The sequence below is a fragment of the Gymnoscopelus microlampas genome, assembly GCF_963454915.1.
Source record: "Gymnoscopelus microlampas genome assembly, chromosome: 10".
Classification (NCBI taxonomy): Eukaryota; Metazoa; Chordata; class Actinopteri; order Myctophiformes; family Myctophidae; genus Gymnoscopelus; species Gymnoscopelus microlampas.
Window position 1 is genome coordinate 25,218,745 of NC_139947.1, and position 54,948 is coordinate 25,273,692.

Consider the following 54,948-nt stretch of genomic DNA (forward strand, 5'->3'; position numbering starts at 1 on the left):
AGCCATATTTTGGTACCACCTGAGGTGACCGTAAAGTTTTTGTATTTTTGTCTTCCTACATGTCTCTAGTTTATATTTTGGTATGATAACCCTTCCAATCTTGTAGCTTAATGGCAGTTATCACTACCTACCGGCTAATGTATTCGGTAGGAGACACAAAGTAGAATCTTTGTGTCTCCTACCGGAAATACACCCGGGCATCAAATTATTGCGACAAAAAACAAAATATATCCATGTATTCAAGGCTTCATGGGGTGTGCAATTGATGGAAAATAAATATTTTTTTGGGTGAACTCCTCCTTTAAGTTTCCCAGGGGGACTCTCTACCCATTCAGCTATGACCACCCTAGACCGAAGGAGGGTCAACTTTTGCAAGCTTATGGAAAGCAGTCTTTTTGCAAACACCAAAAATCTTAGAAGTTATCAATTGCACACCCCATGAAGCCTTGAATACATGGATATATTTTGTTTTTTTTGTCGCAATAATTTGATGCCCGGGTGTATTTCCGGTAGGAGACACAAAGATTCTACTTTGTGTCTCCTACCGGATACATTAGCCGGTAGGTAGTGATAACTGCCATTAAGCTACAAGATTGGAAGGGTTATCATACCAAAATATAAACTAGAGACATGTAGGAAGACAAAAATACAAAAACTTTACGGTCACCTTAGGTGGTACCAATTTGTGAAAATATCAGTGTTGGCCCCTGGACTAAATAGCATGAGAAAGAGTTCAGCCTACCAATGACATCATCAATGGGGATTCCAAGCAAATTGCCAGGAAACCACAGCCTTTCACTTCTGGCAAGTTAGCATGCTGATATAGAATAGTCAAGAATAAAAAGTTTAAAAAAAGAAGAAGTTTGAAATCTTGTTTGAGTTGGTTTGAGTTGGTTGTCCACTGTCCACTGTCCACTGTCTTGTCTTGTCTTGTCTTGTCTTGTCTTGTCTTGTCTTGTCTTGTCTTGTCTTGTCTTGTCTTGTCTTGTCTTGTCTTGTCTTGTCTTGTCTTGTCTTGTCTTGGTGTGGTATGTTGTTGTTGTTGTTGTTGTTGTTGTTGTTGTTGTTGTTGTTGTTGTTGTTGTTTGTCTCACAACACATGGTGCACAAAGCATCCACATAATTTTCTAATGAATGGGGAGACCAGACTTCTTTCAATTAGTTAGTATTAGTAAATATTAGTTAAAAGTAGTACATCTTTACTGGAATGGAATGTTGCATCAAGGAGTCCTGGAGTTTGAAGTTGAATGGGCTTATAGCTATAGGAGTTTATCTGATCATATGAATATACAATATTGAAAGTATCACTCTAGGCTATGTATTATATTCATATGACAATCATCTTGACCCAACCCTTGATTCGTTCAATTAATGAGACACAGTATTTTAGGTCGCATCAGCCAAAGGCATAACATTGTAATAGACATTAGCAATGAGAACAGTTGTTTAAACATCCAAAACACACACTCACTAACATAAAGGACCTTCTCACCTTGTACTGAGCAAAAGAGACAGGGAAGCCTTCAACAAACAGACAGTATTGAGCAGTGTTTCCCATGAACAGGGGATGGGGGACCCATTTTTTGTGGGTTGCGAGTAAATGAAACACTTTCCCCCTACACTTTACAAAAAAATATTATTTCAAAAGATTTAAATTAATAAAATAAAATAATTCAGAAATGTCATTAAAAAAAATATATATATACATATAACCATAAATAAATAAAAACGTTTAAGAAATAGTGAAAACAACTGATCTACAAGCTCACAACAACATCGACTTGTAGATCTGCTATTTTTACTATTAAATAGGGCCTTCATAATATGTTTTTGAAAGTTTGGGTCTCTGGGGAGGCACCAAATGTATCTTTTGGGTCTTGCGTTGGAAAGTTTGGGAACCCCTGGTATAAAGTAGGACCTGTGTAACAGTAGATGATCCGGAGCTGGAGTGCCTCAAAGCCTCAAGCCCTAGTGATCTGCGATGTGCCATCAATAACCACATTCTTTTATTTTAATGTATTCCCCCCCTCCCTTTTTCTCCCAATTGAGTTATTCTGTCATACCCTTGTACTGTAGTCTCTTGTGGCCGCTAAACTCTACTGGTTAGTTGGTTATGGAAGGAGTAGGCGCCGGCGAGGATGTGTCTCCTCCGATACACGTGCCGCCACCACCAGTCCACTTCTTTTCATCTGACAGTTACAAGTTTACAGGTACATGCTATTCTTCTCAGTTCAGCTCCCCACTGAACAGATGTCCTAACCAACCTCTACGAGTCAGTGCAGCAACAGAGTAGGTGAACACAGCCAATTATGTTTGTAGGAAATGCTTGGCCAAGTCGGATGCACTGCAGAGGATTTGATCCCCTATAGTCTCTGTGGTTTACCCCTGTGTCACCCGAGTGCCTATAACCAGTTGTTCTAATCTAGTATACAGAAGGTCCAGGGGCCTTGGGCAACAAGGCTCCAATTTTCAAGAGGGCTCCTCCTGACCTTTGGGACCCTGGGCGGCTGGGCCTGTTCAGGGATCCAGCTCTCTGCATGCAGTATATCCTGGATTCACCAGATAAACTAGAACTCCACCCAGCAACATTGTTTAACTACTAAGGATAAGGATAATTCCTTTTAACAGGTCGTTCATGAAAGTCCTTGCGGTCTTGTTTCCAATGAGAACCTGTGAGCAATTAGGGGTTAAGAGTCTTGCTCAGGGACAAATTTCATTTCATCGACACATATGCTGGCCTGGCCTGGAATCGAACCTGGGGCAACCAGGACCTCTGGCTCCCTAGGCGGGCTCACTAACCACTCTGGGCTCGTCTGCCACCTCTAGATGTACTCCATCTTACAACAAAGATATTTCATGGTATAGACAGCAGCCTGTAGTCCAGAGGTTCTCAAACCATGGTTCTGAACCCCAAGTGTGAACTTGAAGGTGAAGGTGGGGTCACACATTGACCAGTGAAAAAAAAAAAGTATCCTACCCATTAAGTCTGTTTTATTTGTTTTTAAAAAGCGTAGCCTGTGAATGCATTTCCATTGTTTTTATTTTTATTATAGGTTCTGGCAACATGTCTAACGCTATTCTGTAGCTTTAACCTTTGTTGATAAGACACAATATCAGCAGAAATCACAGAGCTGTAAATCTATTTTTTAATACATATTTCTATTCAAGGCTGTCATGTATGCCTTATTTTTTTATATGCTGTATAAATCAAGTGTGGGGTTGCCAAATAATTTCCCCCAAAAAATGGGGTCCTGGCATAAGATTGTTTAAGAACCAGTGGTGTCAACCCCAGTACAAAGGTCAAATATTACTCAACTGCATGTGAAAGTTGCTCTGTCAAATCTTTACTTGAGTTAAAGTACTGGATTACTAGTGTAGTAGTCGTTAATGTACTTTTTCCCCTTCCTAGATTTTTTTTGGAGTGAAAGTCATGAATATCCCAAAACACAAATATTCAAGCAGCCTAAAGTAGGTTACAGAAAATGTACTTATTACACTACTCAAGTAAATGTACTTCGGTACTATCCATCACTGTTGAGAGCCCCTCTATAACATATGGCATGGGTCTTCAGGGGGTCCAGGGTCCCTAGGAGTCCTCACAGTTACTATAGGGGGGCCACCTAATCTTTGTGTGATAGAAATGTTTTGAACCGTAGCAGCCCTATTCTGGGGGGAACATTCGTCCCCTCGGAGAGGGAAAAATAAAGAGCAGTCCGAAGGTCAAGTTTAAGTATTGAGGGTTAATTACACATTAACATGAATCCAACATATTAATAGAAAAGATAATGTGTAAACAAACAAAAAACATTAACTTACACAACACTGATGATAGTGCTGTCAAACAAGTCTATGAAGCGGTTATGAAATCTATGAACATGTTTAATCTGCAACACAATTTTATACAATTAAGTCGGGGGACTGGGCCTGGCCCCTGCTTTATCTCTCTCTCTCTCAGCTAAGGGTCCTTGGCCTGAAAAATGTTAAAGACCCCTGAAATATTGACATTGATGTCAACGGATCTGTATGCAGTTAATACGATTACCCACCAGGCGGCTCGACAGCTTGACGTCAGACAGATAAACACATTTATTGCAGTTCACAATAGATACGTTCTCAGTTATTTCCACATATGGAAATCCATAGCGTACAACCCACAACTTACCAAGGTTTACTACTAGATAGCAAGGCAATTATTCTCGTAATATAATTCATCATTCTCATAAACAATTCATAACATTACATTTGATGTTTTTTTGAACGCAGTCCGGTGACCAAGCCTATTGTGTGGCGGAAAGACGCATCTATTTTAAAGCACCTTTGCCTTCAAAATAAAATCCTATATTTTGTCACCGCTCATCAATATTCTCGGGTAAAACAAAACAAAACAAAACAAAACAAAACAAAACAAAACAAAACAAATAAAATAAAATAAAATAAAATAAAATAAAATAAAATAAAATAAAATAAAATAAAACAAAAACATTTAAAACAACATATAAGAGTTATCTAGAAAATGCTTTGTGGTTGCCATGCTCTAGTTGAAATCATGTAGTGCCTGGTTATTGCTAGCAGTGTGATGTGCATGTGGTCTGCAATTCACATGCACCCATTATTTGGGCTGATATATTTTGTGAGTCCATCTATTCTTTGTTTTTTTTTAATTATTTATTGATCATACATTTATGTAATTATTTATTTAGCCGTCCTACATGCTTATGCATTGCTCAACCAACTTAATCACAAAACACAGAAACTGTACAGATTCCACACAATCGCATTGTGTGGCCTGTCAAAATATGTTTATACATTTTATACATTTGAAAACTTGTGAAATGGGATAAATACATAATGAGTATTTTTTACTTTTGCTACCAGCCTTTTACTTGTAAGTAACAGAGTATTTTGACATTTCAGAATTGATACTTTTACTTATGTAAGAGTACTTTTTCCACCGCTGCTTGTTACGATGACTTTCTTTTGAAAATAGACTCCCGGAAGTGGCATTTCCGCTACTCCTGGTATTTTGACACACTGTGCTGTTCTCATTGCGGCGGTCGTGTATGTTTTCCACCTGCTCCAACCAAAACCTGCCTGTAGTCTCAGACACTAATCCAGTTGTGTAGTAGTTCCTGCTCGGTCCAAGCATTCGGAGCTTGTCCTTTACAGCATCCCATCAATGTAAAAAAAAAAAACGGCAACATCGAAGCGATCAGCTAACACGGTAAGATGCCATGAAGAGATGTCGATGGACAATGTCAACATGCTAAGCTGTCACCAGCTCGTTAGCCAGCAGCAATTGACATTTGTTCACATCCGAGCTATTTTCCACCAGATAAGTCACACTGGATGCTGTGCAAGATCATTAGCTGTTATATTAGTCACACAGCTTTGAACCAGTCAGCAAATAATTACGTTGTTAAATGGTTATAAGTCGTTTATAGCCGTACTGTAGGTCAAAAATAAAAAAAATCCGTATCAATACTAGCGTTATGCATTTAATCAGAAACTAGCTCTGGTCTATAGAAGGAGTTCCCCTACCGCTATGGACCAGAGCTAATCAGGAACATGCTATATTCAAACATCTGCCTCTTAATAAATGTGACATCTAAATAATGCTAAAACAATGCTTTAATTAGCTTTTCAACTATGTTAAGCATGATGATGTTTAGCTCCATTGCAACTGCAAGTCGTCATATTGCCTTTATAATGTGGACATGTTACTGTGAACTTGTGCCTGTCAAATTGTAAAACGTTTTTGACTAGGCCAATACGGACAGCACCAGCTGATGGGGTTTGATGATGCTGTCAGTGTAGCCTTCGATCAATATTTCTTTTTATTGATTTTGACATTTGCAGATATGGAAATGTGAAAATGTATAAAGTACATCTATGATAGTCTTGATCCAAGGCTACTGTCAGTGCTCTCCAAAGTGAACTGTATTTTTATTTTCCATCCAGCACAAAGACCACACACAGCCCCATTTTGCCCAAATTGTGGATTACTAGGACTCAAGCTGTGCCAGGGGAGTGCAAGGCAAAGCGGTTTCAACTTCCTCCATGAGTAGTAGCGCTGGCCAAAGGAATCTACGGTCTCGAACTGCAAAAGCAGGCCATGGCACGGCTGGATCGGCAACAACATGGCCATCACTGGATCCATGCGTTGACACTCCCTATAAGCCAGCCACCATCAAGGGCCAGGCCACAACCTGTGGCGGTGGCGGTGTAAGTTGTGTCCTCCTGAGCAAGTTGGTTCAGATGCCCTCGCCTCCCCTCTCGGTTCACCAGCTGAAGAAGCTGGAGGAACACAAGTACAGCAGTGCAGGACGCTCCCTTCTGGAGCCGCTCATGCAGCACTTCTGGGAGTGGCTGGTAGGACACGTGCCAACCTGGATTGCTCCCAACCTCATCACCATCATCGGCCTGGCCGTCAACATCGTCACCACCCTGGTGCTGGTCTACTATTGCCCCACTGCCACTGAGCAGGTAGGTTCCCATTTTAATACACTGACTTCTGAGGTTCCAATCTTAATATGTTTTTTTTCCTCCTCTTTTTTTCATTTCGAAAGGATGAGCCTAACTGAGCCACCATTGATTTAATACTTGTGTTTCCTCTCTCGGTTTGCTTTGCCAGGCGCTTATGATTGAGGAGTGTGCATAACATTCAAAGCCATTTAAATGTAACTGATATTTCAGATGCAAGGAGAACAAGATGGGTGAAACTATACTGTGCGCGCTGCCCTTTGGAAAATGCACATTTCTCTGCAACATAAATATTATTTTAGAATACGTTTCAGCTTTATTTTACAGTGACAGTGGGTAGAGATACAGTAATGGCAGAAGAGAGATGGAATGACATGCAACAAAGGGCCTCGGGTTGGATTAGAAGTAGAACCCGTGCCCTTGTAGGGCACCCCGCTATTTAAGAATCCTGCAATAGGAACACATTGTTGAATGATTGCCAAGGGTTTATTTAACCACTTGAACCCTAATATATTTAGCTGAACTACAAGCTCACAATGAGTTGCAGTGAGAGCTTGTAGATATGCTATTTTCACAAAACGTTTGCCCCCATAAGAGGGACGCTTGGGTTCATGTGATTAAAATCCAAAGAAAAGTACCAACAGTTTAACTTTATCAACAGCAGTGGTTGAAAAGTTCAATCAGTAAGGTTATCTTTAGCTGACCCTGATCATAGTTGCATGCCCTGGGGTCAGGGTGATTCTGTACTTCTTGGAATAGTTTACAAGGGCTTTCGAGATAGGTGTCCACTGTCCCTAGTTGTCAAGTCACTTATTACAGATGGCCCAGTGACAGTTCTTAAGTGTACCTACAGTAGCACTGATTCTGCATCCAAATAATTACATCATCCTACCAGAGGGGTGTGACTTCTAAATGTTCAATTACTAAACGTTAACAAAAGATACATGTTTAGAAAAATCTGTTGTCATTTAAATGGACAAAATGTCAAAAAAAGTAATACATCATGTGATAATGTGGGTATTTGTAACTTTTCAATAGTGAGTTGGTTTACAGGAGTAATGCAAGTAATGGAATTGAAGCGATGTAAAAATAATTTAAGCATCACTGATCACTCTACTCCAGGCTGTAGAGGGATGCTAGTGGTGCCGATGACATCAGTTCAAACCTGATTGCTTCACAGCAAACATCAATGCAGGCTTTGGCTTTGAGAAGATTAAACAAAACTCAGTAATAAAGTGTGAAATGATCGCAATAGTTGTGCAGGGGATCTCTATTGTGGTAGATGAGGCTTAAAGAATAAGTCCGGACTAAAATAACATGTAGCCTTTTTATCCTACTTATATTGATCCCAAATGACTGTCCATGGGGTCTAAAAGCAGAATTTCCCCCGTCGTCCAGTTTCCTCAGCAGCCCCCATAGCATAGAGCAGAGCCCATAAGTATATCGCTACTTATGCTATTTTTTGCGGTCTTAATCTGTTGTTAGTTGTCATTACACACGCATCCATGCCATGGTTGTCCTACACAAGCCGCCGTAGTCTGCTAAACAGACCAACGTCGTATATACAGCTGTGTTTTGCCAAGTCCCGGAAAAGACACGCTGTGATTGGCCGCAGTAGTCACTTTGATTGGCATTTGTGCCAAACGCTCACCCCAATATAGTTCCTCTGAAATGTTTATTCTTTTTTATTTTGAACATCACCACCATTCGGGTCCATTTTACACTTGGTCTCCTCTCTCTCTCTTTCTCTTCCTCTTTCTCTTTCTCTCACTCTCTCTCTCTCACACCTTTACTTAAGATCTTCTGATATCCTTAACGTAAACATCCTAAATGTTTTTAATCTAAATTATATGATGACTGTGTTACCGTATATGAGCCTTGCATGTGTGTTTGTAATGACATGTTGTTGTTGGCCTAAACGTGTCATTGACATAACCCGCTGTAATGACACTCAGTGTTCTTACATCATCATTTTACAACACAGTGCTGCCACATGAACCTCCTGAAGTGCCACAAGTGTTTTGTTGTTGTCCCAGTTTGTATAACTTCCTGTTCATGAAACTTTTTGATTCCAACAAAGAAATGTTCTTTTTGCTGGAGTCAGTGTATACTCCATGTGAAAGTCAGCATGCACAGTCGGAGTGACACCCGTTGGAGCTTGCTAGTGACATAAATGTGCTTGCTCAAGAACACATCAGTATGTTGGCCCGGGTAGACGGGTAGTTATTGCTCTACACCCTGTACGACCACTCACCAGATTTTCTGATCTACTGAAGAGATTAATGAGTTACTGTGCAAACGATGTACAGGGCCATGTTTCACCGGTCATATGGATTCAACATTCTCCTGTCTAGTTAAGAAAAAACTAAAATAAGTAAATAAATCTGCTATTCTATTATTTCGTTATCTGGTCTCATATATATAATAATCATATAATGTACAAATAAACATATTTTGCTACTGTTTGCTACTGCGATTGTTTAGTCACTGCAATTTTAATTTGAATGCTGCTGGTTTAGAAAATTAACCTCATTATGTTACCCTCAAAGCCTTTGTGGAGGAACATCAGGCAAATGCGTAACACTGCTTGGTCTGGTTAAACGTTCTATCCAAGTCTTGCATTGTGTATGTCTATTTGAAACAGAAAGCTTCCTTGTGACAGATGTTGTGGGGCTGAGTGTCTCAGTAGTGTGAGCCGTGACCGAATATAGTTATTCCACTGCAAAAGAGCTATACTGTAAAAATCCTTCATGTTAATATATCCATTTGTTACTCCAAGAGTGTATGTAACCATTTTGGTTACATTTGTACTCTCGCACAGTTTAATTAAGTGGGCCGGTACCAGATATGATAATAATAAGTAAGTCTTGCCGAGCCATGTCGAGGCTTGATGCTGAGTGCCATGCAGGTAAGCATTGGGTCTTCTTTTTTATGACCCGGCCGGGGAATCGAACCCCTGACCTCCCGGTTTCAGGGTGGACACTCTAACCACAAGGCCACTGAGCTGGTCCTCTAAACCAGATGAAGTAGTACAAAATAATTACTGTATAAATCTGCTATCTGAAATTCTAATGTGTCTTTTCAGGCACCGTTGTGGGTGTACATGGCATGTGCCGTGGGCCTGTTCCTCTACCAGTCACTGGATGCTATAGACGGGAAGCAGGCCCGTCGGACCAATAGCAGCACTCCACTGGGGGAGCTCTTTGATCACGGTTGTGACTCTCTTTCGACAGGTGGGAGAAAATCACATGACATCACAGCACGCACGTCAAATGTGTCCACCAGACATACTCACATAGAGGCAAAACATTCACTCACTTGTTGACAATACAACACTGAGGTGATAGACACAACACAAGATACAGCCAAGTTTAAAGCTGCCATCTGTAAGTTTCATGTCCTACTATACATCAGAGTCAAACCCAGGTCTCCCGCGTGGGAGACCAGACATCTACAGCTCACATTTCAGAAGTTATTTACCTACTCATGATATCTATATACCGTATATATTTATTTTATTTGGTGTTGGTCACATGTCACCGTCTTTAACTTTAACTGTACACAGTTCAAATCCAGAGTTGGTGATTTAACTCTGAAAGTTTACAGGCCACATTTTGTTGCACTTTCAGAGTTGAATCAACGCTCAGTATTTTAGCTGTGTAAATTGTATTTTTTCCCTACTCATTTCCCCCCCATTTTCTTTAGTGTTTGTGGTACTGGGTACGTGCATCGCCATCCAGCTGGGCACTAATCCTGACTGGATGTTCTTCTGCTGCTTTGTTGCCATGTTTATGTTCTATTGTGCCCACTGGCAGACCTATGTGTCGGGCACCCTACGCTTTGGCATGTAAGTTGTACTGTATGCAGCTACACTGTTAATAATGCTTTAACTAGACTGGTAAGCCTGATTTATATGTAGTCCTGTGCTGAAAATAGATCATCTACAAGTGAGCTTATAGATCTTCTATTGTTGGTACGGGACACTGTATAAATTTGGCATTACAGGAATTATTAATCCAAGCTTGTAAAATGTTCACAAGGCGAGTTACATTTAGCGTGACGTCAGAACAAAGATGTTTTAGGGCATTGTTGATAATCAAATGCTACTGCTGGGGAGGTTCAACATCCTCTGATTATACAGGGTATTTTAGTTTATTTTTAGCCAAATTCTTGTTTGCCCTCTTGAGTGACATTCTATCCGAAGGCTCTTTCCTAGTTATCTACAGTATATATTCTCATTTATTTGGCTATGATGTTCTCTTGTTTGCTCTTTGACTAGTTGTATAGTGGACACTCCTACTGTAGGACTTTATCGCCACACTTGGCTCACTGTTGTTGTGTTTACAATTATATATTGAATTGAACTGTATGTTAACAAATTATAGTATGAAATCACTAGAAAGGATTACTAACATTGTCAGTCACAGCAAACTCATAAAGTGCAGTTTGTGCAGGCGCTGCTAGGGGGAGTGGTGTGTACATTGTGTGTTTTGATGTGGCTCTATAACCCTTCTTGACTATTGGTCATAATTCCTCTGCTCTCTCTGTGCCCGCTCAGCATTGATGTGACTGAAGTGCAGATGTTCATAATAACCATGTATGTGCTGGCTGCCTTTGGAGGAACGGCTTTTTGGCAGTTCTCGGTAATGCCATTACCCATTACCCCATATGACTCACCAAATGAAACACTGAAGTTAGTGAAGAGTGTCATAGATTTTAATATTTATGTGGAGTGTGGTTTGTGTTGTAATGATCCCAAAATGTAATCTAGTTTACCATCAATATAGTATTTAGTGTGTAACTAACCACAGCATATGCCTGTTAATTAATATGAATAATATACATCTGAGCCCAAATTCATTCATTGTTAGTTGTGCTTGTTTCATTCCTTTAGATTCCTCTGCTAAACATCCAGGTGAAAATAATTCCAGCCCTCCTCACTGTGGCGGGAGCCATTTTCTCCTGCTCCAACTACTTCAGGGTCATATTCACAGGTGGAGTAGGAAAGAATGGATCCACTATAGCGGTAAGAAGCCGTTTTTAATTTTATTAGAATTACAGTCACATTAGATATACATACAGTACAGTATGTTGATTTTTATATTTATGAGGCCATATGACTGTACTGTAGTCCTGGAATCATGTGGCATTTGGCTTTGTCATGTTAGGAGAGTTTGAGGAACCAGGAAATCTTCCTCAGTTCCTACAGAAGGGACACTGTATATTGAAGCATATCGTGTCTTGTTGCCATGCAGGGGACTAGTGTACTGGGACCATTCTTCCACATTGGTGCCGTGATAATTCTGGCCTTCATGATCTACAAGAAGTCATCTGTGCAGCTATTCCAGAAGCATCCCTGCCTCTATGTTCTAGCCTTTGGCTTTGTGTCAGCCAAGATCACCAACAAATTAGTGGTGAGGAAAAACAAGACAAAATCCAAAATCACTCGCTCATTCACTGCTTCCTCCTCCATATACTGTATAGGGAGTTCTATGTAGGAGACAACACAGTGCATTTATCGGCGAAATTAAAAATCACATTTTACTGGTCACCGTTAATGAAATGAAAATATGCCAGATCAATGTGTATGTTATGATTTTCAATAATGTCAATAGGTTGTACCCTACTTTTCACAATGCATTGTGGAATAAATAAGTCCACTATATAGGGTATAATAATGATCACTATACATTTGGACACCACAAAAAAATGGCGTAATCACTATAGTGCACTATTAGTGAGTAGGGAGTGATTATGGACACAGCCTGAGTGTAATAATGGCGTAGCTATGTGTAGTTTGTGAACAACACTTAACATGTTCAAATGTGGAACCCCATTTTTTGCGGGACATACTGTACATAAATATTTGGGCAAATATTTGGGGGACATACATACAGACAAATGTTGTAGACGGCTGGCCACTTCGGTGCCACACCATAAAAATGATTTAAAAGACTTCCGACCAGCATTTTGATGTCATCTATTTGTTTAAAGGTGGCTCATATGACGAAGAGCGAGATGCATCTGCATGACCTGGCTTTCCTGGGGCCAGGGCTGCTCTTCCTAAATCAGTACTTCAACAGTTTCATAGACGAGTACCTGGTCCTCTGGGTGGCACTGGTAAGAACATTTCCGCTGTTTAACCCATTAAGACCGGGAACGCATCTGTTTAATTTTTAGATTTCTTTGGCTATTCAAAAATAGCAGATATACAAGCTCATAGCGCGGCACCGAGTGCCGCGCTATGAGCTTGTAGATCTACTATTTTTTTTTAAATCGTAAAAATGTGTGCAAATGTTTGAATATATATATATATTTTAAAGCGAACATTTTTAAGTAACATTTTCACTTCTGGGGGGTCCCTGGAACTAAATATTTTGAGATGGGGCCAAATGCATATCATTTTGGGTGGTCCTTGACATGAAAATGTTTGCACACCACTGATATAGAAACATACTTTTTCTTCAAAAAACTGTTAGGATTAAGAAGACATTTTGTAGAATCGGAACCTCAGGCCTTAATGGGTTAAGTCAAGATGCCATCCATACAAATGGGCTTTAATGTGTTCCAATTAAAATTCTCGTCGTCCTTCCATCCAGTTCCTGTCCGCCCTTGACCTGGTGCGCTACAGTGTCAGCGTCTGCAACCAGATCGCCACTCATCTGTGCATCTTCGTCTTCAAACTCAAACAAGCGAACGGACAGCCCGGCTCTCTCTCCGCCAAATAGCGCCGATGACGCCGGAGGCTCCTCCCGCTCAGGTGACAGGAAGCAGCGCGGGGACGTCGTAACCCGAAGCTCCTCCCCTTGCTTCTCGTTCAGTGATACGGTAATGAAGTGAACTCTGGGTTAAGATACGGGGTGGCTGAACGTTTTGGAATCACTCACTCCTATTCATTATGTGCTCACCATGACCACTGCCAACCTTTAGATATCTGCAGACGGAACACCATGGCACTTTGTATTCCACAAAGCCTCGCCGGATATACATAGGCGCAGGGGTCAGTAAGTTGAGGGATCAGGGAGTCCTCCTCCTTAAATCCATTGGTTAGCAATCTTGCACTTGTCCCTGTTTTTCCAGACTGGTCAGGCACCCCGTATTAGCTTATGATGTGATGGATGCATTGAGGGCAAGAAAAAGATGTCTGATAATGGGAACTAATTTATTTAAATCTCTGTGGTGTGCAATAATGCTGTTTTTTTTTTACTTGTTCTCTCTTTTGGTGTATGCTTTAACCAAAGAGAAGAATAGAGAATATTTGTTGTCATTTATTTTGTTTGTGCCATTAAATGTAACTACAGTACTTACCAGCTATTTATGAGAATTAGACATTGTCTAACCACAGTTACTGATAGGAGTCGATTTAAATCTACAATCTATACGTTTTATGTCCTCTCCTGACAGAGAGAGGTAGTTGCAAGTGTAACACCTGAGATTTGAACCTGGCTCTTCCTGTGTGGGAAACCAAGCATTCCAGAGGGAATGCTTGGGAGATATTGGGCTTATGAGCTTCAGGCAGGGCTACCTAGCAACCAATAGGTGTCCTACCCAATACGAGGGTCCAAATTTTCTCAATGGAGAAGTAGTTGTATTGTATTAACATAACATACTTTTACCATACAGGTTGGTAAAAAAAAGAAAAAAAAGGTTTTCATTAAAATAATTCCCAGATTGCAGATTTAAGGAAAATAAATTACCATACCACTGTTCATATATTGGATTGATCTTGGACTGAAACATGCTGTACATACAATGTATTGTTAAGAAGGGTGAGTTTCTACTTAACCAAATTAGGGGAGCCTATACTGTACCTAGCTTGTCTGACCAATATGAATGTCACTGTCACTTAAGTCACTTATTTAGGTACTTATTGAGGCACAAACTGTCACCATTTTCCTTACAGGTAAACCCTAGGTGAGGTCAAATAATGGGGTTGTGTATTATGAGAAAATTATACATTATACCTGCACATACATGTACATGGTGAAATCATTTCCAGCTTTGAAAATGTATGTATTTTGATGATCGATACGAACAGAAATTCAAACTTCGTTTTCTATACGCCACAGTACTGTAAATGGCTGGTTACTGTTCTTTTTTTTTGCCATTCAAAGAGATCAGTACACAGATTTATGTGATTGTCTTGTATGCTTCCAGTCAGCAGGTGCTGTAAAAACAAGGAGATGATCTTTAGTAGAATTTCAAATGGTTTAAGTTGTTTGCCAAATCTTAATTGGTGTGAGTAATTTGAGAAAGAGTCTTCATGTTCAAGTCTTTCCACTGGATCGTGAAAAGAGTTTGTCAAAGCTTATTTTGTTAGTTCTGTCTTTCCATAGACTGTAGACCAGCACTGTACCAATGCTTACGCTCCTCTTCTCTGCACTGTACCCATGCTTAGGCTTGATTTATACTTGCGTGCCGGTGTCGTGCACTGAAAATAGGCGATCTACAAGCTCACAACACACCGCGCGGCGATGCATTGTAAGCTGGGTTATCGGCTATTTCCGCAACACCAGCATGCAACCATGTATAAATCAAGCTTTACACTCCTAGCTTACACTCCTACACTCCATCTATACACATCAGTTCCCTGTGTTCATTGCTGCATACATTTTGTGGATAGTTTCCTTGAAAAAAGGACTTCTAATAGTGTACCATTCAATGGGGTATTCTATTCAAATACCAATTACAGATTACAGTCACCTTACCAAGTATTTGCATTCATAGGGTAAAGTGTGGGGATAAATAAAAGCCCCGATCTGTTATTTGTAAATGGTTGTCACCTCAAAATAATAGGGGTTGTCTGTTCTTCCACCTTGCTCCCACTGTTACCTCATCGTTAGGGTTCTGATATCCTGCACAACATTGTCCACTGCTGCTCACTTCTATGCTCCACGTTTTAGAAATTGTTAATTTCTGGTCTGCATTACATGCGCAGTATACACACCGTTCTCATTCGTTTTGATGCCGTTTACGTATTCTGAGTGTTACAAGTTTCGTGGCCAAATACCGTCCACAGTCGAAAATAACAATAGCTTGTTTGCTAATCCCTTCATATGGTTATAAAAGTTGTCTGGTTATGTCAATCTGAAGAGTCTTTTTTTCTGTATTCTTTGATTGTCACTTAAAAGTTGAAGGTATCAATTTTTGAGCGCTTCTTAACCCACAATTATTCAAACTGTGATAACAAACTAAAGTATGCATACACATTTAAATATAATCTGAGCCATCTAACCATTGAAGACCTTTTAAAACAACTAACAAAACACTTACTGTAACTTGTCATTTCCCCCATCATTAAGTAGACATAATTATGAGGAACATGCAGAAATGTTGTAGATGGATTATTAGGTAATATGTTTAAATGGATTTTAATTTGACCAATGTTCTTTTTCTTCTGTATAAAATAATTAATTTTGGGATTAAACAACCATACAGATAAACAACCTTACAGATAATAAAGATTGATATATTTATGATAATCTATGCCTTGTATCTTTTGTTGATTCTGGCATCATTTATTCTTGTGTTTAGCAGTGACACACAGTGTCCAGTTAATCATGATCCAATGACCAATGGTACCTGTTGAAGCCTCGCTTATATCGTTGAAGGCTATCCGCTATGCTCAAAGAAATATGTAGTGTTTGGGAGATCACTGTGTGTTGGTGTGCACTGCGCCTGTGTGGTGTGTAGGAGGCCTGCCAAAGTATTTTGGCAGTCTGCATCAATGAAAGTGAAATCATGCTTTAAGGAGTGTCAGCTGACTTCAGGCTGAAGGAGCAGCAGACCAAAGTCACAAGGCCTTGGCTTAAGCAGATGGAAACCTCAGGTCTCTGTGCAACTCATTCAAACACTTAAACTTTCACTTTCACACCTTACATCTCCGTCTCACCACTTCCTCTCATCTTTTGCTGATGATTTATTTGTGAGTTGAGAGATTTTTAGCTAAAACGCCCAACATCTCTCCACGTTGGAATTCCACTACTTTGGGGGACTCGAGTGGAGCGGTGGCGGTGCCGTTTGTGCGGTTGAACTGGAAGGAGGCCTGACTCCTCTCTTTTCACAGTGAGTAAGTTGACAAAAATCTTGGTATGTGACCTGCACTCCTCTGAGCTATTTGTGATCTTTTCTTTTTTCTGTTTTTTTGTAACAGTTGGGTTTTGCCATAACCACCTGAACCCCAGCATCCATATTCTGGGGGAACAGTAGCCAAAACTAGCGGATCTAGAAGCTCGCAATGCCTTGTGAGCTTGTATATCTGCTATTTTTGGCGAAGAGATTTGGTGTACACGGAAACATGTGGTCCAGCTACAGAGCCAACTCCGGTCCAGTTTAAGCAAATGTGGTTGACTGATTTAGTAATTATGCAGAACATGTCACACTGATGGCGACGTATTAAATATATACATGGATTAAAGTTCTCAGTCACCACCACTGATTTCAATCTTTTTATGAGATTCATGTGTTAGAATGGGTCAAACTAGCAATAGAATACATGTTAAAAGACTCAAATTATGCAATTTCTTCTACTGGTTTGCTGTATGTAGAACAGCAGAAACATATGTTTAGAATGATAACACCTAAACATCATAATTATACATATTGTGCTAAATGTTTAGGAAAAAGTGCTAGTGTGGGGGGCGTTAAACAAATCACAAATTGGGACTTGGCCTAACCAAAATTCTCACCTGTCTAACGGCCACTTCGTTCAAATGTGTTTTTTCTGTGTGTGTGTGTGTGTGTGTGTGTGTGTGTGTGTGTCGTCTGTCTTCCTATTCTTTCACAGCCTCTCAGGCAGTACAGCATGTGGTGGTTTCAGAGGGGGGTCTCTGTCCTCCCTGCTTTATTAGTGACCTGGGCATCAGCCACATTCATCATCAACTATGTCATTGCTGTGCTGCTGGGACACATTGATCCTCTGATACCTTACATCAGGTATGTGGGGACATCTATAGGCCCTGTGCCTCTGACCCTTTCCAGAAGGTGGCATTCCCGTTTCCTGTACAGTTGCTCATAACTTCATTTGATTGGCTCAGCAGTAGAAGTTCACATATGAAGGTGTTGTGTTTCCAGTTCAAATCTGCTGCTGAGCCATTGAAATAAAGCAACGAGAAACTGACTGGAATTCATAAAGGGAACTATACTAGACTAGACTATTGTCTGATCAGGATTACATACATTACATGAATTTACTTTCCCCAGCTAGAAGCCCAAGCCAGTGATGTGCTGTATGTAACCCAATTATTAAGCATAGTGTTGAACGTGGGTTAGAATAGAATCAGACTTTTTTTTTAAAGAACAATTTGAAAATAAATTGCACCAATCACCTTGGAATACATTGCATTACCATTACTCACAATGTGCACTAGTGCTGAAATCTTTCACAGCATTAGTCATTATTTCCTGTCAGTTAAGCTAGGCCTGAGTGTCTGACATTTGCGTTGGTGGATTGTTTACAGTGACACAAGCTTGGATCTCCCTGAGCGCTGTCTCTTCGGCTTCATGATGAGCATCTCATCCTTTTTAGGTAAAAAAAAGATATATATAAAAGTGACACATCCTGTTTGGGGGTCTGAGAGCGGGAGTGGAATTGGTGAAACACCATTTTGTAGCTGCAATTTAAGCCAGCAAAACTTGGATTGTAGCGCTGTAGATTTTGTACCAACTACAAATGTTGGTTCGGGTGTCGGTTTGTATCATCATTCATGTTGCTGGTTTCCATTGAAAATGAATGGTAGCCTGTAGCTTTGTATCTGCCAGTGTGAACCCAGCCTTAAGCCTGATTTATAAATTACTTACTTAGTTATGCACTGTAAATAGCTCTGGTATTTTTTTGGCATGGGATACCACCGCACAGCTATTACAAATCAAGCCTATACTGTTGCCCTTTTCAAAGCACACAAATCCAGTTTCACGGCTGTGATTTGTGGTTGTATGTTTGGTTTTTGGAGTGCTTAATTTGGGTTGTTGTTGTAAACAGTCACCTGATTTTGACTTGAAAACGTGTTCACAGATTCAATCAGTGTAATGGCTTGGCTCTCAGACCCGAAGGACAAATGCAAAAAGAAATACAAAAAAATATGAATTACAAATAATGCAAAATGTAGTCTTTGCAAAAACTGGCAGCGAAACTAAACTGCCCATAAACTAACAGCAAACAAAGGTAAAACAAAATGCTCTGGCGGGTTCCACGTGGAAGAGGAGTGCACTGTGAAGTGTGGATCTTTTACAGTGATTGGAGGCCCTGGCCGAATACAAGACAGGTGGGCACTAGGGCACTACATCTGGGCACCATATTTTTGGGATGACTGGGCACCTGGAGAGGTGGGCACCCGGACAACTGTGCACCAAAACCATCTGGGCACTAGGGACATGTGGGCACCTGGATGTAGAGATAGGGTTAGAGATAACTGGGCACCTGGAGAGGTGGGAACAGGGATAACTGGGCACTCGGACGAGTGGGAACTAGGGACCTGTGGGCACCTGGACGAGTACTTAGGGGTGGAGATGACTGGGCACCTGGATGAGTGGGCACCTGAATTTTTTGTCATTTTTTCCCCCAATCGTTTTTATGTAGGCTACTGTTTATCTAAAAAACAATCCATCATTTTATAGTGTACCGTTCTATTTATTTAACAGTAGGCTACAACTGTATGTTTTTCTATCATTTTATAGTTTACTGTTTAGCTATGTTTTTTCTATCCTAACATTGATCATTGAACCATTTTTTGGTATCCTTAATTCTTTTTGGTATTTTCCCATTTTGTTAAATGTTTTAACAGTGGCAAATACACTCTTATATTGTACTTTGAAACTCGTACTTTTGATGTACTTTTGACCTCAGTACTATTTTGGCTAATAAACCTTCGACCTTGTAGGGTTTAAAGAACAGTGGGTTAAATATCACTTACCACCAACAAAGCAGCATGCTATGTAAAGTAAAAAAAAACACTTGTGGACACGCATCCTAATTCAGGTGCCCACTTGTCCAGGTGCCCACATGTCCCTAGTGCCCAGATGGTTTTGGTGCCCACCTGTCCTGTTACCCCCTGGAATGCTGCCTCCGATCCCACACACAGAGACAGAGGCCATAGGGTCAAAACTAAATTAAAATAAAAAACAAATGAAAAATGCAAAACTATAATAATGTTCAGGATCTATCTCAGTAACTTTGCATCCACAATTTTGTTTTGTACCCAATGTCCCTTGCAGGTGTAGCTACAGTGTATGTGCGTTACAAGCAGGTGGAAGCCCTGGCCATAGGGGGAGAACAGAGGTTACATCGGCTCAACTTTGCAGGTCTGGCACTGGGCCTTCTCAGCTCCCTGGGCATGTGCATTGTTGCCAATGTTCAGGTAAATTCGATTTGCTTTAGTTTTCTTGTTCTATGAATATGAATCCAGCACCGCTGTACATTTACTTCTAGTTATACATGGTAGGGAACACCTTTTGCCAGCCATTAAAAGTGCAGTGTACCCTTTCAGACTTGTTCCTAGTATTTAGTATTAAAGACAATTAAAATGCTTTTATGATTGTGATCTGTTGTTAAAGGAACACAACAAATTTGCAACCGTATCTTTATATTCCTCACTCATAAGATGGCACCATCTTATGCTCTGCATCTGAGATGGGCTGTGGACAGTAAAGAAACCTACAACATCATTGGTGTGAATTCCAAACTAGTAAACTACAGCCTTTATCTTCCCTGAAGTTAGCACACTGAAATAGAACCCATTGTTCTCGCATCAATAAAAAATGTATTAAAAGTTTGCTATTACCACCAATGATGTCATCACTAGGTATTTGCGAACCATCCACAGACTACCTCTTTTTCTTCCAGCTAATTCCCATCAGGGGTCTTTCTTGGTCACTCCAGCCTGCATGTCCTCTCTCACCGCATCCATAAACCTCCTCTTGGGCCTTCCTCTTCTTCTCTTGCCTGGCAGCTCCATGTTCAGCATCGTTCTCCCAATGTACCCTTCATCTGCGCACCATACTCCGCGACACAGAGCATATGTTGACAGAAATAGTACACTCCCATAGTGAGCATTAGTGAGGACAGAGATAGAAAAAGGCAAAATGTTCCTTTAAATGTTTGCTCTTTCTCTTGTTCCTGCATCTGCATACCATCAGCAGCTGCCGGAACAATAATGTTTCCACTTGGGGACTTCTAGGTCTCTTATCTTGATCTCGTATTTTCTTTTTAGAAAAGTGCCATAATTTCTGTGCACCTGCTGGGGGCCGGGCTGACGTTTGGCGCGGGGTCCCTCTACATCCTGGTGCAGACAGGTCTGTCCTATCACATGCAGCCACGCTTCCACGGCAGGGACATCCTGTGGGCGCGCACCGTCGTGGGGCTGTGGACCATGGCCAGCATCATCACATGTGAGAACATCTCGTTGCTCGCGGGCAGAAAGCTCTTATCTCCATATTCTAACTTTTTTGCTTTCTCGTAAATTAACACCCTACTTGTTCATACTACAGCGTCACACAAAAGCATCAAAAGTAGCAAATATACAAGCTGGAAACGCTGCGTTTTGACCTTGTATATCTACTACTATTACTATAAAAAAAAATGTAATCCTGAAAAGTGTTTTGGAGATATGAGGTTTCTACCCGACGAGACAAATATTCTACAACAGTGGTTCTCAAACTTTTTAATTTCAAGGACCCCCATAATTAAATAAACCTGTAGAGTTACAGACCTTTAAGGTCTATTTGGAACTTCCTCAAGGAACCCTTAGGGTCCCTGGACACCACTTTGCCTTGACATGAAAGAGTTTGAAGAACCACTGATGTAGACAACTTAACTTACTGGCCACATGAAGTCCGAGAACTACATGGGAGCCGTGCCTTGTCCATGTGGATTATTCTTTTATCGCTTATATGTGCCCCTCTCTAACACAGCTGTGTCTCTTTCTATTCCACACAGTGTTTGTTTCATCAGTGGTACTTTATGATGACCTACCAGATATAGAAGTGACCAGTAAACTCAACTGGACACCAGGGGAGAAGGTCAGTGAACATTTATGATGGCCTACCAGGTGTATATCGTGCTCGTCAGGTGGAAACCTTTTATGTCCAAAACTATTACTTTTCAGGAAATGTGTTCCAATTGATCCAATGTAGTTATTATTTAGTCACGCTCATTAGCGCTTATTAATACTTTTCATTTCTTCAGAATTTATAAAACCTTAACCACTTTTACTTTCTAAATCATTTCTAAATCAAAAAGTAAAAAATAGCTGTCACGTTGTGACACGTTGCAAGCTTGTAGATCGGCTATTTTTGCAACTTGTTTTCGAAATGCTTATTTTTGCGTTTTACAAAACATTTCAACCTCACGTTGAAACGTTTCACTCACAAATTCAGCAATCTGATTTCAGTCAGTGCTATGAATTGACAACAGCAATCAGCATAGGAGGTGGAAATCTACTGTAAAAGCTTTTTAACTGATCATACAATATCTACTGCATGTGGTTCCTACCATTCGTGATTTGCATTGCGGACAGGTTTATGCAAACGTGTGCCAGAATTTAGGCTGTACCATTTCCCTAGTATTAGTAGATTGAAATCTAGCAGTTTCCTCCTTAGTCAGCTTTCCAAATTTATTTTGAATATAGAAAAGCTTCCACAAGATTGCAATTGGGTTATTATACCAGCCAGGTTTATGAAGCTATTGGAAATGGTGAAGAATAAAATCTGAGTGTTCATTTAATAGTCAGGATGTTGCTGTGTAGACACATGTACCGTATGTCCTATTGACCTTGTGTTCCAGGGTTACGCAGCCCATCTGGTCAGTACAGCAGCTGAGTGGTCCTTAGCTTTCTCCTTCGTCTTGTTCTTCCTCACCTACATCAAAGACTTTCAGGTAAGAGCTGCTGCTCCACTAACTTCAATCAAAATCCAAAAGAGTGTTGTTTCTCTGGAATAAATTGATGCACTCGGGTAGTGCAGGGGTAAGGTTCCTGCCCACTACTGTGGAGAACAAGGGGTTCAAATCCTCCGGTCATCCCAACCAACACAATGGGCCATGTTTAAGGGTGGGGGAGGCCAATCTCAGTGACTGCACTAGTGACTCCTACCGGTTGGTCAGGGCGCCTGTTCAGTGGTGTGTGGAGAACTAGGAGGAATATGTTCCTCCTCATAGGTTACGTCCTCCTGATGAAACTCCTCACTGTTCGAAAAAAGGAGCAAACTGGCAGTGACACATGCTCGTCTACATTCTCACTGAGACCAACCAGTAGGGGTCAGCAGAGACAAGGGATTACAGTACAAAAGGACTTGGAAATTGGACATAATGAAATTGGAAGCAGTGGGGGAAAAAAAAAGATAATCAAAGATAATCGAAAGAAGAAAACTGAACAAATTGATGTCTCAATCACTGGTCTTTACTGAATAGCATGAGTTAAATAGTCCTGTTTTTGTGCAGAAACTGGACATGCGGGTGCAGGCTGTCCTGCAGAGTAACCACCTGTATGACTACAATCACTATGATGTCAGGGCTCATGTGCACCACGAAGAACAGTCACCACTGCTGGCAGGGAGCATCTGACATGAAGACACCCAACCGCTGTTTCCTCATTGCCTTTGATGCAGAATTTGTATTTTCAGTGGAAATGCTGTATATATTATCTTTTTCATTCTGACATTTATTTAATGTCAGATTTTGCGGGTACCAAGTACTGGGGCTGTAGTTACAGAACCTTTTCATAATACTATCTTTATCTGTGACAGTTAACTGTGTGTTGCCACAGTAGACTGTAGGTCAAGTTTGATGTGAAGTCCATTTTGCTGCTTACCGAAGATTATGCAAAACCCAAAACAATTAAGTATATCCCTTTTTTATAATGAAAATGTTTCCATTGATTTGATGTGGATTAATTTAATTGTTGCCCTTTAAGCACATCATTTGTAAGACCACATTTGTGGGTGCAACTGGTTATAAATGTAATTATATTGACAAAGAAAATGAAGAAATGCAGTTGAAAATTAACTAGTCTTTATTTGAAATGATTTTTCCGCCTGTCATATTGACAGCGACTTGGCCACAGGAAGAGAACCAGCAGTGAAATTGAAAACTAAAAAAGCCTCGGACCTTTGAATGTCATCAACACAGGGTTTCCAAAAGCTCTGGAATCATAGGACTGGATGATGCATGTCAAAAACTTCAACGTCAGGTCAGGTTGGCTCCCGCACAGTACAATCACCAGTGTTAACTCTGACAGTGTATAAACGGAACCAGTTAACTCTTGAGTTAAATGAACACTGAGGATTTTTACTGTGCAGATCCCTTCACTTGAATCCCCTTATTCTGTGACAATTCAAAACTATCTACAGCAGTGACTGCTGTCAGTGATGGAAAGTAAATTTACTTAACCCATTAAGACCTGAGGCCGCTTCTAAACATTTTCAAAATCCTAAAAGAAAAATCGAAAAAAAATATGATTTTTTTTTTTTGAATTGAGTATTTCTATTTGGATCATTTAAACTTATACTCTGCTTTTGTACTTTTACTCAAGTTGAAGTTTTAATGCAGGGTTCTTGTAATAGAGTACTTTACTTCTTCCACCGCTGACAGTCAGTCTGACTATGCTGTGTCAAATACATTCTGGAAGGAGTGTGATGTATGTTCCTATGATTCCAGACTTCTGGAACGTCCCGTATGCCTCATACAGTAGCAGCAACATTTAAAGAAACTAGAACAAAGCTACACAATACACACAGTAACATTAATTAAAACACATTATTTACATCTCACTGAACGTACACATTTGTACTCTAAACCTTTAAATTCACATCTTAATCCCTTATATACAAATAGTGGTCACTTATACAGACAGTGTGTTTCCCAAAGTAATTAGTGTTTCTTTGGCTTTTTCTCCCGTTTCTTTTCCTGGTATTCAACAATCTTTTTGTGAAATATTCCTGGAAAAAAAAGAATGGGAAAAGGTCAGTCTAAATGGTCACACAATCCCACACATTACCTAGAATTGTTAACCTTGTGAAGGTAACCACTTTAAACCCTGGCATCCCAATTTGGGGTGACCTTCAAGCTCACAAAATAGAGCATAGCCTAACTAAACAAAAAAAACGCTGTTATAGGGATAACAGACAGATATTTTGGCCAATATCCGATTACTATTTGCATGGTTAAATGGTGTGTGGGTAGAAAAATTGGGTAGAAAAAGGGGCAAAAAGAGAAGCATACGAGTATATTAGTAAGGATAGTTCCAGCCCTAGGCTAGCTCTCACCTTGGTGCATCCCTGTGTGCCTCTGCTCCACCTCCTGGATGAAGAGGTCAAACATCTGCGTCATGATGAACTTCTTCACAAAGTGCCGTGTGGTCTTGGAGTCGATGGCCTTGTAGAAGCTCCTCTTCTCAAACACCCCGCTGGCATCCGCCGCGCCACGCTTCACATACGAGGCGTAATGGCCGACCGTTTTCACAAAGAATTGCAGGAAGGCTTCGGAGACGATCCTGTTCAACTCTTCCACAGCTGAAAGGAAAGTCACACACGTTCACAAAGGCATTTTGAGTAGTGTTCATCATTTTGAAATGCCAGTAGAATAGTGGCAATATTGGGAAATATTGTGCCAGGGTCCCGCATACAACATTTGTGTTAAAATATAAAAAATAAAACGTTTTGTAGTTTGTTACAAGCTCAGCATTGTGAGCTTGATATATTTAGGGTTAAAAGTGGTTAAACTAATTTAGCTGGGGACCCCCTGGAACCCTCCCAAGGACCCCCTGTGGGTCCCCAGACCCACTTTGAGAATCACTGGTGTACATCATTTTGAAAACCCAAAGAACTCTGTTTGCTCTATCTAGTACAACAATGTAAACATTTGCTGAGTTTGACTTCAAGCCCAGTTTACTCACTAGGGTTTTCTTTTCTCTGTTTTAATGCCTGTAATATCTCGTCTTGGAGCTTAGGGGGCAGAATATCCCTCTCATCACCAATCTGGAAACAAAGGGGTTTCACATTAACACTGACAGGGAGTGTAAGTTTCACACTATAAAAGAATATATATTTGTAGAATATTTCCTTTGAAACAAACAAAGCATCAAAACAGACTGGTTAAACTTACAGAAAAGAGGAACGTCTCCTGCCTATTTTCAGACAAGTCCACCACAAGTAACTGTAAGAAGAAATGCATGGATAAGTTCACTAGTGTTAGTTTGAATGACTGCATCATTTGAATGTTGTGACTGGATACAGGACAGGTTGAGGGAACTCTATTATTAATCACAAATGCTACACCAAGGACTGTCAGGGTTAGGAAAGGGCAATTAACTGAAAATATATTGAAAATGGTCAGTATTAAAAAACAAATCAAATACATGTGGCTGATCCATTGCTGGGACTTCCACGTGAAGGACTGTTGGGGGAACAGTAACTCACATCAGCACTTTGGTCGGTGACAAGATCCAGCAAGCGTTTCTCGACCCCCAGCACGTATGGGGTTGGGGCTGAGACCACATCGATGAGGATCTGTGGAACAATGGAGATGTAGGTGTGCTGCCAGGTGAATGGATAAAGGAGCGCCGTCATTGCATGAATGACCTGCGATAAGGTGCTGCAGAGAGACAAATGGACAGAAATCAGTTAACAGGAGGGGAATTCAAGACAGCCACCATTCAGACAAGGCTCAGACAACCCTTCCTCTAATATTGCTATTACTATCTTTGCTTGTTTATTATTCTACTCCTACTAATAATAATCCCCACTCCTTTGGTGTATTTTCATCACTGTACATTTACGTGAACTTCCCTCTGCATTTACTATTAGGAGCAGTAATAATGAGTATTAGTAATGAGTCTATAAAGGGTAAATGCGTTTATAGGTATTTAAATACCTACATGCCAAGAAAATATTAATGACATTAAAATGTAATAGTCTGTAACTGTTAAAATGCAGAAAGTTACAATTTGCGTTAAGTTGTGCATGTATAAGACTGAGACAAATAATAAAACAGGCCTATCTGCCCTGGCCAAATTGCAAAAGAGACGAAGAGAGTGATGTCAGGCACACCAAGGCCTCTTCCTCATGAACAATGTCTCTTTCCACAGACAATTCAAGTAAAAGTTTGCAACACCACTACGAGTTTTACAACTGCCAAGTGATGTTGACATACATGTGCATCCATTACAGATGCATGAAAGCGCACAGCAGGAGAAAGTAAATAAAGAAACCAAAAGTAAGAGGTGCTCGTCGTTTTGCTGTTTGTACGCTAGACAACTTAAAAATGCCTTGCTGTCTAAAATATATGAAATCATCTCATATAATTATTACTATTTATAATTGTAAATATAGGCTAGTAAATGTCTGAAAGTATACTTTAACATGAATCCAACATATTATTAGCAAAGATATTTGTAAACAAAGACATTTTACACTGATAATAGTGCTGTCAAATAAGTCTATGAAACCATCCAGGTGCAGCATCACCTGAGGGCAACCCTAGTTACATCAAAGAAAAACCTTCCAACAGTGGTGAGTGGTGAACTAGCTTTGAAAGCCTCTTGTTAAGTTGTATGGATGGCTTTCTGTAAAAAAAAGTTTGATATGCAACTCAATTTTATACAATACATGTAGTGGGGGTCTCTCTCAGCTAAGGGGTCCTTGGCTTGAAAAACATTGAAGAACTCTGCTGGCCTAGGCCTATATGCTTAATTTATAATTGTGTCACCCAGTGAAAATTCGAAGGAATGTGAATTTGGTTACATGGAAATTAGAAGCACAAGTTTGTTATTTACATTTGTTGACAGTGCTGGACGTGTACGGCGATGGGGCTCAAAGGTCATGACTCATGGTCACAAAAAGTCTGTTTCGCAACATAGTAACTGATAGAATAATGTATGATCAATCTAGGAAACTCGCACTGCTGTTGTTGACAACTGCAAGTAAGGTTTGCTTTGGATATCCTAACAACAGCAAGTACTTTTTTTTGCTTGATTGATCAAACGTGCTCCTTCCCAAAAACCTCAACTAAATTTATAGTACAGTAGATCAGTGGTTCTTTAAGTGGGGTCCGGGGACCCCCGGGAGTCCTTGAAGGGGTTCCAGGAGAGGTCCTCAGTCAAAATCAGCGTAACCACTTTAACCCTATTTTATACTTTGGCTAATCAGAAATAGCTGATCTACAAGGTCAAAATCTTCAAAGAATGTGAAGATTTGGGAATAATTTAACAAAAATGTTCTCTTCTGGGACTCTCTGGCATAAATTCTTTTCAGATGGGGGTCCACGGCCCCAATTTCAGGGCCCTTGAAAAACATGAAAATGTTTGTCAAGGGGATTATTTGTCTCAGCTCTTCACACTGTATTAATGACATATAAGCCGGTTGATGGACTTTGCCTTGGGCAGGGCTTACAGTTACACAGGGTTAAGTATCCATGACGAACTCTATCTGTGTTTTGTGACTGTATGGGTGATTGCATTCTTAATACCCCAGCTCCTCAGCGATGAAGACGATCCGTCTCTCCAGGACAACAGCAGCAAACACCACCATCACCTCCTCGTCAGTCAGACAGCGGAAGAGCGTGTCGAAGCTGACGTGCTCCAGCCAGGAGTCCAGCGGACGCGTCAGCCTGATGATCTAAGTGCAGAGAGATGATGGATACCCTGAGTCACATGTCATCACAGAAGTAGGCCTGTCACTACCCCGAGTCACATGTCATCACAGAAGTAGGCCTGTCACTACCCCGAGTCACATGTCATCACAGAAGTAGGCCTGTCACAATTATTACCTAAAAGCCCAATTGCAATTATTTTGCATAATGGTTTCCATGTTGAAAATGTTTCACACATTTTCAAATATTTTCAAAACATTGCGGAAACAGCGGATCCTCAAGCTTACAATGTGTCACAAAGTGACACAAAAATCTTTTTAAATAGCAGCCTTTTCCGTATTTAAAGGACAACTTTGTTTTTTTACAACCAAGGTTTAGATTTTAGCTTGTAATTAAAGTAAATAAATGATGAGTGTAATTTTTTTTTCATTTACTGCTTTCTATAGTTTTAGCATTTTTTTGCGATATTTTTTACAGTGGGCGGGGGCATTCTGTCCGGTGGCTAAATATGCCTTTTTTACACAATAAAAAAGGTCCGGCTGTCTGAGATGGCCAGATGTGAGTTATTGGGGGCTAGAAGAGCTACTGTAAATAATAATAAAGAAAACGCCGGGTTAATGTGTTAAAAAAATGCATATTTAGCCACCGGACAGAATGCCCCCGCCCACTGTGAAAACACTGTAAAAAAGATTGTGAAAATTGCTAAAACTATAGAAAGCAGTAAATTTAAAATTTTTAACACTCATCTTTTATTTACTTTAATTACAATCTAAAACATAAACATTGGTTGTAAAAAAACAAAGTTGTCCTTTAACAAAAAAAAAGATTTAAAGTATAAAATTATTAAATATGTCAGTAATTTCTTTGTGTATTTAAGTTTTGTCATATATGCCCTGTGCAATTTTTGATTATGAATCCTAAAAGGCAAACAGAAATAATAAATAGTATTCATAAGTTCAATGCCAAAAACACAATTGAATCGTTAATCACAATTATTTGTATGACAATCGTGAAACTAAACAACTAAATAATAATCATGCATTGGAACACAGGTAATTTCTTTACATTTCCTAAAAAGTAACTGTTTTGGACAAACAAGGTTTCCAACCGACAGCAACGATATGTTATTGACCTGTCAACACTGAGTCAGCCCTGCTCACAACAAAACATTCCACTTGTAAGTCTCTCCTTTCTATTACTAATACAAAAAAGGGCCACACCTTCTGAAGAAATGATTCACACAGTTTGTTTGAAGCCTCCCCCATGTATCCCTAAACACTAAAATGGCCATCAAACATCAACGTTATCATCTTAAAGGAGCACTTCACCCATTTTCAACCATATCTTCATATAATTGGTCCTTAATAATTATCGTTATCAGATGGAGACACTTCTGTCTACTCAGTCTGTATACAGTATCATTGCTGGGCTATGGACAGTTCAGAAACCTGCCTACCAATGACAGTGGTAGTCAGGTGAAACAATGAAAGATAATTACAAGTTTTAAATCTTGTTTGAAATGACCAAATCTGGCCACCGATTATGTCACTGGTAGTCAGGTTGCTGAACTGTACACTGACTATAGAATAGACAGAAATTGTGCCATCTTAAAATGAGCATTAGTGAGGACCAATTATATGAAGATTGGGTGAAGTGCTCCTTTAACTGAACAGGGTAACTTATTATGCACCCCAAACCTCATTTTGTTTTGAAATGGTCTTGGAGTTTAAAGGAAAAAAGAAGAAAAATAGCCAACCTGGTGGCTTCAGGGGCAAGCATTGTAGATGGCCCACATTAACTGAAGCCAGCGTTTGCTTAGCTCATGTCATTGTGCCTACCTTTAGAGAAACCACGGACAAAGGGACTATTCATGGACAAGAAGAGTCTTTCTGCTCATCTGTTTACCCCAAGAGCTGAAAAAAGAACCCAAATTCTACCCCTCCTTCTTTGTTGTACTCTTCTTTACACTGGCATTCCCTCTTTGGATTACAATAACACTGAAAACTAACGCTCTGACCCAGTGACCCTTGTGCTACTTTCTGATTGGCTGTTTGTAGTGTTCCTGTACATGTAATTTGAGCCTTTCTTCTATGGATATACTGTCGGTCTAACAGCACCGATGCCAAATGCTTTACATAATACATATAGATGTAAAGTTTCTATGACTAAAGCATAAATAATGTATAATGTCATTTACACCAGTGGTTCTCAAACGTTTTCATGTCAAAAATGTATTTAGTCACAGACCCCCATCTGAAAAGATTTTGTGCCCGCCCTGGAGCAGAGACCCCCATAAGAAAAGATTTGTATTTAGATGTTTCTGCATTATTCAAATTATTTGAATAGCCCAAGTATAAAATAAGGTTAACATGTTATGTTATATTAAAATATATTTTGCATGGACCCCACTTTGAGAACCACTGCATTACACTGGGTTTGACTGTGCAACAGAGCGGAAGGCTGGAATGTCACATGGTAGAATAGGTAATAGTTTGACTGGAGGGGGAGAAGTTAAGGTAAAGAAGCAAGGGCAGGCCCAGACAAAAACCTTACACTGTAACTGTAACACACACCTGCACTGAACACACACTTCCAAGGTGCTCACTGGGCTGAGCTGTGCCGTCTCAGCCATTCATACAGAACCACTGAGCTGTGTACCTGAGGCATTATGTCAGGGAAGTGGGGGGGTGTTGTCTGGGGGAAAGACTCAAGAGTTCACCCAAAAATGAGCACAATGTGTTCATGTATAACAACTTTCACCCTGGTATCTCTATATTTCTAAAATCTTCTCTCGGTTATTTTCGCATACCTGAAGTATAAACACCACACTCCCCATACTTTTTACATTTTATTCACAACACGAGTTTGTTTTGTCTTTACATGAGTCTTTTTTACCCCTACACAAAATGACTGCCGTGTCATTTTATTTCAACCTGCTGATACTGTATTCATGGCTTTCTTTCTTTCTTGTCCTGACTGAGTCACAGATTCCTTCAACCCTTTTTCTGTATGAACTCTTTCTTACGGCAGCTTGGCTGGTTCCCGGAGTAATGACAGTTGTTAAAGAGGACTGGCTAACTAACCCTTTCAGCCCTCATGCAGCGTTCACACTGGCAGATACAAAGCAACAGGCTACCATTCATTTTCAATGAAAGCCAGCGACATCAAAATACAAAGCAATGCCTGACGTTTGTAGCTGCTACAAACTCTACAAATCTACAATCCAAGTTGAGCTGGCGTGAACTTCAAGTACACAAATACACAACGACCAAGTGTTTAACAAATTCCGGAAAACTAATTATTTCCATTGGCCAGTTGTTTTTTTTACCCCAGGCCTTATATATTTTTTTCGCTTTGTAAACAGCATTAGGTTGAAAGGTGAACACATAAAAAAGTATTGTAAGTCTACATTTTTAACATGTTTAAAATCAGAGAGGCTGGAAGAGTAATGCTATTCTCACCTCAGTGCCAGACTCTGGGATAAAGCTCTTAATCTCCACCGTGTTTCCTGGGGCGGGGAACGGAGACTCCCTCAGCTTCTGCATGAACGGGTAGATCATCGCCATGGAGATCTGTCGCCTTTTCTCAACCTCATCAAAGATCTGACATAAAAGCACATATAGCATTGTTTGATTAAATACCAATGACTGCCGACGCCAGCCAAGACAATTGTCTTTGGAGGGGAAAAAAGGCTTCTGTGTGTGTAAGACTGTAAACTTAACTGTACATTTTTACTTAAGGACTTACCTTGGAGAAAAGGCCAAAACATGCCAGTTTGCTGATAATGCAGTACGCTTCTGGTGGACGTGCTCCATTCCCATTGGGCTGGAGTGGGAAAAGAGAAACTAATCATAAATGTAGAATCCTAAATCACTACATTCAATTTGAATCTTGCAGTAGGAAAACTAAGACAGCGCCGTTTGGAAAAAAAGAAAAAAGATTAGCTCTGCGCACACGCACACACACACTTGCAGAGCCACACGTAAAATCATTTGAAATCTGGTGAGATCACCAGATGTTTCTAGTTGTCCATCCAATAGTATTCAGTTCCCACTCTTCCCATGCTTGTGATGAAAGCCTTTTCTGACGTGGCTACAGTATGTTCTATACTAGCAGGGGTGGCCATAGCTGAATGGGATAGAGAGGCCTCCTAGGAAACGTCCTGGGAAACAGAAGGTCCCAGGTTTGATTCGGCAATGTGTCGAGGTGTCCCTGAGCAAGACACTTAACCCCTAACTGCTCCCCCCTGCGCTCAAGTCCGACCACTTTAGCAGCAATCAGCTGGGTGAAGCTGATCCCCACAGGATCAAATAGGACTAATCATACTATGGTTTACCATTTATGTGCTTCAGCCCAGCCGAAGGAAATGCAACTATTTTGCATTTAATGTTCCTTTGTGACAATTCAAAGAGTTCACTTAAAATGTGCTTGAACAGGCGGCTTGTGGATAAAACTGACCAGTAATCTCCTGCAGTATCCATTCTTTCTGCTCCCATCCAGGTCAGTCAGTACAAATGAGAAGGTTTCGCTGGAAGAAGAGCAAACAAGGGATTTGAATTCATCTCTGACACACGTTTGGGGTGCATGTGCAAAGGCGTGAGGTCAAAAATAGCCAATCTACAAGCTCACAACACACCGCAATGTGATGCAATGTGAGCTTGTAGATCGGCTATTTTCGGCGCGCAACACTGCATTTTTTGAGCTGGCAGCACCTTGTCTGCCATGCAATTTCTATGGTAAAGAAAGCGGAGCTCCCTGGGCGATTCTCCTGATTGTGTGTGACCAGGTTATTTACGACCAGGCATTGAATCGTTACCACAACCATAGAAGTCCATGTTTACGTTGTTTCAGCTAAGCTATTTGAGCTAATAACGCAGATGACAAAACGTTCAAGCACAGCAATGCTTGATAGGTTTGAACGTTGCTGGGAACAATAAAGGCTGCATGCGAGCGCTCTGGACAAGATATTCAAGGGCTCCTCCGCTCATGAAATGCTTTCTGTGTAAAGCCCAAATCAGGCTGGAGAGCTGTGATACCTGTGGTATTCTGTCAACGGAGCCCAGTTGATGCCCTCAGGAAAACAAAACAGAGTGATCGCCTTGAGTGTCTTCTCTTCCTCCTCCTTCTGGAACCTCAACATCGCATCCCTCTGACAGAAAGACAAACAATACTGTATGTGTTTTTAAAATACATCAACCCATTTCCTCTCCATGTTTCACCAGTTGCTTCAGGCTTTCTTGCAACAGCTTCCTTTGTAACCATCAGCTATTGTCAGAGGTTAGGAAAACTAGTTCTGAAGTTAGCAAATCCTGATCATGAATTAACCCGAGGCGAGTGTCTATTTCACAATTTAAATGCAACCAGTTTAGTAAATTCAAGACCAAACCAAAATCTCAATTGAAACCAAGATTTGTTAACAACAAACAAGCAAATAGTTAAATGTGGCTGCGATATAATCAAAAGGTTAAAACATTAGAAAAGTAATTTTCATCACATGAACCCTATTGTCCCTATTCTGTGTATGTCATAATAAAAATTATGAAAATAGCCCAAATCTACAAGCTCACAATGCATTGCGAGCTTGTAGTTCGGCTGTTTTTGCTAGTTGATAAATACAACAAAGTATATATGGTTAATTTAAGTATATAAGGTTAATTTAAGTGGTAGTATGTTTGGACCAGCTATCAAACTCACCTTGGGGAACTGGTAGGTGATCTGGGGTTCATAGTTTCCTTCCTTGGACTTCTTCAGGCTGACCACCACCAGATACTCAAAGAAGTACTGGCCACTGGCATAGCACGGCTCACGTGTGCTGTCTGCTTCTGGGGGTGGAGGGGCTGGATCTTTCAGTGCTATACACACACACAGACACAGCAACAGGTCATACTAGGGCTGGGCGATATGACAAATCAATCAATATCATGATTATTTAAAACTTTCGCCTCGATTACAATTAAAAAACTTTTTTTAAAGTCAAAATAGCAGATCTACAACCTAATAATGTATCGCAACGGGCACATTGTGAGCTTGTAGATCAGCCATTTTCAAAATGTTTGTAGAAATCTAATAGTATAGACCAGTGGCTCTCAAACGTTTTGATTTGAAGTACCCTCATAACTCTGAGAGTGTACAAATGGAACCAAATGGACCATTATGAGTCCATTTGGTTCCATTCTCAGAGTTACAGACCTGTAAGGGGCCATTTGGAACGCCCTAAAAGGAACCCTGATGGTCCCCCGTCCCTACTTTGAGAACCACAGGTATAGACTAATGTCTTTCCTCCATTCACTTAAGCCTATAAAGGCAGGTACACATTGCAGGACCTTAAAGTGCTCGGGGGGTCATCTGATCGTTAAGCATAACATACTGCAGGAGTTTATTTCTTGAAATCGGCTGTCATAATGTCGTTGTGGTTTTCACAACACGATTGATCCCCGACAAGGGCTGACACACTGTAGGATAGTTCACTAGGATGCCATCTCCAGAGTCAGACCCAATACATACATTTGTGTGTCCAATTCATTTTAATCGACGTATCCCGTGATATGCCTATCTCCCTCTCCCTCGCCCTCTCTCGCACGTCAAGTGCGCTGAAACAGTTGCCATGTCCGCTTATTATAAGCGACTTTGGGATTGTTTTTCTGTAAAGTTGCTTGAAAGTGTAGTTGCTTTTTTTGGCCTTGTTTCCTAATATTGTTTGAACCAGTTGTTCTCAAACATTTGGCAAGGACCCCCAAATTAATAATAATAATGAATTGTCCGCAGAGGCGCAGACATCCCCCTTCTGAAAATATGTTGTGCCATAGACCCCCATACAAGATCTGTGTGGATTTGTCAAATATTCCACAATTTTCTCAAGATTTTTCTTTGAAAATAGCTGCGATGCGTTGTGAGCTTGTAGATTGGCTATTTTAAAATATCCAATGTATTTGTAAATAGGTTTAAAGTGCTCAAGTGGCCTTTTCTTGGGCTTGTTTTCATAGACCTGGTTGCTTATTTCTCTCGCAACATCAGACACAGCCCCACACACACACACACACAGAGAGAGAGAGAGAGAGAGCTCTCGCTCTCTGTCTCTGTCTCTCTCTCTCTCTCTGTACAATTCCTCTAAAATAAACAGCCCACCAGGCTCGCTCACTTTCTCATTTTGTTTTATAATGTTAACAGGACTGGACGGTAATATTGCGGTAGGGACTGTTTGTTGTGGTCAGATCCAGCGACGCTCCCATAGCCACGGTTGCTGTAACGTGCTCTCATTGGCTGTAGCGTGGATCTCCCCGCAGACCGTTTCATACTGTATGATACTGTCCGATCTCCTCTCTGCGACAGGGCCGAATATCTAACAGTTTAGTTATCTGAAAACGGTCGGAAAGCCGTCGCAGAGCGGAGAATCGCGGCCACATCGTGTCGCGGAGCCTTTCACACACAGCGAGCATTATCTCGCCGATCAAAGGCCGATCTGCGTCAGATCGGGAGGTTTTGTTGGCGAGCGCCAAAAAAGGTCGGCGGCAGCAATATCGGACCTAATGTCCTGCAGTGTGTACCTGGCCTAACTCATTTTGTTGATAGTCTGTGACCGAGTTGGATTCTGCTGCTTAGTGCCCTGCATTAAAATGCAGGGCACTAAGAATATGCATATTGGCCTTTAAGGCAAGGCTATTGCACCACATAAGCCAAGCACCACACAGTCAAAGCCATATAAGGGATTGTGACTATGCCGTGATGATTAGACTTGAGTTTTTGTTTGTTGTTGGGTTTTTTTCTTCCTCAAACCGTTAAGTTTAGTTAACTTCCTGTCACACCCATGGTTTATGTTTTTGGTAGGTTAACTTGTGGTACTGTACCTCTAACCAAACACAAGCACTGCACTCTCACCCACTTTTTATATGGGATAATTTCGAGTTGCACAATACTAACACATGAAGTCACTTATTCACATATTTTTAGGCAGCCAACTATTTGTACATTCCTGCATGAGTATGTATGTATATACACACACATCTATTCATTTCTCTCACACTATCTCTCTCTCACACACACAGCTGTAGTCGGTTTAGCTCATCTGATTGCTATGGTACTACACATACTGTACAACCAAAACAGTCACACTTAGGCTAATGATCACCTCCTCAATCTGTTGCATAGGTGGTGTTTGTAAAAACGATGTGATTGATGTGTTTGCTGCCTGAGTGAAACATATTACTGAATTTACACAAATGTAATTACACATCTAGAAAAAGTGCAGTAAGCCGATATTAACCACTTTCAACCTGGCGTCCCCATTTTGGGCATGTCATAATAGGCAGAACTTTTCTAAGCCTTTTAGAGGTTTTCGAAAGATTTAGGGGTGCAACAGATAATGAAACTAATCGTTTTAATTGGTTATAAAACATAATCAATTTGACAAGAATACATTTTTGAAAATAGAAGATCTAAAAAGCTCACAGCATGTCATGATGCAACGTGTTGTGAGCTTGTATATCAGCTGTTTGGGATTTTTTTAAATGGGCTTCAGTGGTTAATCTCAGAATTGTAATAGATAAATAGTGGGGGGTCTTCTGAAGCAGTACTCACGGTCATGTCTGCGTCTGCGGAAAGACGACCACATGGCACTGATCCTCTTGAGAGGTCCTCTCTCTCCACTTCCATCTTCACAGGATTGAGCTGTTTCTATAGTGGAAAACAAAGGCCAAGAGATTGTCTAAGGTTTCACTACTAAAGACCAACAGAAACATCTTTGTGAAGAGTGAAGACAAAATATGACAAGACACGTTTATTTGTGTAGCACATTTCAACAACAAGGCAATTCAATGTGCTTTAAATAAAACATTAAGCAAAATACATTTTGAATTCAGTAAACATTAAAGGGATAGTTAAACCAAAAAAATACTTTTTTTTCTATCTATTAGTCACCCCCATGGAGACTTGAATTCATGGATTTTTTTTGTTTCTGTCGCATTCCCAAGCCAATAATTTGATGACCAGCGGACCGGTAGGCAGCAGTTCCGGTAGGTGACACAAAGGAGACTCTTTGTGTCTCGTACCGGAACCACTGCCGGTCATCAAATTATTGGATTAGGAATGCGACAAAAACTAAAATAAATCTATGAATTCAAGTCTCCATGGGGTGACTAATCGATAGTAAAAAAGTCATTTTGGGGGTGAACTATGCTTTTAAGAAAGAGTTCAAAAGAAAACGTTAAACGCCAATCACCTATCTCAGGTTAAGAACAATAGTGAAGTCAAAATAAGGTGCTCTGCTCTTCAAGGAAGCATGTAGTCGAGTAAGAATTAAAAGACAATAACTGTCCAGCTTACTTATAATGGAAGTCCATGGTATTGGATGGATGGCAGTTGATAAAAGCCGAACAGATTATTATTAAAGAAATCCGTTAGTAAGTCATGAATTCAGATGCGTTTGGACTCAGAGTGTCTTCATCACAGGGTGTTAAGTGAAACTGAAGACAGGTGTTCAATATTTGAAGTGTTCAAGCGGTCATGTGACATAGGTCACATGTAGTGGTGGACAGTAACGAAGTACATTTACTTGAGTAGTACTGTACATTGTTTGAGTATCTGTACTTAACTTCAGTGTATTGAGTATATACTTACGAATTTCACCCCACTACATGACACATATTGTATATCTTTGGAAAATGTCCACATTTTAGTACAGCAATGCGTCACTACTAAAAAGAAAACGTACTTCGTAATTTGAACTTTTTTTTTGTAATTAAAAACAAGAACTCCAGTTCTTCAACTCAAGCACAAATTTTACTGAGGAACTTTCACTTGCAGTGAGTACTAGAGCAATATTTGACCAGGAGTATCTATACTTTGACTCAAATACTGGGGTAGAGTCTTTGTCCACCACTGATCACATGGCAAGACCACATAACATTAAAAGCAACAAACAAGTGCAAACAAATACTATGCCTACCTCACAAATACTGGCAGCAAAGGAAAAATAAAATTCAATCAATGAATGAATGAAAAGCATTGCACAGTGGACGCTACAATTATATTATACTGTAGGCCACTCCTAAGTCGTAACAGATTACCATTACTGTTGCAGTCAATTTGATTGCGGTTTATTATGAATATGTGAAGGTGCTATGATATTGTGATGGTGCTGTGATATTGTAAAGGTGCTGTGATATTACTGCTTGACCTGGGCATAGGTGGGAAATCGCCTATTTGGGGGGGTCACAGGTGCACAGATGTAGGGATTGGGAACGCCACGGGAAGCCATACAGTTTTTCAACCGTTTCTGTGTTTTCAGTTTGTTTTGAGTGTTTTCGGTTTATTTTATTGTCACTAGTTCGTTGTTTAATTATCCGTTAAACACCTGGCTTTTGTTTATGCTGTCATCATCCTGCATCAAAATAAACATTTTAAATGCACTCAAGAGAAGACCTTATTTACTGTCAACACCACGCGTTAGAAAAGGCTTCACACCATATTCCCTCACTTGCAATTTCTTTGTAGGAATGGAGAGAAAATAGAAAAAGTGCTATGCATAGCATCTAACATATTATCTATGGAAAATGATGATATGCATCTGCAAGTCAAAAGTTGTTGCACCATGGTACAGACAAACATTGCTTGTCTGTACACACTTTAAAACACAAGTGCGATGATTGATTAGGCTACACAAATAAATAAATAAATAGAGAGAGTCTCTACTTGCATCATAGCCTATACGTACACTTTCTGGGCTTTTAGCTGGTACACACAGGCATTCTAAATGGATAGTATGGTAACTCCAGAGAGGCTCTGTCCCATTGAGCTCCTCTGATAACCTTTAATCAGCTTCAATTTAGATTGGGATTGATAAGAAAGGCATAACAAATGCAGATCTTCCTGAAACCTCCAGTGATTATAGGTGATCTCACTTGGTCACTCCAGCCACCTGTATGTCCTCTCTCACTGCATCCATAAACCTCCTGTTTGGCCCTACGGTCCAGTTTCTTTCTACATCACAGATACAAGTGGACGAAATACTGTTGGTTATCTCAGGAGGGTGGCTGGCAGTGAGACTCGGAGTAGAGCTGCTGCTCCTTTGCATAGAAAGGAGCCAGTTGAGGTGGTTCAGGCATCCAGCAAGGATGCCTACTGGTTGCCTCTCTGGGGGGGTTTTCCAGGCACACCTAGTTGGGAAGAGACCACGTGGCAGACCATGGACCAGATGGGGGGATTATATCTCCACACTGGCCTGGGAATGCCTCAGGATCCCCCAGTTGGGCTGGCTAATGTGGCCAGGGAAAGGAGCAACCCGACTCGGGATAAGGGGACGAAGATGGATGGATGGATCGTTTCATTCTACATGTGTGTGTACCGTGTACAGTATGTTGGATATTCAACTGACTTAAAAAATAACTTAATTGAGGGACACAATTACCTGTATATTTAAGGCATAACACTTGTGTCATGATGTCATCTCCATTTTCCTGGCCTGGTTCATATTATCTTTATTGTTGTACTGTATAGTAAGTTATATACTGAACAATAAAATACATAAGTTAATTTTACTCCATGGGGTAACTCTATGAAGTTACTCTCAGAGCTACAAATGGATAAATTAACACAGGATTTTACTGTGTGGTGGCCCAGGTGGATTATATTACTAACATGCAATTTAGGGACAGAGAAGTAGCACATGAGTTTGTAAACAAACTATAATCTTTGTATATCCCGGACTAAAGACTTTATTTGTCTTCTCCATCTTTGCAATAAAACCAAAGCTCTACCATGATTAAAAATCAAGATAGAGATTAGACTTAGAGTTGCTGCTGCCAAGTCTGTTCAGATAACCAATGTTTTTTTAAACCTTGGTTTGAAAAACACTTAATTACATTCTGAGCCCACAACTTGAAACAGCTGCACCACTAAAGTCTAAACTGCCCGCATGGGACAATGACTTACCCTCCTTTCCGTTGACATCGGTATGGATTTTGGGCTGTTCACCTAGGACAAAAGAGGGAACATTTAGGTCAATGAGAAACAGAGACTACCCTAGGCCCTAGTGTTTGGTGTATTCTTCCATTACACAAAGCAATACATGTTTATGCACAGGTAGCAATTTGCTTCCCCCATCATAGACTGGCCTCCAAGTACTCTGTGCCAATTTCACCCACATGGGAACCCAGCTAGTATAGATCAGGGTTTCTCAAAGTGGAATGCCACTAGATTGCTATGACGCAAGTCCAGGAGTGCCGCAGAATACTTTGATAATATTTGGAATTGACCACTTAGACCCTCTATAGGCCTAATTAGTAAAATGGACCGAGTTGCACTGTACTTGGTGCGTTCTTTTTCAATCTACACCAAATCTCTTGGCAAAAATAGCAGATCTACAGGAATAAATATTTTTGACTAATGTTCACCCCAGAATAGGGGTGATTCAAGTGGTTAAATGTCAAGTATAAAAAAAAGAATCAATCTGTCCTAATGATGATGTTATCTCAAGTTTTCCTCCTGACTAACAGTATTTTAGGGGGGGAGATTTACATATTTATGAAGTCATTAATGTATAGGACATAAATGTAAGTAATGTAATTCAGGGGTGCTGTGGATGAAAAGGTTACATACAAGGGTGCCCTGAGCCACAAACGTTTGAGAACCACTGGTACAGATCACCACATAAGATTTCCGGGTAGATTTTGGAGCATTATTATTCATTAACCTTATTTATGAAAGAACAGGACTCTTATGGTATTGTTGAGCATTAGAATATTATTTTGATCTAAATATCCACAGATTGACAAACTTCTGAACACTTTATTTTATATTGTGTAAATATCCATAGACATTCTACCCCCAACACGTTTGTTTACAAACATACTGATCTGAATAGCTTGTTATCTTTTCTCTACTTCACTTCCTTCACATATGTTTTTACCACAAAGATGAAAGGATGAAAGAAAGACTGTAGTGAACTTGTACATCTTGTGGGAGCGAGCATTTAACTGGTGCAGGTGTGCTGTGCTCCGGGTGGAGACAGCAGACGGCTTAGTCTTTCATTCAACTATGACATCTGGCTCACAAAACACAATGTTAACGTTAAACGATTTCACAAAAAAATATTACAACACACCAGTACTACCTAATGTGAAGGCGTTAGTTTGTTTATTGTTTGTTTTTAAATGTTTAAACAATAAAAACGAAATTGCAACTATATCCACTCTAAAAGAAAATCTAACTGAAAGGAAAGCAAAAATACAAAACTATGATAATCATGCAGTGGAGTGAGTTTAGAGGGGGTTGAGGTCAACACTGCGTGCTATAGGCCTAGCCAGATAAATTATAGCTCATTATAGTAAATTCACTAGCTGTAATTACACCTCCACTTCACCCACCTTCAGGTGGTTGACTGGACAGGATGGAGTATATTCAATGCTCACGGTCTCATTACACTGTACCCACGAGCAGAGAGATTATTTTCAGTCAGGTATGGTAGAAAAAAGCTAAATACTACTGGTGGCTATGAGACATTTAACTATCTACATGCATAATTAATCATGCATGTTTGCTTTAGATTTAAGAATGATCAAGGTCAAAACCTACATGACTGGACACGGACAGGTGAATTAATTGGACATGGGCCAATTTTCACTTCCAGTCTAGCTCACATTAAATTGCAGCAGTGCGGATTTGCGGAAGGACAAAATGGGCTCGCAGCTACACAGTTTGTATAGTGGGTGAGGTTTGTCAACATAAGTGAGACACTTTTCAACTCCACCATGCCTGCACCTGAATAGCTTGCAAAAAAAAGCTCCTCTTTCAGGGGCAAACATCCTCCTGCAGTGTTTTTTTTTTTTACCATGTGAGATATGTGTTTTTTAATCTTTCCATTTAGCACAAACTGGTCTTTGAAACAGGATCTTAAGAACACCTGCCGCTTCTTTTTTTAACCCAGCCTCATGACAGCACGTTATGCACACACTTGCATATGCTAATGTTTCTAAAAGAACATGTATACACCTGCATATGACTATGCATTCTAGTGTTCATGCATATACCTACACTATCTGTGTGTATATATATATCTTTATTTGTGCTATTCAACCTGTTTAATTAAATCTCTTTCCGTTCTGCTCTCACTGCACCTCTATCTTCTCTGTTTTCATGTAATACTACAAAATGATGGACCACGCACACACACAAAAATAATTGCACCCACTCCCTTACACCTGTAAACCTGCGATGTGACAAATAACGCTGATTCTCAATCTTACTTGTTGCCTTTACGGCATCTGATAAAATTAAATGTTGCAGCACATTAACTGACAGACTCAATCTGATTACTGCAATGCATTTTCACAACGTTCAGTTTCTGTCTTGCTTGTTGTTGTCAGCAGCAGCACCCTGCTTCCACCACAGTCAGGAAATGTAGTCGCGTGGTGAGGTTAAACCACATTTTGATTTTCCTCTAGAGTCTGACAACTACATCAAAGCAAGCATCCAATACAGCAGGCTACTAGTCTATGCTGGCTAGTGGCTACATGCCCTAAACCAGTGATTCTCAAAGTGGGGTCCAGGGACCCCCAGGGGTCCTTGAAGGGATTCCAGGGGGTCCTAAGCAAAGTGAGTTAATAATATACCATCAAAATCAGTTTAACCACTTTAACCCTATGTATTTGAAATTAGCCGATGTAAAAGCTCACAACGCTTCACGATGCAATGCGCTGTGAGCCTGTACCATAGATCTGCTATTTTAAAAAAGATATTGAAAATATTTGGAAACATTCTAACACAAATTGTAGGGGGGTTCCTGGCACAAAATATTATCAGATGGGGGTCCGCGGCCAAATTAACTTGGGGGTCCATGACATGAAAAAGCTGGAGAACCACTGCTCTAGACCAGTGGCTCTCAAATCTATTTGGCTCAGGTCACACCTGTAAATAACCTTTTCATCCACGGCACCCTTGAATAACATTGTTAATTTATAGCACGTTACATTTATCACATTACGTCATATTATGGTACATAAATATGTTAATCCTTCCCCCTAAGATACAGTTTGTAACGACCAAATTTGAGAGAAGATCAAGTTTCCATTAGGACAGATTGAAAATAACTTTATACTTCACTTTTAACGACTTGAACCCCAGCATCCCTATTCCAGGGGAGAACTTTCACCAAAAATAGCCGATCTACAAGCTCACAACGCGTCACGTTGTGACGTGTTGTGACCCGTTGTGAGCTTGTAGGTAATAAGTATAAAGGGTTTGAAGTGATATTGATAAATTCCAAACATTAACCTGGAGTTGCGTACCTGGGTACCATGGCACCCACTATGAGAAACCCTGCTCTAGAGTCTAGATCAGGGTTGTCTATATAGTTGTCTAGACTATATAGGCTACATCAAAGCAAGCATCCACTACAGTAGCCTACTTACAGTCTATGGCTATATGCCATAAACTACTATAGCACAGCAAATGCTACACTGTGGGGTGTGATGCTTTTAACGCAGCCTGGGCGTGATCTTGGCCCTGAGGCAACTAAACATGTTCCAACATCTCTGGCAAGCCCGCTATGTTGAGCTGAGCATAGCATTGGGAGCTCAATCAAACCTGCATTCTTCCAAATTTCCCTGAGATAAATCCTGGTAGAATCTCGTCTTTGACTAGCCTTGGATGAAGACTTCTTATAAGATAATCTCTGCAGTCTTGATCCAAGGCTACAATAGGAAATGTGGGCACCTTACTATTTAAATTGGATATTTTTTCCAAAATATAAAGAAATCAGACTTTAAACTTACATTTAAACTTCTTGTTTATTCCCAAAATGACTAGCTATACAGCTTTCTTAGCATTTGTAGAAATATTAGGCTGAATGTTCAAATCATGTGTAGTCTATACTTTACATTGCTTAACCAATAAAGTGTAGCCTATATGCTCTATGTATGTGTAGGCCTATCTGTGTCTGGGAAGCGTTTAGCAGCTTGTTCCATGTACTGTATTTATTTTATCAGGTATTCCTGGTTCATCTCTATGTCAGCAGACACATTCCAGGCCCTAATATGTGCAGTTAGGACAGGTCTCCTAAAACCACAGCTCCACAGCCAGAGGCGTTTCATCTGGATGGCCTGCTTTATGGCGACAGGTGGTACTGTAGGCCAATGGTTCTCAACCTTTTAAGGCCGTGACCCCCCAAAATAATCATATTTGAACTGGGGACCCCCCAGATAAATATTGTGAAAATAACAGATCTACAAGCTGCTATATTCATATGTTTTGCCTCTTATATTATTTGACAATTTGACCAATGTTTGTCCAGTTTGTATAGTATAGTTTGTTGATTACTTTTGATGCTGTAATGGTATTTTTTGTTTTAGGTGTTAAAAGGCCTTAAAAGTCCTTTACTGTAACCCCCCCCCCCCCGGGACTCCCAATCATGTGGGGAGTCCCGACCCACAGGTTGAGAACCACTGCTGTAGGCAGTAGGCACCATCATTATTATGTATGCAAACAAACCCTAACCAAACATTAACCAAGCCTATACTTCTGAATGTCAATCCATTCATGCTTGATAGTTCACGCAGCTGAAACGGTTCAAACTCTATAGAGTACCAGGGAATAGATCTCGGCTGGCTCTGCATGCAGTGGGACATCGCACGTAACGTAACAGAAGAAACCCCTACTTTTTAAAAGTTACGAGATGGGTAAATACATAAGTTCGTGCGTGCAAACAACAGTGTTCGTATTGTAAGTTCATCTATGTCGCCTCGGTCATTTTATCAGTTTAATTTAAATCAAAACTCGTTTTCTATTTCTTACTCACTCCATCTGTTCTTCCAATGAGACAATCCGTGTCCTTTCCCATTTCGTCTTTTGACCTCTTCACTCATTGCTCCCTAAAGAACTTGAGAAAACACTTGACAACTGACTCCGATTTGGGTTTTTCTTGTTCTTTTTCTTTCTATCAGCAAACAGAGTCGATGATCGTATCCATGATAGTTGCTGGTTGCTGAAAGCGAAAGGAGAATCTTCTCCCCTGGCACCGCATGCTTGGTTGTTTGCAGCCAGGCTCACCGTGAACCAACCGTGTGTCTGCTTGGTTGTTTAGTGGTGTGAGTGTAGCTCACTTCCCAAATACTGGGTCGGGACCCATTTGTGGGTCGCGGACACATTTTTATGGGTCACTAGTAAATACCCCTTTATTTTTTGTTTCCTGCATTTTGTTTTTGATAATTATTATAAAAAAAAATAAAAAAAAATATCCAAACATTTTAAAAAATCATGAATTAGGAACAAATTCATTGATTTTTCTAAAGAATTTCATGACTAAATCAAAATAAAAATCAAAGAAATTCCATAAAAGAAAAGCCGATCTACAAGCTCACATAGATCGGCTAGTTTCACTACTAGCTTGTGTCCTGGGGAGACAACACATTTCTCTTTTGGGTTTGGAAATCAGTGGTGTATCTGGTGGTGCAAAAAGAGTGCATGCGCCTCCTGTGCTGTCCCACTGCACTGCAGACACCCTGCCCTGCCTGCCTGCCTGCATCCAACATGTTGCATCATGATCATGTTTACTTTTTATTTTATTTTTTAACTTATCTTTTGTTGGAGACTGAACTTGAACAAGATACTGGGCTCAAATTAATGTAAAGACAATACCAGACAGTGGTGGACAAAGTACTCAAACTCAGCAAGCTACTTGAGTCAATCAAAGTAGGCTATAGATACTCCTGGTCAAATATTACTCAACTGTGAAATTTGCTTCGTCACATTTGTACTTAAGTTCAAGTACTAGAGTAGCCAGCTACTTGCTTTAAAACACAGTTAAGTCTCCAAAAGTACATTTATATACTTAAGTATTAAAAAGTACAAATTCAAAAGTACATTTTATTTTTAATATCAATGCATTGCTGTATTAAAAGGCATTGTGAGCTCGTAGACAAGAAATTCCACCTGACCCATTCAAACAATAGTTTATTATTGGATGTAGTATCTAGTTGGAGACTGTTTTGTTTGGACTTGATTTGCTTGAGATTGGTGTATTTGGGCAGCTTCTGCCTTACTACCTTAATGTAGGCTAAAATGCAAAAAGTGGACCTATAAAAAGAATCTCTTTAAGTGTAAAAGTCTAACACAAGTCTTACCTTCCAACTTCCCTGTAGTCTTCAACAATACTCCAAAGGTACATTTTCTCACAGGGGCAGGGTTAGGGACAGTGTTATCTTTAGGGACGGTGTCATCTTTAGGGGCAGGGACATCTTTATCCAGAATGCTATCTAAACAGAAGAATACGGATGGAGATCAGGTCTTGCATGCTATGTTTAACCTGTAAACATTGGGTCCTGCTCTTCAGAATAGACAGTTTTGCCAAAGGACCTCTGTGATTATACTGTAGCTATGACCTTAATGAAGTTAATATAAAAGAAGAACTGGTCATTAAAACAGAATTAAAGGCCTTTACCTTTTCTTGTGGAAGTTACACGGACTGACGAGAAGGACTTTAACCCTCTCCGTCTTGTGAATCCAGTCTCCTCACCTATCTCACTATCTTTCCGGTGAGCTGAAATTTGATAGATTCTAGGTTATATAGGTTAAATGATATACATGTGCTGTCATTAGACTTTTTCATAATAGTGGATTAGATTAGTGGATAATGCTCACTTTTGAGGCGGACAGATGAAAAGCTAAAACTCCTTCTTTGTTTGCTTGGTGGATGCTTGCCCGACATCCTTAGTTTTTGTCTGTGAGGAAAAAGAAAAGAAAGATCACTGACATTTTTAAGAGAAAAGTTCAATGATTTTTAACAGACCAACACACTACTAAATATGCAAGTGTAACCACCTAAACACAGGTCTCCTGCATGGGAACCAAACGTAATGTTCAGCCAAAGGGCAAACTTTCTTTGGCCAAGGCCAAGGGAGATATTAGGCTTCTGGTCTTCAGGAAAGGCCACTCTGCTACACTCACCCATCTCTGACCTGCCCCCCCCCCCTCCCACCGTGAAACTCTCTACCCTATCCCACATGAGCCCCAGTGCTACTACCTGGATTGGAACGTGGGTCTCCTTCTTGGGGAAACTACTGTACTCTACACCTTAATCTCATGTACAACGCACTGATGCTCTTCTTGCACTATTGTTATGACCAGCTGCTATGCACCTTCTTTCTAAACCTCATGTACATAATGTATGGATGGATATTCTATGTGTAAATATGTAGATACCTTGTTGTCTCTTTTTTTTTTCTTCCCTTGTCGTCGTCTTCCCTCCCCTCTTCTTTCTTTTCTGCACAAAAACAAATTTCACCCACTGTTTTACACCTGTAAACCTGTGATGTGACAATAAAGATGATTCTGATTCTAATAGCCAGTGCTGAAAAGTAACTACGTACATTTACTAGTACTGTACTTGAGTAAAATTCTGAGGTAGTTTTACTTTGAGGTACTTTTACTCAAGTAAAAGTTTGAATACTTTTACTTGTAACAGAGTATTTCTGTATTATGGTATAGCTACTCTTAAGTAAGAAATCGGAGTACTTCTTCCACCACTGCCTACCTCATCCAAAAGGGAATCACCCCACCCTTGGCCAAGGCTTCTGGTCTTCAGGCAGAGCTACTCTGTGACACATGCAGTTTTTTTTATCTTATAGCATGCCGCCAGGCTCATATTTTGTGTTATAATGTCTTTGCACAGCTCCGAGCGTTATTGTTTGCTTGCTCTATTGTTGACAGTGAAACACTGTATTTAAACAGAGGACACACCCTCTCCATTGGCTTAACAATGAGGGCGCCTTGGGATCATGAGTCATCAGAAAAGAGAGCAGTCTTTTAGACGTCCATCTGACCCACAACACCATGTCATTTACCAACACCAGCTGGGGTTTTGAAATGTGCTTGCAGCCATTCTTTTCTAACCATCTTGTGTCTGTTCCAGCGGCAATGACCTTTTAGGCCAAAGCATTCAATTCAATTCAATTCAATTCAATTCAATTCAATTCAATTCAATTCAATTCAATTCAATTCAATTCAATTCAATTCAATTCAATTCAATTCAATTCAATTCAATTCAATTCAACTCCGTTCCGTTCCGTTCCGTTCCGTTCCGTTCCGTTCAGTTCAGTTCAGTTCAGTTCAGTTCAGTTCAGTTCAGTTCAGTTCAGTTCCGTTCAGTTCAGTTCAGTTCAGTTCAGTTCAGTTCAGTTCAGTTCAGTTCAGTTCAGTTCAGTTCAGTTCAGTTCAGTTCAGTGTTCTATTTTTTTTCGGAAGGTATACGCTACGATACGATGCGCGTGGTCGTGGGTATACGCTCTCGCGTTTTCAATGGATGAAACAGTTTTTGAAGGTATACGGTAGCGACGAAAAAAAATCTCAAGGTATACGCCGTACACAGCATCTGACGGTAGAACACACCACTGGTTCAGTTCAGTTCAGTTCAGTTCAATTCATCTTCAGTCCATCTTACAACAAGAGTAAAACGTTTTTGGGGCAATTTTTGGAACTTGTGTTCTCAAGGCAGCATAGTGCTACAGTACAATGTTTGCTGATGGTATAGTTTTAAAGTAAAGTTTTTGATGTATATAGCAGTGTTTTTGCAGACACGTGCGTGCGTGTGTGTGTGTAATCAAAAAAAGCAATCTATTAAAAAATAGCTAAGAACATAATCGATAGATGCAGCCCTAGTCAGAACAGAAGAGATTTTAAGCTCAGTCTGGACATGCATAGTGGAACGGGTAAATAACAAGTCATTAGTAGATACTAAGTCACCATTACATCAGGACTCCAACTCTTTCCGCTGTCCTGCCATTAGCCCTCTGCTTATACTGGAGACGCAGAACTGGATATGAGCACTAGCTGTGACTCTGCATGGGAAGACATGGGCACTATTAATAGCAGACTGAAATGACAGAAGTTGAGAGTGCCCATGGGAAATCTCACTAGCATTTGTAAACCCTTGTTGCATAGAAGGGACGCATTAAGGCTACTATACTATAATTGCTCGTACAGACGTTTTCCCCCTTTATTTATTTATTATAGTTCCATCATAATCTCTATCAAACACGTCAAAGCATCTGCAATCCCAGATTGTCCACACAAAAGTCATGTGGGAATTGGGTATGGATAATTAATGACACTATTTAAGGGAGTGTGATATGGCACAAGCATGTACTGTACTGTAGATGCCTGGAGGATACATTGTGGACATGAGTTTTGAATCCACATCCGGGTTGCTCTGTGCATGAGGACGAGGATGAGACAGTGAGTGTCCCTTCCAGATTGGGGTCACAGTCCTCTCTGGGGAATCTCTATCCTGTGAAATGCAACTGTATGTACAGCCAGTCCACCCCCACCCTTACCACACCCCCACCCCCCGGCCACAAAGCAAACACACACAGGGTATTTTAAGCCTCTGGGAACTGAGAGTTGTACTATGGCTCTGTGTGTGTGTGTGTGTGTGTGTGTGTGTGTGTGTGTGTGTGTGTGTGTGTGTGTGTGTGTGTGTGTGTGTGTGTGTGTGTGTGTGTGTGTGTGTGTGTGTGTGTGTGTGTGTGTGTGTGCAAACGTGCATGCATGCGTGTACACACTCGCCCACCCTCTGGCTCCATGGTTCACTTTGGACATCAGATAATAGGTGGCTCTTGAACAGGCTTCAATTTAGTCATTTTAGACTTTTTTTAGACCATTTATTGACAATAATGTATGATCTACCTTTGTAAAGCTTGCAAATTCAAATTCGCTAAACTGAGGAGGAGCTTAACCTTAAACAAGAGTTAATGTTTGTAAAAAAAACTAATTTTAATATTAAGAACTTTCACAGATGCTTCCCACTAAAGAATTATAGTCTGAAACAATTGTAGTATTAATTCATATGTTTGATTCATTTAGCTCTAAATTATTGAAATATATTTTAAAATTGTCCCATGACCCATGCACATTAATTCCAGAAAGGGTGATACCTATTTTTCGGACTATAAGCTCCCAAAGCTTTGACAAGTCTCCACCTGCCCTCCCCTAAAGTTCATACAAGGTCGTATTAGCAAAATGGCTGCTTTGGTTATTTTGTGCCTTGTAATTTCATCATTCTGGTTCTCTTTCATGTAATCTCTGAATACAGTCATTTGGCTGATGACAAGGACAAAAGGATCTTCAAAACGAACCAGCCATTAACCATTCTAAACGAATCCCTTAATATGTAATATTAGCCAGAAATAAGAGGCTATTCTTCTCATATTACTAGGGCAAGTGAGACACTCCTGCTAAGGACAACATAGACCTTTGGAGGGCACTGAAGCACAATATATCTCCCTGGTTGCTCCGGCTACCAGCTCTCCTGCCAATGGTGTAATGCACAGTGCACAGAGACAACCTTTTTTTCTTTTATACAAAATATGAAATATTTCATCCTTTACGTTGTCCGGTTTATGAGTGTTTTTTTGTTTGTACCAAGAAAAAGGGAAGTTAACACTGTGTATATGCTCACAGGAAGTGAAGCCGTTTGAGAAGTTACACAGTAAAATCCTCAGCATTAATTGAACCATTTGTAACTCAACCATAGCACAACTCTACAGACTTTATTTATTTCTATATTTTGATCATTACTGGCAGAAATTGTGAGATGATAGAGCATTTGAAATACATCTTATGTAATATATATTTCATTCATTAATGCATTCTGAAAATTGGTCCTTTTCTCAATACCAATATAGGTTTCTGAGAAATCAGCTATGAACAAACAACGTCTTTCCTCAGCATATCCCTAGTTCCTGTTTTCTGTTCTGGGTTCAACCTGTCACTTTCACTTTCACTGCATACTTCGTTTTTCCAAGTGTTCATTTTCCAAGATGTCAGTGAATGTATCTACATTACATGATTTCATTCAAATTCAATCAACATCTGAATAGCAACCAACATCTGAATAGAATACCTGCTGCTGTCACTAGGATTTGGATAAACACTGCCTCCTGAACTAATTTTGTTCCATGTATTGTTTATTATGCAGCTCACAATTAAAAGTAATTGCACCAGTTACTGTAGCTATAGCAGCTAATTTGCATCTGTTGTCAGGCAGACAAAAAACAACCACAAAACTTCAGTGTGAGATCAAAGAATCAATATGACAAATAAAGTTAAAACAATTAAAACAAGGTGTATGATGGTGACACGAATAGGGCTGACTTTAACCAAAAGCTTTAGGGTGATCTTTAACACAGCAAAGTTTCCTGAGTTTCTAATGCTTGTGTGTGTAGAATTCAATTTCCCCACTACTTTAACCAAGAAGACTTTAAAGCACATAAAGCATGGTTCAACCTGCACAACCGCCTTCATACTCACCATATACAGTACTGTGTAAGTGCTGTGGTGTCTCTAGTCCAGCAGGAATCCTCCTGGTTTCCCCAGTAGGTTCAGAAAGAGCGTCTTGGCCCTGCTTTGATTATACTGTATCCATCAATACAAAGACTCTACTAGGAAAGGATCCAACACCGTCTCTCTGAACCTCTCACTGTCCATTCCCTCACTTTAATCTGGCTGTGTCATCAGTTGGCATAATGAGGTTGCAACTGCACTTTGTATGAGGAAGTGTGTTAGTAGAAGTGTCAGTGCACGCCTCACTGAGAAACAGACTTTGCTCTTCCATGAATTGACCGGGGATTTCCTTTTCAACATCAAGCCAGTGTTGGGTAAACATTGTGTGTGCGTTTTATGTTTCTGTATTCTGTGTGCGTGCGTGTCAGGTGTATAACATCCAGTTTGTTACACCCCCCCCAAATGTCTTTCCTACAGGTTAATAACGTAATACACAAGTATGTTTTAAAATAAGCAATCATTAATACACAGTTGTTCGTCGACCATGGTGTCTGGACATTTTGCACTCAAGCCCACAGAGACTTGCCCTCTGATTCCAGTATTTCAGACAGCCTGTAGGTTGGCAAAGAATGAATAGAAGGCAATGGATCCCCATCTGGTGGCCATTTGGTTGCACTTCCTTTGAGCTCAGAGGCCCCGTGCCATAGGGCCCTCTCAAGCGAGACCAAATCAAGAATGTTCCATTCACAATATCTGACATGTCAGCAAAACCAGCCCATTCCGTTCATTCCAGTCCATCTTCTAGATCAGTGGTTCTCAAACCTTTCTATCTCAAGGACCCCCAATTAGGTATTTGGCCACAGACCCCCATATCAAAATATGTTGTGCTAGGGACCCCATACAAGATTTTGTGTATGTTGTTAAAATGTAAAAATAAATACATAATTAATGGCACATCGACAAGCTTGTAGATCGGCTATTTTCAAATAGCCAATAGGGTTAAAGTGGCTGAACTGATTTTGATGCTATATTAACTCAATTTGCTGGGGACCCCGCGGAACTAGGTTCCATTTGGTTCCTAGCTATGAATCATTTAGCTGGAGACCCCTTGGAACCCCCTCAAGGACCCCTGGAGGTCCCCGGACCCCACACTGAGACTAGTGATCTATAGAGGGGTTTCTTAGATTTGGTGCTCTTTGCCAAGTTGTCTGTAAAATAAAGTCCATTGTAATGGATTTGTGGTTTTCTGTACTCAACATGTCCTCTGTGACATGCAGTACTGCAATAATAGATCAGATGAAGCAAACCATCTTCAGTGTACCGTATGTTACTGTACAAAATGTAGGTGTTTTAATATTGTAGATAAGTAAATCTAATATAGATGTGGACATAAGGTACACTGGAATGAAATGACTGTCAATCTAATAATATTAGATAATATTATATTGATGTATCTCCTACTTCAATATTTCCCAACCTGGGACAGGGGATGGTGAAAATGTCTAAACTTTTGACTGCATTCATCCACTGTATCTACTGCGCATAATCAATGTGATATCAGTGCAACTCATCGTGTCTGTTAGTTGTACTGCAAAGTACTGTATATCTGTTAAGTGTAATAACATTGTTCAATTTAAACAACAACAGTATGTGAAATGTGTACAGTAACACATGTACAGTTAAGTACAATAATAACATACGTTGTGACTGTACTTAACGTGTGTGTGTGTGTGTGTGTGTGTGTGTGTGTGTGTGTGTGTGTGTGTGTGTGTGTGTGTGTGTGTGTGTGTGTGTGTGTGTGTGTGTGTGTGTGTGTGTGTGTGTGTGTGTGTGTGTGTGTGTGTGTGTGTGTGTGAGGGGGTCTCAGTTTTTGACATATATAAGAAGGGGGCACCAAGCATAAAAGGTTGGGAACCACTGTCTTATTAAACACGTCTGGGGTCATTTTAATGCCTAGTCTGGCTTTTGTGTGCACACTAGACAGGTTTTAAGTTGCTTGACTCAATATTTAGATAGTGTTTGATATTCATTTTTATCAGAAACGTCCCCCTCCCATATAAACCCATTGTATGTGTAACTTCAAGCTCTATTTTAACCATGTTAGATTTATTGAAATGAAAACACACATCCTTGGTTCTGGTGACTGATATTGTCCTAGCGTGAGTATTTTTTCAATTACTTTTTTCACACACAAAGGTTCAAGGTTCAAGGATGTGCTTTATTGTTACATCTTGTGTACAGGTATAAGAGTAAAACGTATTTTTGTTCGGCTTCCTTCAAACAATGCAGCAGCATAGGTGATAATAGTAACAATAATAATAATAAAACGGTAATAAACATATTTTTTTTAAAGAATGAGAGAGATGAACATCAGCATGTGTACACATGCATATTTAGTAGCTGCCACATTACTTAATGTAAACAACTTCACAGTATCTTCTATATACAGCAGTTTAGGTAGGAACAGTTCAAGAATATTAAATTGCAAGAAAAGGACAGGAGAGGGAGGAGGTGTGAGGGCTGGGGTTTAGCGTTTCCTTTTGCCCTTGTTTTTAGACAGCAAGCAAACAACTAGATGGTGGTATAATACAAATATTCTTTTCCATCATGGGCTCATAACATAACTCATAACATGAAGGTGGCAGGCAGGCCAGAAACCCGTCGAGCAGCGACTTCTTGAAGGAGGAAATGATTATGTTATTGGCAGAGGTATGGTTCAGATTTGCAAGACCTGAAGAATGAGTTGAATCAGACAATCATAATTTTGAAAGAAGCAGGGCAAATGGAAAAGTAAATCCCTCTAGTCTGACTGAGTTTGTCAAGTTTTTGGATCCTTTTAAGGATCTCCACTTTGAGTGTTTTCATCTGTGCAAGATTGCAGTTGTTTTGCTAGTGAGTAGTCATGGGTGTGAGGCTGTGACGGGAGCTTCTCAACCTTAAAGCTGGTAAAAAAAAAAAGAAGAAAAAGAAAGATCACTAACAACAATGGCAAATGAATGGCTGACAAACGTGTGAGCTGGAGCTTACAGCATTAACAACCATCGCCTTGAGCTGGTTTAAACATGGAAAATAGGACTTTCATTTTACAGGCCTATGCTTGTATGCAAACTTTTTTTTTTTTATATATATATTTGTTTACATTGCATTGTTAGTAAACATCAGAAGGCTGAGTTATGGTGGGGCAAGAACAAGTAAAAGAGTTCTTCTGGAAAAGAATATAGGACAACATAAGCAAAATTGGTACAAAAAGGGTGTGGTGAGGGGAGGGATATTGTTGAACGTGTGAAATGAAATGTAATATGTCACTTAAAAATATTCTTATACAAATCTGTAATTGTGGGTGGGTGGGTGTATGGCTGGAAGGCAGTTGATGATGTGGGGTGCGGGTGCTGGTGATCATGCTTAGTTTATGCCCCATCATACGACGTTGTTGCATGCCAAAAATAGCCGATCTACAAGCTCAACGTGACATGTTATGAGCTTGTAGATCTGCAATTGGCAGCACACAACACCCATTGCATGACAAAGTATCCTATATCAGGGCTTTAGGTGACAGGATGGGAGGGTGGGTTTTGTTCTGAAAAGAAAAAGAATAAAATCAAATGTTGGGGTAAAACAAATTATTT

At 40.2% G+C, this 54,948-nt stretch overlaps 3 protein-coding genes across 5 annotated transcripts; 2 read left to right on the forward strand and 1 right to left on the reverse strand.

Annotated features, from left to right (window-relative positions):
* The first annotated feature begins 5,044 nt into the window (after window positions 1-5,044).
* LOC311053965 (choline/ethanolaminephosphotransferase 1-like) lies at window positions 5,045-15,962 on the forward strand. The gene is made up of 9 exons (XM_084069788.1): window positions 5,045-5,221; window positions 5,959-6,483; window positions 9,566-9,713; window positions 10,186-10,327; window positions 11,039-11,123; window positions 11,375-11,506; window positions 11,736-11,894; window positions 12,475-12,600; window positions 13,080-15,962. The coding sequence occupies exons 2-9, from the start codon at window positions 6,058-6,060 to the stop codon at window positions 13,206-13,208; spliced, it is 1,347 nt and encodes a 448-aa protein (XP_083925914.1). The 5' UTR covers window positions 5,045-5,221; window positions 5,959-6,057; the 3' UTR covers window positions 13,209-15,962.
* A 475-nt stretch (window positions 15,963-16,437) lies between these two features.
* On the forward strand, window positions 16,438-23,928 carry dram2a (DNA-damage regulated autophagy modulator 2a). Its single transcript, XM_084069072.1, has 8 exons — window positions 16,438-16,549; window positions 17,267-17,415; window positions 17,940-18,007; window positions 19,693-19,835; window positions 20,688-20,865; window positions 21,413-21,495; window positions 22,259-22,351; window positions 22,913-23,928. The coding sequence occupies exons 2-8, from the start codon at window positions 17,285-17,287 to the stop codon at window positions 23,033-23,035; spliced, it is 819 nt and encodes a 272-aa protein (XP_083925198.1). The 5' UTR covers window positions 16,438-16,549; window positions 17,267-17,284; the 3' UTR covers window positions 23,036-23,928.
* LOC311053488 (DENN domain-containing protein 2D-like) lies at window positions 23,466-51,567 on the reverse strand. Of its 3 annotated transcripts, XM_084069070.1 has the most exons (19): window positions 51,350-51,567; window positions 48,791-48,879; window positions 47,246-47,306; window positions 46,685-46,764; window positions 46,485-46,583; window positions 46,168-46,299; window positions 39,983-40,024; window positions 36,632-36,727; window positions 33,752-33,909; window positions 33,094-33,206; window positions 32,516-32,585; window positions 31,805-31,882; window positions 31,519-31,659; window positions 27,935-28,083; window positions 25,888-26,062; window positions 25,574-25,624; window positions 25,365-25,446; window positions 24,736-24,981; window positions 23,466-24,408 (listed from the first exon to the last, which is right to left on the reverse strand). In XM_084069070.1, the coding sequence occupies exons 4-19, from the start codon at window positions 46,749-46,751 to the stop codon at window positions 24,341-24,343; spliced, it is 1,767 nt and encodes a 588-aa protein (XP_083925196.1). In that variant the 5' UTR covers window positions 46,752-46,764; window positions 47,246-47,306; window positions 48,791-48,879; window positions 51,350-51,567; the 3' UTR covers window positions 23,466-24,340. The 3 variants fall into 3 exon arrangements, with proteins under 3 accessions (XP_083925196.1, XP_083925195.1, XP_083925197.1); XM_084069069.1 differs by lacking the exons at window positions 47,246-47,306; window positions 48,791-48,879; XM_084069071.1 differs by lacking the exons at window positions 46,168-46,299; window positions 46,485-46,583; window positions 46,685-46,764; ... (1 more) ...; window positions 48,791-48,879; window positions 51,350-51,567 and adding an exon at window positions 44,844-45,128.
* Between the last annotated feature and the right edge of the window lie 3,381 nt (window positions 51,568-54,948).

Coding starts and splice junctions, on each gene's coding strand:
- LOC311053965 (XM_084069788.1), top strand. CDS start 6,058: ATGAGTAGTAGCGCTGGCCAAAGGAATCTACGGTCTCGAACTGCAAAA. Junction 11,507..11,735: donor AGAATGGATCCACTATAGCG/GTAAGAAGCCGT, acceptor GTTGCCATGCAG/GGGACTAGTGTACTGGGACC. Junction 12,601..13,079: donor TGGTCCTCTGGGTGGCACTG/GTAAGAACATTT, acceptor CCTTCCATCCAG/TTCCTGTCCGCCCTTGACCT.
- dram2a (XM_084069072.1), top strand. CDS start 17,285: ATGTGGTGGTTTCAGAGGGGGGTCTCTGTCCTCCCTGCTTTATTAGTG. Junction 18,008..19,692: donor GAGCATCTCATCCTTTTTAG/GTAAAAAAAAGA, acceptor TGTCCCTTGCAG/GTGTAGCTACAGTGTATGTG. Junction 19,836..20,687: donor GCATTGTTGCCAATGTTCAG/GTAAATTCGATT, acceptor TTTTCTTTTTAG/AAAAGTGCCATAATTTCTGT.
- LOC311053488 (XM_084069069.1), bottom strand. CDS start 46,751: ATGTCGGGCAAGCATCCACCAAGCAAACAAAGAAGGAGTTTTAGCTTT. Junction 33,207..33,751: donor TCACCTACCAGTTCCCCAAG/GTGAGTTTGATA, acceptor TCTTTCTGTCAG/AGGGATGCGATGTTGAGGTT. Junction 25,447..25,573: donor AGGAGACGTTCCTCTTTTCT/GTAAGTTTAACC, acceptor CTTTGTTTCCAG/ATTGGTGATGAGAGGGATAT.